The sequence below is a fragment of the Uranotaenia lowii genome, chromosome 3 (assembly GCF_029784155.1).
Source record: "Uranotaenia lowii strain MFRU-FL chromosome 3, ASM2978415v1, whole genome shotgun sequence".
Taxonomy (NCBI): Eukaryota; Metazoa; Arthropoda; class Insecta; order Diptera; family Culicidae; genus Uranotaenia; species Uranotaenia lowii.
In genome coordinates this window covers 49,217,536-49,288,173 of record NC_073693.1, presented here as the reverse complement: position 1 = coordinate 49,288,173, position 70,638 = coordinate 49,217,536, and the positions used below count along the sequence as shown (strand labels likewise).

At 35.2% G+C, this 70,638-nt stretch overlaps 7 protein-coding genes across 8 annotated transcripts in view; 3 read left to right on the top strand and 4 right to left on the bottom strand.

The window, feature by feature from the left end:
- Positions 1 to 17,590: 17,590 nt before the first annotated feature.
- Positions 17,591 to 22,539, bottom strand: LOC129755066 (sugar transporter SWEET1-like). Its single transcript, XM_055751394.1, has 3 exons — positions 21,770 to 22,539; positions 21,563 to 21,682; positions 17,591 to 18,089 (listed from the first exon to the last, which is right to left on the bottom strand). The coding sequence occupies exons 1-3, from the start codon at positions 22,226 to 22,228 to the stop codon at positions 17,979 to 17,981; spliced, it is 690 nt and encodes a 229-aa protein (XP_055607369.1). The 5' UTR covers positions 22,229 to 22,539; the 3' UTR covers positions 17,591 to 17,978.
- A 7,262-nt stretch (positions 22,540 to 29,801) lies between these two features.
- Positions 29,802 to 30,230, bottom strand: LOC129757644 (eclosion hormone-like). Its single transcript, XM_055754918.1, has 2 exons — positions 30,073 to 30,230; positions 29,802 to 30,007 (listed from the first exon to the last, which is right to left on the bottom strand). Exons 1-2 carry the CDS (start codon positions 30,161 to 30,163, stop codon positions 29,808 to 29,810), a joined length of 291 nt encoding a protein of 96 aa, XP_055610893.1. The 5' UTR covers positions 30,164 to 30,230; the 3' UTR covers positions 29,802 to 29,807.
- Positions 30,231 to 32,132: 1,902 nt separating this feature from the next.
- LOC129754326 (MIP18 family protein galla-2) lies at positions 32,133 to 33,223 on the top strand. Its single transcript, XM_055750308.1, has 2 exons — positions 32,133 to 32,559; positions 32,748 to 33,223. The coding sequence occupies exons 1-2, from the start codon at positions 32,442 to 32,444 to the stop codon at positions 33,098 to 33,100; spliced, it is 471 nt and encodes a 156-aa protein (XP_055606283.1). The 5' UTR covers positions 32,133 to 32,441; the 3' UTR covers positions 33,101 to 33,223.
- LOC129754325 (mitochondrial inner membrane protein OXA1L) lies at positions 33,138 to 35,089 on the bottom strand. Its single transcript, XM_055750307.1, has 3 exons — positions 34,910 to 35,089; positions 33,793 to 34,840; positions 33,138 to 33,397 (listed from the first exon to the last, which is right to left on the bottom strand). Exons 1-3 carry the CDS (start codon positions 34,973 to 34,975, stop codon positions 33,225 to 33,227), a joined length of 1,287 nt encoding a protein of 428 aa, XP_055606282.1. The 5' UTR covers positions 34,976 to 35,089; the 3' UTR covers positions 33,138 to 33,224.
- A 7,921-nt stretch (positions 35,090 to 43,010) lies between these two features.
- LOC129756542 (UPF0605 protein CG18335-like) lies at positions 43,011 to 67,132 on the top strand. Of its 2 annotated transcripts, none has more exons than XM_055753451.1 (6): positions 43,011 to 43,409; positions 53,740 to 53,878; positions 53,982 to 54,275; positions 65,697 to 65,868; positions 66,470 to 66,710; positions 66,974 to 67,132. In XM_055753451.1, the coding sequence occupies exons 1-6, from the start codon at positions 43,348 to 43,350 to the stop codon at positions 67,041 to 67,043; spliced, it is 978 nt and encodes a 325-aa protein (XP_055609426.1). In that variant the 5' UTR covers positions 43,011 to 43,347; the 3' UTR covers positions 67,044 to 67,132. The 2 variants fall into 2 exon arrangements, with proteins under 2 accessions (XP_055609426.1, XP_055609427.1); XM_055753452.1 differs by lacking the exon at positions 43,011 to 43,409 and adding an exon at positions 53,193 to 53,608.
- On the bottom strand, positions 66,980 to 70,289 carry LOC129756541 (NADPH:adrenodoxin oxidoreductase, mitochondrial). Its single transcript, XM_055753450.1, has 6 exons — positions 69,954 to 70,289; positions 69,691 to 69,847; positions 68,450 to 68,665; positions 68,206 to 68,377; positions 67,681 to 68,019; positions 66,980 to 67,618 (listed from the first exon to the last, which is right to left on the bottom strand). Exons 1-6 carry the CDS (start codon positions 70,172 to 70,174, stop codon positions 67,260 to 67,262), a joined length of 1,464 nt encoding a protein of 487 aa, XP_055609425.1. The 5' UTR covers positions 70,175 to 70,289; the 3' UTR covers positions 66,980 to 67,259.
- A 168-nt stretch (positions 70,290 to 70,457) lies between these two features.
- Positions 70,458 to 70,638, top strand: part of LOC129758601 (uncharacterized) — a 573-nt gene continuing 392 nt past the window's right edge. The window contains exon 1 of the mRNA XM_055756146.1: positions 70,458 to 70,603. Coding sequence (XP_055612121.1) covers positions 70,594 to 70,603 — 10 coding nt within the window. The 5' untranslated portion in view covers positions 70,458 to 70,593. The remainder of the gene's footprint in view (positions 70,604 to 70,638) is intronic.

Genomic DNA, 70,638 nt, shown 5'->3' with positions numbered 1-70,638 from the left:
ACTGCTAAGGACGAGCAGCAGTTCAAGGCAAACTGGCTTTCTGCGGCGAAGAAGGTGGACAAGGTGGCTGTACAAAATCTGATGGCAGGGGTTAAGCGTAAGGCCCAACAATTCGGATTTGGAAAAGCGGAAGCCTAACTGAATATTTTTCCTGAATTTTATACTAATTAAACTTGAAAAAGAAATTTAATTTGAATTTTTAAATAAACGATTTCACCGATTTATACGCGTTTTCCCTTGACCGAATTTTGACCATATCACCCTTTAGATTTTTCACAATTGCGCTCAAAATATTAGTCGATGCTTTTTGTGTCGTTTTTTGATTACCATTCTATCGAAAAGCAAACATATTTCCAGCCAGCCAGCTAGCCGAACGAGGAAGTTACCGAGGAAGCTATAATTACAGACTAAGCATGCATGCTATATCATGTCTTCGCACATGCTCAAAGAGTCCCGCGAGAATCTCGTAGTTTTGAAACGCTAAACGAACGTACTGAAGTCACTCAACGTGATCAACAGATATAACTGCCTGTAGTTTTCAGCTTAAGTCATAAGTCAGTTGATATCATAACCCATCATCGGTGTAAAGTGATCATTTAAGTCGAAGAAAGTTGTCTGATTTGCATGACAATCTACATGACACATACTCAGAAGGCACTTCTAGAACACACACACTGCATATTGCTAAAGGTGTTATCCAATGGAGTGATTTTTCTCTAATTGGAAGACAACATTTATTCACACAGTCGGTAGCGTCGTCGTAAACCCTTTGGAAATAATTAAGCACATGGGATAATTACAATGCTAGCTACTGTTATGCTATGCAGGGTAAGATATAAGTATATCTAATTGTATGTTTAGGGTAATTTCTCTAGGGAAAAAGTTGTCGCAAAACGATATAGAGAGGATGTTAGAGTTTTAGTTATGCGAAGTTAAAATTTAGACTTTTTTACCGTTTGCAAATTCTTGCCATATAAAACCTTTTCACTTATGACAAAAATGACTAAATTAACAAAAATGACAAAATGTCTGAAATGATAAGAATGACAAAAATGTCAAAAATTAATAAAACGAAAAAAATCATAAAAATAAATCAAATGACAAAAAATGTTAAAACTGACAAAAATAGCGAAAATTAAAAAAAATAATAATTGAAAAAAGTAGATAATAAACATATTATTTGTTTGTCATTTCTGTTAAAAAAATTCTTCAAGTCTTAACTATTTTTGTGAGTTTTTCAATATTTTCTTTTTTACAATTTCAGCTTAGCTTAGCTTAGCTTGTTTGACTACTCATATCCACCTTAAATCATTAAGCCCGAATTTTCTTTTTTACAATTTCAGTCATTTAAAGTTAAACCCCTGTGTCACATGACATTTAGAAAAAGTTCCAGTTTATCATACGTTCGATGAAATCGAAACCCCAAAATCAAGTCCGATTGAGCTAAAATTTGGCACAGGTTAGGTTTTCAACCTTGCTTGCATGCAAAATAGGTTATCTGATCCTTGTGGAAGACTGACTAATCACTCATCGATCGGGGTAAACGAATTAAGTGGAAACATAAAGTTGCCACACTACCTTTTTTTTTTGTTTCACTGATTTTGGCACATCAAGATAAGCTTTATTCGCTAAACCGTCTAGCAGTCCGAATTAAAATAAAAAAAATACTCCTAGGTCAGTTAAACAAAACCTGTTTAAATCAGTCAAATGCCAAGTCAAGTTAGAGCTAGATTCCAAAAAACCAATCCCGAGAATATGGGCTATTGAAAGTGACGATCGACGGTTTAGTAGACGTAAGTTTAAAAATTGAGCATTGTAAAAAGAATCTCCAGTATAACCATCGACCTGTGACATACACTTTCGGATGAAAACCTTCAACTACACACTACCAAAAAAATCTGTAGAATTACATCACATATGATGTAAATAAAAAGAAGCATCATATATGACGGAATATTCAGTGCTAGTTGGAAATTACACGCCAGTAAAATTTTGTAACGTGTCAAATAAAAAATGATGTAGAATTTAGCAACGTGTAAAATAAAAATGATGTAAATTTTAAAATCACTGAATGTTGGAAGAAAAACTTTCCAATTGGAATTTGTTTTGTTTTATTTATTGTTAATATGATTCAATACTGGAATTTTCACGTCTCTTAATAAAAATAAAACTCATCTATAATTAATATGATTCATTTTATTAAGCGGCAAAATTTTTTTTAACACACATTTTATTTCTTTTATTTTTTCCTCGAAGTAACGGATCCAAAGTTGAATAGGTACCGTGGATCCGCTTCCAAAACCGCATCCCTGCTTCTCGGATATCTCCGGGAACCATCAACACCGATTAACTAACTCGCGCGCGGGAAAAATACTTTGGCGCACGACTTAACTAAACAGTTATTGTCACGTTTGTCTGGTCCTGTTCTTCACAGTTTAAACTTTTACATGACATTATCCCGTTCAGTGTATTGTAATATTTCATGTCGTGTAATTTTGAGAAATTTCCAATTCAGTGTTGTTGAGAATTTCGTGTGGCCCGGAAAAAATGGTAAAATTACATCACATATGATGTAACGAAAAAGAAGCATCACATATGATGGAATTTTCAGTGCGAGTTGAATATTACACGTCTGTAATCTTCAACAGACGTGTAAAATTTGAAAGACATGTAAAATATTAAGACGTGTAATATTGAATTCGCACTGAAAATTCCGTCGTATGTGATGCTTCTTTTTATTTACATCATATGTGATGTAAATTTACATCAAATAATCGCGTTCCGTGTCAAGTAATATTTGTGTCATACGAATTCAGTGCTGTTAAGGATTTAACTTTTTTTAATTTGTAAATTTACATCAATAAATCGCGTTCCACGTCATGTAATGATACAGGTTTTCAATTTCAGTGTTGTTAAGGATTCAGATTTTTTTTCTGTGTACCGGATACATTGTTAACATTTATTTATAACATTTTTACTCTTTTTCTTCAAATAAAACACGAAGCTCAACTTTACTTTGCAATGAGTATTGACTTTTTATGAATGCTTTAGGCGCGCGCGGAAGGTGATGATCTGTTCACATGATATGGAATTAAGCAACTTTGCACCTAATTAATTGACTTAAGCAGCTAGAGGCGACTTCCTTCCATTGTAAAATAAAAGCAGAGTTAAACAATTGTAGCCGCACAGAGCCACCATTCTCCGGGTTTCCAAACAATTACATGTATCATCATTGTGTGTTGCTGCCAGTTCAGTTGGATCCCATAACTGTCATCCGGTGCTGGAGGTCCGCTCTCGAGTGAATCGCTTTACGACTCTCGTCAAACATTTCGCACAGGACGCCACCGACGGCAGCGAATGCACCGAGCAGAAACTTGAGAACGCGCCTCAACGCACTCATCTCGAAAGAAACAGACTCCTTTCCGGAAAACAAAGATCGCTTCAATAATCCGGACGAGAGAATGCTGATTAGCAGTCTCTAGAAGCAATTTAGTGACTTGATCTTGAACTTGAAACTGGTATCTGGCTTGACTCGACTCCGTTGTAAAGTTCTAATCGATCGAGTTCTAATGGCAGAAAAGTTGTTCTACGCGTACGCGCGCAGTACACACACGCCACTTGTTTTGTCTCGCGTGTGATTCCGGAAGCAAGAGCACCACCTTCTGAACCGAACTGAACGATCGACCGGTTGGCGCCAAAGCTTAAACTGAACTGATTGAGCTACACGATGTGACTGGATATCACTCCCAAGTCACAAAACATGTGCGTCACTTTGTTGTGGGCTTGAAGGGGTGTTTCGCGACTCAGCTCTATACGATAAAATTATGCGAGTCCCGCAAGTGGCCTCGGGAAGGTTCGCAAGGAAGTTGCCTCTGTTATTTTGATAAATTTCTGAATTTCGCTAAATTTGAATTTTCGATTTACATACCAACTATGGAGCGTATAGGCTCACTATGGCAAGTTGTGGATAAAGCTTAGTTCTTTTAGAAATGGGACACTTTCATTTGCTAATAGCTCGTTAACTAGTTATCGGAGGTCCAAATTTTTGACAACATTTTGTTGCTTGTAAAAAGTACTATTCGACCTATTTTTTTCAAATTTTAAAATTTACGCGTTTTTGAGATATGTACGATGCAAGAGAAAAAGAAAAAAATAATTTTGCACAGTTTCCTTGAAAATGCGTCAATATCAAATTGATAGCTGACATAACCGTTGATTATTCAAAGAATTACTGAGTTTTTGTGGTGGATAAGTATGCAAACACTGTCAATAATGTCCACAAAGTTCAAATCAAGCATTGGAGAGAAGCACATGATCGGCAACAACGGTTAAGGATCATCAAGGAAGTCAAGTCTTATAGCAGCTTTTTTAATTTTCAATAAACGAAAAACTAAGGGTAGATCGCTGAAATGTCCAAAACAATTTTCTCCGATAAGCTGAAAGTGTTGCCTAGTGATGACTAATTGAAATCCAACCTCAAACAACCATTTTTTGATAGTTCCAAAGCTCTTAAGCTATGAAACCGGTACCGAAAAAAAAACGTTCAAAAATGTGGTCAAAAATAATCAAATTTGTTCATTTCGAAACAACTGTATCCACTAAAATGCTTCCAATTTCCAGTTTCAAGAGAAGTGTTGGACCAGAAAGTATCACAAATTGAAGAAGGAGGGTGAAGCCACCTAAAATATAGATTTTACGAAGTATAAGTTGGAGAAACTGATCAATACCATGACTGAAAAAAGTGTGCGCCGGCCAATGGGTGATACCAAGAATTAAGTAGAAATTTCTTTAACAAAAAACGGTAAATATTTTTTTTCAAATTTTTTCATGAAAGATCATAACATTACCTTCTTTTTCTTCATAGAAAGTATTTCGTTCAAACAAATAGTTTTTTAGATACAGGCATTCGTAACTGTCCCATTTCTAAAAGAACTAAGCTTTATTCAACAAATGTTGCTAGCGGATGAATGACATTTCGATAAGGGTCCCTCATTCATAGCAATAGCGATGAATCAAGTATTAAGAATACATGAGAATCGGAGGCTCCAACGGAAATTCAGTGGGCCCCCGTTAAAAATGTTGAAGCATTTCAGTCGGTTAACGCGGAACTTCTGAAAAACATCTCGAAAGATTTTCAAAATCCACATACAGACCATGCGTTGCCAAAATCAAAATTTTTTTCCTAATCTTTTTTTTTCTCTCATTTCTACAAAAACAACTATTATTATTATCATTAGCATATTTTATATACCATATACCATATACAGACCATGCGTTGCCAAAATCGAAAATTTTTTTTCTTAAATTTTTTTTCTCTTATTTCTACAAAATCAACTATTATTATTATCATTAGCATATTTTTTAGTCAATTTTTGACCATTTTCAGTCATTTATTTATTTTTTCTTATCATTTTTTATACATTTCACACTTTTATTGTTTCGTTTATAATGTTTATTTTTTTGCCTAATTTGCTATTTTTGTCAATCTCGATTATTTTTCAGTTATTTTTTTTATAATTTTTAGGCTTTTGTATGTATTTGTTTTCAATTTTATGAAGTTTTCATCATTTTGGCTTTTTCGACTATTATATATTTTTTGAATTTTGTTTTTGTTGTTGTATTTTATCAACATTTAAGAACGTATAAACTTATTTATGTTGATTGTCCTCATAATATTGGTCCTCTTAATGCAAAAAATATAAGGTAATGTTCTTCCAAAAAACCGTTGCCAAAATCGAATGCTACTTCAAACAAACGGGATCTGTAGATATCTTAATCTGTACCAATCTAAATTCTGTCGATTGGCACAAAATACTAACCTGTGTTAAATTTGAGCTCAATTGAACTCAATGTAAGGGTGTCTTAAAGTGCTCAGTTTCGATTTTATTCGTTGAAAAACAAAGGCTGAAAATAATGCTTTGATTAAGAAAATCGTAATATTTACAAGATTAGCTTGAAAAACGTTTAATTTTTTTTCTAAGAATATTAAACCAAAACAGAAACAAAGTTGGAAGTTCTGAGTTGAGGCACTAAAAATCAGAAGGTATGTTTGCAAAATCTTATATTATAAGCTTATCACGTTGAAAATTTTTCAATTTGGATCTTCAACCAGCGCAAAACACAGATATTTAAATAATAAAGTTTATTCTTTAATTTATATATTCATTCGATAAATGGTTTGAAAAACTATTCAAAATTCTCAAAAAAAAACGCTTGGAAGTTGATAAAATGGTGATTTTTTGTAATTTGCATACCAGGAATTAAAAAAAAGAATAAAAAGCTCATTAAGGAATCTCTCATTTTAACTGTCATTTTCTAAAGAAGAAAAAATACACTTTTTTAATAAAAAATTTTTTAAGAAACTTTTCAATTATCTTTTTTTCTGAGCTCCTTCGTATAAGTGTAAGGAAATCTCAAAGAAATGTTAATGATTCTTTTGTTGAAACTATACGTTCGAAAAACACATACTTGAGCTAATTTTTTGATTATATAATTGCTATGAACTTAAAACTGTTTTTAAAACTATGATGATATAATATATTATTTGTCTTGATATATTTTACAGAATAGTGATTCGAAAATATCGTGTTTTTATCAATTTTGAAATTCATTTCTCATTGTTAATTGTGGTCTTTAAATTTTGTTTCTAAGTCTATCGGTGAGAAAGCTTTCCAGTATTTCTAACAGCTTACCTCTGATCGCAATGCACCGAATGCAAGTTTTTCTATCAACATTTCGTGATCGATGGTATCAAAAGCTTTCTTAAGGTCGAGAAATAGAAGTCCTGCGAGGTTTTTTTGGTCTGAGGATTTATAGACATCTAAAAAAAGCTCACAAGTGGCTGTTGTCGTACTAGAACCTTTTCGAAATCCATACTGACAGTCGTATAGAACGCTTTGGGTAGAGAAGAATTTTGTTATACTAGTAACCAGTAACTGTGCGAGAATTTTGCTCAAAACAGGTGGTTAGCTCAGTCAGCTAGCTGGTCAGATTTTCAATCAGACGATGAGAGGTTCAATTGGTTTTATAAGGCGTTTTACTTATAAAGAATTCATAAGCCGTGAGTATTTTTCCTAACTTTGGGTCAGTAAGAGGGGGGTAGATGTTATAATAAAATATTATATTTCAGCAGAAAAAGCTATCAGCACAACACTAGTCAAAAGTGTTTCCTAATCATTTCCCTTCCCATACATTCCCAACTAAAATTTTTTGCAAGGATGCAGAGATGACCTCGGTCCTTAGGCATAAATTTGTTCTTTCATCCCTTTCTCATTTTTCCTAATCTCTCTATTGACTACTAGAACGTGGCCGGCGCCGTTATTGATGTTTAAAGAGAGAGCATCAGTTTTGTGCATTGTGAATATGTAGCCAATCCCAGGTTCCGTTCATTTGACCTCTGAACAAAATTGATGGCCTCGGTCAATCAGGGAGTAGCAACCATTGGCGATGTGGAACTTGTTCTACTTAGCCACGCCTGCGATCTTGGAATCCGAAATGCATTTAATTGTATTTAAACCAAATTTAAAAATCAATCACAGATTATACTAGAATACTTCCAAGTTCTTCATCCAGACATCTTGAGTAGCATTTCGGGTTCAATGATTCAAGGCTGATGTGAGTAGTCAATCAAGCTAAGCTAAGCTAAGCTAAATACATCCTAAAATCTTTCAAATGACAATTAGGATTTGTATAAAGAATCCTTTAGCACCAAAATAAGAAACTTACTTTCATCGATGGTTGAGTTTGCATCAAAATCTAGTGAACTTAACTTGAGATTGCTAGAAGTTCTGCCACACGTATCCGGGCAGGGCAAATCCGGGCTATTTTATTTAAAACCTGGGAAAATTCGGACAATCAATTTTCAAAATTTAAAACCTTTATTCGGTCAATATTCGGGATAACTGTACAAAAATCCAAGAACTATTCAACAAAAATCAAGGAAAAAAAAAGGATAATTTTTTTTCGCAGAAAAACACAACCGGATTTTGAATCGTTTTTCAGTCTCTCGAAAAATCGTTTATGTTTATTTTAATAAATCTAGCTTGTAAAATTGACAAAATTGAAAGTTATAATGATGCTATTTATTTTTTTTTATTTCGCGATCAAATGTGAATAAATCCGGAGAAAAGTTGTTTTTTTAACAAAATTTGGGTGGCTGAACCTTTTCCTATTTTTATTTTAATAAAATATCCGGACAAGTCCGGGTAAAACCGGGAAATCTGGCCAGCTTAACTTTTCTTATGTGATTTGAACTTTCAGTTATTTTTTTTTAAGAAAGCCTTCAATTTCGAATGAAAACTCTAAAATAAATCCAATTATCAGAGATAAAAGTAAAAGACTAAAAGTTTGAAATACAAATCGGATTTATGCAAACTCGATTTTAGTTAAATATTTTAGTTCGAAATTTGGTTCTTGAAAATACTGTTATATTAACAATATATTTATATATATACAGACCCCGTTTGTTTTTGGCAACATTCGATTTTGGCAACATCCGATTTGGCACATGTGCCAAAATCGAACGGTTTTTAGAAATAACATTACCTTTTAGTTTTCGTTATAACAGGACCAATACATTTTAGACAATCATCATAAATACATTGTGTTCTGAAATAGTGATAAAATGCAACAATAAATCCAAAACTGTTTTAAAAATTTTAAAAAGTACTCAAAAGTGACAAAAACATGAAAAATTTAAAAAGTTAAAAAACAAATTCAAACAGAAGACTGAAAATGACAAAAACCAACTAAAAATGATGAAGAATGACAAAAACAGCGAATACATATGTAATACAAACAAACATTATAAACAAAACAAGAAAATACAAAATGCATCAAAAACGTGATGGAAAAAAATAAAAAATAGAAAAATTGATTAAAAATAACGTTTTTGATAGTAATTATAGTTATTTTGTAAAAATAACTGAAAAAAAATGTTGAGAAAAAAAACCGTTCGATTTTGGCAACATTCGATTTTGGCAACACAAAATGTACGGGCGTGTTGCCAAAATCGAACGGAGTCTGTATTAGATATTTTGGGTTTCAAAGATTATTCTTTATTTCAAAAATGTATTCCTTAATCGACTTGCAAATCTAAATAAATAAATATATCGCTATTTTGAAGCTTTGTTATGTTTGAATTTATGCATAATAATAAAGTTTATGTTCATGTTTGGAAAAATATTTACCAAATGTAAAAAATGCGTATGCGTTTCGAAAATCATGAATCCAATTTTGTAGGATATTTTAAACCAAATTCAAACAACGATTTACAACACAGCTTTTTATTTCTATTTTTTATGATGATTCGATTGGAAAACAAGAATCCTAAACTGGATACTTAATCCAGATATACTTGAACCAAGGCTGCAAATCTTGATTTGAATCCTTGTGATCATTTTCTTGCACTCGCTCACAGGTATTCAAAATCATAGTAGCAAGGAAATCAAATCCCTCCAAAAGAAATAGAAGCGAGCACCAAAATCGATCAAAGCAAGTTTGCTCATGCTCACACATCATCACAACTGGTCGTGATGGTCAGTGAGCAGAATTTTTTCGAGCTTGATTTGGATTCAAAAAAAAATCCTGGTGAGCGTGATTGAAAAAAAAATCAAATCAGCTGGATTTTTGATCAACAATTTCAAATGGGCTTCCGTCGCATGCCTTGATTTTTTCTTTAGAAGAAATAATAAAAGAAGCATCATATGGTTCATACATGTTTGAATGTCAGTTCATTTTATATAGTTTTGATGCTGATGCTTATGCCATTAGGGCGATATTAAGTCCAGAACAGGTTACGTATTGATTGCAAAGAGTTATCGTCGGCATTTGTAGTTACCACATATGTTGTCAATATAGATGGGCGAATATAAACTCCTCTCGTATACAAGTGGTTAATGAGTTCCTGCTAAGCTTCAACAAATACTTTTGAATGTTGTGTCGGATTTAGTTTTTAGGAGCCTAACGTTAATTTTCAATCTTTGTAAATTTAAAAAAGTTTTTTAACTGTTTCTGATTTCAATATCTAAAGGAGCTAAAAATCTTTCAAATAGCATTAAATTTAAAAGAATTTCTGCTAAATCACGCTGAGTCTAAATAGTCTATAATAAGAAGAAGAGCGTGGGTAATCATGGGACAATTTTTTTTTCTTTGCTCCATATCTTCTTCATTATAAAGGATAAAATGGAAAAGATAAATGGTATGTTTTTTTTTCATTTCTAACGTATCACTAAGCAATGTTTTTCAAACTTTTAAGTAAATTATTTCCCTGATATCAGACTGGTTTAAAGAAAGGTTTAGGGGATCATAAGCCACCATTTTTCAAAGCTCTTCATTCGGCATAGGAAATGTTTACAGATAGGATACATATATTTTAAGCAGGGTTGCTAGCGAACCGGGAAAACCGGGAAAACCGGGAAAAACTTTGGAATTTCATCACGTCACCGGGAAACCGGGAAAAAACCGGGAATTTCGGCATCTCACCGGGAAAATTGACATTTTTTAATTTATTTCACGAAGTTTCAAAAATATTTTTAGAATTATTTCAAAATTTAAGATTTTTTTTGAGTGTCTCGATATAGATTTATCTAGTGAACCTTCATATAAGAGAAGCGACATCTGATCCCTCTTAAAATAAAATATGTGGCAACATCGCCGAAATCTTGGACAAAAAAATCCCCAGCACTGTTTTCTGGCTCAATGTTCAAGCTCTAAAGTGAACGCTCCTTCAATCCAACAAAACAACATTGAACTCGATGCCCGAAGGATCGCGATAAACGGTATGCATGACTTGAATTTCGTTAATAATCAGTTAGTTTTCAAACTAGAAACACGATTCACCAAAGCATTGACAAAAATTGCACCTAATCATAAATTCATATGATCAGCTAAAAATTATCTGTTTGAACTATAACAACAATCACAATACCTTCCTTGGTTGAGTTTTCAATAAGAAAGGTAAAAGCTCTGCGAAAAAGTGCTCGGATCGATTGGAATCCATTTTGACAGTTCTTTTGCTCGATTGGAATTTTGTGTTTCAGATGTCACTTCTCTTATATACAGGTTCACTAGATTTATCTCATAATCGCTTATTTTCGTTCATTAGTAAAATAAGCGTTAATGTTATCATTTTTTTTAACTAATTGCGGAGAAATACGAGTTATCTCATTTTTTCGCTCTCCGCAAGTGTGCTACACTTACAAGCATAACTCAAATGATATTGATTTAATAATGAAACTATTAAAGACAAAACTAAACACAAAACTGAACTTTTTTCCTTTTTTAAAGAGGGTTCCAACTTAACCAGGTTCTCTTTTATAGAGGGTTAGCAACATACAAATGATTAAAAGTGATCTAGAAATTCAACTGTATTTGATAAAAATCCGCCTGACACCAGTTGATGCATCAGTTCGAAGTTTTCTGAGTAAGTTTCAATATGGTACAAAAGTGTTATTTTCTCTAACTTCATTGGTCTAGTCAGGAAAACGACTCTTATGGAGGACGAGCTTATGGAGGTATTACACTCTCACTTGAAGAGGTTTTGTGTTTTGCAAATCTTGAGACTTGTTGTTTTCTCTCACTATAGAGGTTTCTCGCACATCCAGGTTAGGCTGTACCAGTTTCAGTTTCGACGTAAAATTAATTTTAAGCAGAGTTACACCTCTTTTTTTATCAGAAATTCGTCGGAAATTTCAATGTTGTTGTTGTGGAAGGAAACATTACATCGCAAGTGTTAAGTTTTTAATTCATTCTGTTGCTTATAGTTTCCGAAATCTAAGGTCTTAACCCTGATAAAAAATAATATCTTAAACTCAAACAATTAAACCTCAGCCCTGTTTTATACACGGTTTCTATATTTTCACGAATCTTTAGTTCAAATAACTGTTACTATAGTTATTCATTGTTTTGTTTAAAAAAAAACATTTTTTTTCAAAAGCATTTCTTTGGATTTGTACAAAAAAATATAACTGGATTTAGAAAATAACTAAATATTTTCCGGCAAAATGATGATTTTAAGTTTTGTAATCCCCATTCAAGTTGATTTTATAGTATGTTTCGATGTATTGTTAACATATTTCTATATAAATTATACTTTTTTTTTCTAAAACTCTATAGAAATTCTAGAAAATTTATATTGGCTGAAAAGTACTACATCATAGTTTCAAGGTCAATTTAACCGGCCTTTTTTTGCAAAATTGTTGAAATTGTGGAGCAAACCAACGAATAGATGCCCAGTTCGTTAGATTTGTTTTAAAAAAATCATGAAAACCTGTAAATTTGAAACGAAAAGACTACGTGTTACAAGACGCCGAAGTGTTTGCCATGATTTCTAATCGGTTAACAAGTTTTGGGATACAATTATTAGAAATTTGAAGCCTTTTATATTGATTTTTTTAATTCGCCATGATTTTAAATCAAAAACGAGTATAAAAAATATCGGGAAAATCATCATTTATAACCGGGAAAAAACCTGGGATAAACCGGGAAAAACTTTGGAATTTCAAAACGAAAAATCGCTAGCAACCCTGTTTAAGTGATTGATGTGATTGTATCGCATTTACCCGAAAACTTTTGCCCAGAATGACAAATACCCGAAATCAAACCCCTGAATGAACAATTTTCCAGAAGAAAAAAGATTTCTAGAATGCACCGTTTACTAGAATTTTTTTTTCTCGGAATGAAACATTTCCCAGAATTTTTTTCTCCAGAATTGAACATTTCCCAGAATGGCACAAATCCCAGATTTTTTCCTCTTGTATTTATTTTTTTTTCTTTTGTTAAATCTAATGAACTCTTCCGAATTTCATGTTATCCGAATTTAATTTTTCAAAATGATTATTCAATTTCAAAGTTTGTCCTTATTTATTGCGCATTTTTAGTATTGTTATTTTTCCAAGCTCAATTTTAATTAAGAAGATCTAACTTCTCCCTCCCCCTTTCCCCGCTCCCTTGAACGAGTCCTTCGCATGGGCCTATGATGAATTAAATACTCTTTTAATAAACAAAATAAAAAATAATGGTTTTTGGCATTAATTTGAATTTTTTTCTCATGTTTTTTATTTTTGAAATCAACAGTAAATTCTCAGTTATTTCTCAGCCTTGATCGAGAACGGTTGATTTTTTTGGACCTCTCGAGACAAAAGGCTTGTGATATTTTTGCAATGAAAAGCAATGGAAACGAATAGTGATCCGAGTTAAAATTTAAAAAAAAACCCATCTTCAACTATGCGAGCCAGTGCAACTCAGCCACTGTCTCGCATAACAAGAAGCTCAAAAACAAATCCAAACCTTTCCACTTCTTTAATCCTAAAAAATACAACCTTAAGTTTAAAAAATAGAATAGAAATTCTGCTGACCATCGGCCCAAAATTCTTTGTTTAAAGTGATGAGCCTAATAAATTTATTTTTAAACTAAAAAAACAGTTGATTTTCTTAAATTTTTATTGAATCTCAGTTGAAATCAGCGAAAAAAAAACACTTACAAATAAATCGAATTGATTGATACTTGCATTAAAAAGAAAAAAACATTGCCTAAGAAGGATTTGTTCGACGCAAAACTATCAAGACAATGTTCGATACGAGTTTCCTCATGCTGCATCTTCATCATGCTACCTCAGAAACCACGGGGATTTCAAATACACGATTTAAGATCCATGATTGAAAATCAAGCAGCCGATGACCGTTTTGAAATTCTGATCACGGTTTGGTCATGATTTTTTTTCAAAATAAAATCAAGCTCACTAGGATTCAAATCAGCTCACCAATCACAGGGAAAAAAATCCGCTCACCAGTCAATCAGGTGATCTGTTTTGTTTTGATTTTTATTTTTTCTGTGAGCGAGTTGCTAGATGGTAAGCATGATGAAGTTTTTGAAGTGATCAAAATGTGTTGATTGAATCCGACCGGGCTACTACACATGATTCAAATTTGAGCGATTTTTTCTTAAATGATTGGATTTTTTGCAGCCTTGCTTGAACCGATATACACCACTTAACGAGAAAACGGGAGACACGAATAGCGCTATCTGGCGACAGAAATGGCAGTATTACACTGTGATTTTTTTCGGAGCTTTGATCATTTTCAATTGACAATCGCAAAAAGTGTGGCGTAGCATATCGAAAAGGCGAAAGTAAAATGAGTACTTTTTGAATATATAAATTATTAACAGCGCAAATTCTTACAATTCTTAAAACGTTATTTAAACCCTTAAACATGTGATTGTAATGTTACTATCGATTTTGTGCAAAGTTTTGAAAAAAGAAAGGATGAAAAGGGAATGTTATTAGACTCAAAAACGTTAAGGAAAAGCATTTGTAATAAATGACTAACTTATTAGGACTTCATAAATAACAAAAAATACATTGAATTACGATATTCACGATAAAATCTGCTAGCACAGATTTTAAACTTTTGCATTGAGAATTTTCCCCATCACTTAACGAGTAAACAAACAAACTACATATTCTTAATCAAACATTTGCGCCTTTTAGTTCCTCTAAATCGAATTTCATAAAATTTATTTTATCTCCGTCTTCAGTTCGAGTTTTAAACAACGATCCGTTACCTACAATATGTCACACAAAATGGCAAATCAAAATTAACGGAAGCTTAATCAAAATTTTAAAAAAATTATCTAAGAGACGAAAATAAAATATAGATAAAGTAATACAAAATAGAAATTCAAAAATGATTAGTTATTATGTAATTATTCCTAGTTATACAGTACCGTTCATAATTGTATAGAAATTGGAAGCAGGCGCACTGTCACTTCGACATTGAACTTCCATAACTTTTACTCTGATAATATTTTTGATCAAATTTTATGCGGATAATAGATCAACCATCCCACTATTATATCACAAAATTTGAGTTTTCTAAAGTTTGGATAGCCTGAGATACAGTAATTCTACGAAAATCCAACGTAATGTATGTAAAATGTTTTTTTGTGTTTTGGATTATCATTTGTTTTGTTATGATAGAATCATAAAAATAACACACATGCCATTCAGAACCTGAGATGAATTTTTATTTAAATTCGTTACATTCCATGGCGGGTACATAATTTTTCCTTCTAGCTAATAACAAATTACATGATGCTCAATTTTCGTGTTAACTTAAGGTAAATGTGCTGAAATTTTGAATTCTCCTTGATCTGGGGGAGGAAGACTGAAATTTGCTGTATCGTTTTCTGTATCGTTTTTTTACTGTTCGACAAAAAGCCAGCAATTGTTGAAAAGATTTGTAATCGTTCAAATTTTAACTTAAGTTGATCAGTTTCGTGTAGCGTTCCATGTAACTCAGTTGTTTAGGTGCTAAATTTAGATTTAGCTATATTTTTAGCACAACCATTAATCAAACCATTTTTATTTATCAGCTTCAAAACTTTCACGAAATTTGAGCGACTCAATACGCCTGATAATGCAAGAATTTGTCAGAACAAAACCAATTCAAATCATTGTTTTATGCAAAACAAGTGCTTCTCAGCATCAAACAAGTTTTATTAAAAATCACTAAATAAGAAAGTAAAATTTTGAACCTTCGCACTGGTCGGTAGATTGATGAGAGAAATTTGACGTTTTAAAGATTTTTTTCTTTTTTATTCAGTCTTCCTCCCCCAGTCCTTGATAATCTTTTCTGTGAAACTTTTTCAGCTTTGATTTTTCATTGGTTTAAATTTTTGATTGAAGTTCACGTGCACAAATAAATGATGGAAAAACCATAAGAAATCTATCGCAATTCTGTTGCACACATTTGACTCTATTAATAATAAAAAATCTATTTGTGCCCTTTTAAAATGTTAATCTGGAGCTGTCAAAATGCTGATTAGGGATGCCGTCCGAGCATATTTTCATCACTTCTTTGTTTAGTTTACGTACACTTGAAAAAATTAAATTTCGCTCATTTGAGAAATACGTAGGGATGAATCATCCCACAGGATGAAAATCCCGTACAAAAAAGAAAACATCATTTGAGTAATGAATTCAAAATTCTCACCACTAGCCTACACTTCTTTCATGTTTTTCGGAAACTTAAAGATATGTTACAAGTCTCTTAGGCATAAATCCAAGTCCATTATCAGAGTAGATGGATTTAATTGTTAATCTTTTGTTTTTTTTGGAGCACTGATATTTCGGAAATGATTTGTTAGTAATCAATTCATTAATTATAAACATTTGAAAAGAGATATTTGTCATGTCTTTGACTGTTGATCTGGATTTAATAAATGATCTAACAAACTTCATAATTTGATAATGATAATACCAATTTGTTTGAAAATTTTCAAAAACTTATGAGAAACATCTAGCATGAAATAATAATAATACCATCTTTTAATACGAATCGTCGAATTAAAACTCCATTTTTGCCAAATTGAAAAGCGAAACCCGTCATCTAGTATACAAAAATAACGATATTTCTACGTAAATATTTTGTTTCCTTATCTTTTAGTTAGCAAAAATTTTATAAACAAGTAAACAGTTTTTTTCTATTCTGACCGATTGAATTTAAAATCTTTTTCTTAAAAAACACTTTATGCCGATCCAAATCTATCTTTTGAAATAATCAAATAAGGAAGGTTATTGAAAGTAATAACTCCGCTCCAGATTTTGTTCAGAAATATTTACAAGTATGGAATGGAGATATTTTCTTAAACCCCTTTTTGTGTGTTTGTTGATTCACAAAAATTTTTGTGGTGCAAGTAGAATTTTATGGTGTAAAGTAGAATACCTCGCAAGCTTTTGATAGACCCTAATGGGGGGGGGGGCTAAGGGGGTGGGGTTAGAGAAACAAGAGAGATCAATAGCGGGAAAGATCACATGCGGGATATACATGGTGTTTCGATAGAAGGTCCAGCAGTTGATCGGCAGAGCTCGATTGCTCGTGTTCGCCGGTTTCATCACGTTCACCGTGGTGAAATTGGATAACGCGCCGTTGTACTGAAGTGGAGATTGCAGGTTCAAGTCCTGCCGGTGAGCCGTTGTATCTTTTTCGAAAAATTCATGATATTTACGGCTTATGTTCTTTCGTTCTTTGATAGCTTATGTTTCTTTAATTCTTTCCATCACCTACGAAAATGTGATTATTTTCAGGTAGAAAGATGTACCAAAGCGATTTCATAACATCAGTATGGATTTCACTTCTGTAACTTTTTTTTAAAGGTCAAAATTATTTGCAGATATCAAGAAAGTTAATCATTGCTCCTAACCCTTCAATTTAGTTATCTTACTTTTGCCACATACAATTTTTAAATGTATTTCTAGCAGTAACTTTCTATTTGTGTTAAAATTCAATCTCAAAAACTTAAGCTGATGGAAAAACTTGAACAGAATAACAGATAGTGGAATTAGCATCCTCGAATCGACCAAAACCAGCTGTTGAATTTGTGGAACCTTAGAATGAGGTGAATTTTTTTTATACCTATGTAGATAAAAAATCACATCATTTGTAGTATATTGTCATAAGGCAAAAATAAAATTAGGCGGAAAAAGTTGATAAGTAGAAACCATGGATGTCATCACTCATAACAGAAGCACATTTTTAAAGATAATGTCAAGAACAGATCTATTTCGACTTTATACTTAATCGTACACTGACAGGATCAGACTTTATTTCCCCAACTGTTAGAATTCCCCCAATTTACCTGCATATTTATTTCATAGTTATTATCAATAGGTATGTTCAACAAGTTATTGTCATTTGGCAGCTGAACTGCTTTATTGCACTATCGGAAAGTTTGCCAATGTAAATAGCTTAAAACTACATTTAAAATGTAACAACTCTCCGAACAAACTGCGGATGTTTTTTTAAAGATAAAACTTTCTATGCCAAAATTTATAGTTTAACTTTTTCTTATTTAACGCTAGAGAGTTAGTTAAATATTACTGGATGAAGAAGTTAGTACTTTTTTTTAGTAAATTTTATTGTCAATTGTTGGCGAATCCAAGCTGCGCTTATCTGTTGCCTTATAATTATTCGAAGCTTTAGTTAGTTTTCTTGGTTGGCTTGGTGCTTCGCTTGGGCGGCTGACTCGGGTAAATGGCAAACAGTGAAAGCTGGACCAAACAAATGGCGAGTGCCAAGGATTGTTGCATCTGCAGGGAAGAAAATGGTTAGGTACCATTGGAAATTGGATATGAATGATAAGCTACTCTTTGGAGCCACTTTTGACCTTCTGTAATCCTACAACTTTTTTCGTAGGAAAATAATTACGCAGAACAAAAAAACTTCTATAAAAATATTGAACGGTAATAAAATGAAAAAATGTTTGTGATTATCAGGGATCAGAAAAGGGAAATTCAAAATTTTAAATTCTGAATTCTAAATTCTAAAATCAATATTCTTAAATCTGAATTCTAATTTCTTTAATCTTAATTCTAAATTTGAATTTTCATAATGCTATGCTATTGAAAATTAGAAATTCAAATTTTAAAAATTGAAATGTAATTCTTTCTCACTTTCAATCAATTATAAAATTGAAACATAGAATATTGGACGATTTTTAATTGTGAAATCATAAGCATTAGACTACTGAAGTTGCTGTTAAGTTAAACTTTAACTTTCATAATCTGCAATTCCTAATTTTAATATTTGTATTTGAAATAACAAAGAATTCAAAGATAAATTGTGAAAAGCTAGTTTTTATTTTAAATTTTGGAAACAGTTTAGGTTTTGAATTTATAAAATTCAATTTTAGAAATTTTGAATTTTTCGTAATAAAATTTAATGAAAATTGAACTTTGTTCCAATTCATTACAAAGGATGAAAATGTCGTACAAAGAAAAACAAATTCTTCCAACTTCTACATTTTAACCCTTTAAGTCTAATGCATAGAATTGTTTAAAAAAAACTTTATGAATCGAAATATCTGAGAAACAAACCCGAACAGACTTTGATGCATAAATCGATAGCAACTTGTAATCAAAATCAGCTATCGATGCCAAAATGATAGCATTATTAGGCGTTATATTTTATGGCGATTGCAAATTTAGGTTTCATTTAAGTAGTAAAATGCTGAAATACGATGGCAAACCAACACCAAAATAAAATGTTGATAGTAAAACGGTAGCACTCTTAGGCGTTGAGTTTTCTATGACAGCTAAATAAGGCATCATTAACGTTTCATTTGTTTTTTCAGAGCAGAAAAGTGAGATCAAAATGATAGCATGAATTGATATCAAATCAGTTTTCAAGGTGGTAAAATTTGAACTGAACTGGAAACAAATAACGAATTGAGTCGGTATCAGTGCGCGGATTACTCAGTAATATCAAAAATAGGCTTCGTTAAGGTATCATTATTTTAATTTCTATTGCCGAATCCAAATTGACAACTAAAATCATGTTGTGTATTATAATAAACAAAAGCTTTTATAAAATTCCATTGATGGAATTTTTTTTAAAGAAAAATTATTGAAATCTATCGGTTTTAGGATCAGTCTTTGAATTGAATTGAATTGAATTTGAATCGCCTAGAATACTGAACCATAACCTTTATTTTTTCACGAATACCATAAAATTTTAATTATTCAAAAAAGTTGTACAGGAGTTGGAAGAAAAAGTTTGAAGTAAATATTATTTTGACTTATAATTCATACGTATTTTTTTTTTAGAAAATATGCAAATAAACTTCGACAAGATTTTTTTTATGAAAAAACGTTCTTCGGAAACTGCGTTTTTTTTTGAAAGATTTGAATTCAATTAATCACAAACATCATCTTGCACTCAATGAAAAATGTTTGGTAGAAATTGGCAAAATTGTTTTGAAATAAACTAAAATTTTTTTTTATAATTTTGATGAGTGATAACTTTTAGCAGCTTTGTAATTAGAATCAAAATAAGATAATTTGGCTGCATCAACAATTGCTATACCCGTTTTTAAAATCCTGCTTTAAGTCTAAAGGGTTAGAAAGAATTTCTTTTTTCCGATAGCCGTTTTCAAATTTGAATTTTATTAGTTATTAGCTGACTCGATGTGCTTTGCTAATCTTCCATAGAAAAATAAAAATGTTGGTAATAACATCGAAATAAGCATCCTTTTAAATTAAATTTCAACATTATTCAAAAGCGAACTATTTTTCATAGCATCTAAGCTTCTAGATTATCTTGAGTCCCGACGTAATTTGAAGGTTTGTAGGTTGAAGGAGCTGCCCTTGAGAAAAAAAAGAGGAGGGATCTTCAGTTCAATAAAGAAACCCTTTAAATAACAAAAAATCGCCCTTTTGATCCGGGAGGAGTATTTAAATACAGGCAAATTTGTAAAAAATCAAAAACTGTGCCAAATTAAATGACAATACTAAGACATTGGTTTTGATAATGATATGTATGTTACAATTATTGAATATGAGAGTCTTAATTTGTGAAAATGGGAAGCGTCTACCAATACAATATATCATAAAATTCTGTTAAAACTTATTTGTCGATTGAATAAATCATCTCATTATGTCAAAACGCTTACGTTTGTTAATTTTTAACAAAAATGCTTCGAGGATAGTTCAAATTTTGTCAGTATTGGTTAATTTTGTATGGGAGCCTTCCTTTTCTGGATTTGGAAGCGTTTGAAAGTATTATAGAAACCATTTCTGGTCTTGAAAACTGCTACACAAAAATTTCACGTGGATCGGTTCAGTAGTTTCCGAAAATTGTTCGGATTGTGGATATTTTTATGAGTTTTGTATGAAAACCACCCCTCCCCCTCCCTTAATTTTGAGTGGTTTTAAAGTATAATAGAAACTATTCCCGGCCTTCGAAACGGTTACACGCTAAATTTCACTTTGGTCGGTTTAGTAGTTTCCGAAAATTGTTCGAATTGTGTAAAATTTTTGGTAATTTTGTATGGGAGCCCTTTTTGGGATTCTGAGAGGTTGTAAAGTGTTATAAAATCCATTCTCGGTCTTAAAAACGGCTACACACAAACTTTGACGTCAATCGGTTGAGTACTATTGAAAAATTTTCAAATTGTGTTAAATTTTAGATAATTTTGTATGGGAGCCCCCTCTTTTTAGATTTAGAGAGGTTTGAAAGTATTATAAAAACCGTTCCCGGTCTTGAAAACAACTACACAAGAAATTTCATGTGTATCGATTCAGTAGTTTCCGAAAATTGTTCGAATTGCGACATATTTTTATAAATTTTGTATGGGAGCCCCCCTTCTTTAAGTCGGAGCGATTTGAAAGTGTTTTAGAAACCATCCCCGACCTAAAAACTCTTACATACGAAATTTCACATTGATCGGTTCAGTAGTTTTTGAGTCTATAGGGAACAGACAGACAGACGAACAACATTTGAGTTTTGAACTGTAAACTGTTATTTAGTTATTGTGTAACGATCTTCATTTCTTCAAATATTTGGTCCAATATTGAGATTTCCAATATTGTCGAAATTTAATTACTTTAGAATTTCTAACAATAATAAAAATTGAATGATTTGTTCTGATTTTTTTAACTCCAGAAACTACATATTTTCTGTCCGTTTTAAAATCATGAGAATTCAAATTACCATACAATTTGTTTTACCAATAAACAATTTTTTAAACACGCTTTGATATTATTAAAAAAAACATGATACTTACCACCAAAAAATCGCTTCGCAAAATAACGCCATACAACAGCCACGACAGAGAGACAATCGCACCAGACACGATTATTGGAAACGGCAGTCCTGCCGTACATTGAGTAGTAATAACTTGTCCCTGAAACGAAAACAAATAATCAGTTTATTTCCAACTTCCGGTCCGGGCCTCGAACGTGTGATTTTATTTTATAGATGGACAACTTACCAACCCCAACAGCGGCATTCCAACCAGTAGCAGCAGGATGACCGTCAAAATGATGCCAAACCGGAACTCGACCAGTTTGGGGTCCTCGTACTGGACGTAGGACAAAATTCCGACCGTCACCGCCCCCGCCAAACCCGTCTGGGCCCACACTTTCCCCTTGGCCGAGCCCCCAACCGTATACAGATAGAAAGCACACACATAGATCACATTCAGCGCCAGTCCGATGAAGTTGACCTTAATCATGGCATCGTCTCGGAGCATTTGACCGAACTGAATGTTGAGGATGGAAAAAACGGCACCCCCCAGGAATGGGCCCACCGGAAAGCCCTCGGTGGTGCCCTTCTTCCGGATGTCATTGATCACCAGGAATCCGCTGAAGAACTGAAGCACCGTAATTGAGGCCGCCGTCAGTCCGACGGTGTCCTTGTACGGTTCGAGGGCCACGGCCAAGGTTTCCATTGTTGTTATTTCGAGTGTGGACAAATGCCGCTGCTGGGAACGGGTTATATAATTAACTGCTTATCAAATTACACAAATTTGATTCCCCGAATCGAAACGACGACGACTAAGACGACCAAACACATCGAATTCTGGTGTTGTTTTGATAAGCCTCTCGCCCGATGATTGGTGACGAGGCAAACTCAATGCGTATAAAATGCTTGTGCGCCTCGCTCGATGCAGCTCCATGGGAAGAGAAATAGGTAAATAGGTATGTAAATGAATTTGGAACCCAACCAAAGCTTCAAGAAAACAAGTTGGTAAACAAGTTTCGTTTGTAGTTGTTCAGACATTCAGGCGATGATAAGGTGGGTTGTTTTAGATGTTTCTCCCATTCCATGGTTTTCCTGCTTTGGAGACAGTCACGTGTCTGAATCACGCTTCAATACACAGCATGCTTTGGGGCCGAACTTTCATGCTCTCGCTGCTTCATGTAACTCTAGGTAACGCATGGGTCGATCCACGGCAACGGAAAAAACATGGCAGTTACAGCATTATTAGCATATTACTTATCAAGTTTTTTTTTACCATCCTACACTGCCGTTCCAAGCGAAATTATCCCATGTGAAGAATCGTCCAAACGAGAAAAACGCGATTAAAATTTCAGCTATATCTCCAATTTTTCTCTCAAACTAAAATTTCACCGACAGTTTTTTCATAGTGAACAGTTCAATTTAATCATTTTACAAAGTTTTCTGCAAAAAAATACATTTCCTACAAAAAAACATCAAATTAGAGCCAAAAACGCTCCGTGTGACACTTATGCGCAGAATCAGAACGCATACCGATGCTACTTCTACGAAAAACTGTCACACGGCTACAATTTTTCTATCATTTTAAAAGCTCGCATAGTTTATTTTTTCACAAAAACTCATGTTAAACCGTAATTTGAGAAATACGTTCCTCTTTGTTTATAAAAATGTATAAAGGGTGATACGGTCAAAATTTGGTCAAGGGAAAACGCGTGTAAATCGGTGAAATCGTTTATTTCAAAAATCAAATTGAATTTATTTTTCAAGTTTAATTAGTATAAAATTCAGGAAAAATATTCAGTTAGGCTTCCGCTTTTCTAAATCCGAATTGCCGGGCCTTACGCTTAACCCCTGCCATCAGATTTTGTACAGCCACCTTGTCCAGCTTCTTCGCCGCAGAAAGCCAGTTTGCCTTGAACTGCTTCTCGTCCTTAGCAGTTTTTTTCAGTTTAGGTTCCGCTTGACAATAGCCCAGTATTTCTCAATTGGGCGGAGCTCTGGCGTGTTGGGAGGGTTCTTGTCCTTGGAAACCACCTGCACGTTGTTGGCGGCGTACCACTCCATGGCCTTTTCACCGTAATGGCAAGATGCCAAATCCGGCCAAAACAGTACGGAACAACCGTGTTTCTTCAGGAAAGGCAGCAGACGTTTATTCAAACACTCTTTCACGTAAATTTCTTGGTTGACAGTCCCGGATGCTATGAAAATGTTGCTTTTCAAGCCACAGGTACAGATGGCTTGCCAAACCAGATATTTCTTTGCGAACTTTGACAGTTTCATGGGCTTGAAAATATCTGCTACCTTACCCATTCCTTTTGCCGTATAAAACTCCTGTCCCGGAAGCTCCTTGTAGTCGGCTTTGACGTAGGTTTCGTCGTCCATTACCAAGCAGTCAAACTTCGTCAGCATCGTCGTGTACAGCCTCCGGGATCGCGCTTTGGCCGTCGTATTTTGTTTATCGCAATTTGGAGTCACTACCTTCTTTAAAGTCGATAGTCCGGCTCGTTTTTTGGCTCGATGCACGGTTGTAGACGATACACCCAGCTTATTTGCGGTAATCGGAGAGAGAGCTTAGGGTTTCGCTTGAAACTATCGGCAACTCTCTTTGTCGTCTCAGCGGCTTCCGGTTTTCGATTTCCCCCCGATCCAGACTTCCTGGCTGTCGACAAACGTTCCCCAAACACTTTAATTACATTTGTAACGGTTGATTTGGCAACTTTTAGCGATTTTGCCAGCTTTGCGTGCGAGTAACAAAATTTTGATACGTTGCTCTTCTTCCTTGGCCGTCATTTTGACAACTGAAGAGTGAATTCAAAATCAAAATAGAAGCAACATTTTACACACTCACACCTTCACAATGAAGGGTGTTCAGGTTTTTGCCTTTCTTTCAGAAAGGTATAGTTATCGGTCGATTTGGGAGATCATTAATTATGGGTCTTAGATATACCTTTATAGGTACCTATCGAATCAGCTCGACGAGTTCAGACGATGTCAGTGTATTTGTATGTATTGGTGTGAATTTTTGTAAACTTTGTCACTACGTTTTTGCGAAACTGGGCAGTACAATAAAAATGATTTTTGTCTTAAAAAATTTGATTTTTTTCCCTCTTCAATGTATAAAAGAAAGAAAAAAAAACAAAATAGTTTGAAAAATAAATTTTCATAGTAATTATCATCAAATCTTCACTCCAAAAAACGTGTCAATTGGCCTTGCTAGCCACAACCAGCAATCACTAAAATCAAGATTATCGTATATATGACGTCAAATTATACGTGACGTCATAGATACGCGCTTGCTATCTAAAAGTATGGACCTGTCGATGTGTGGAAGGGAGAACAGACAGGCTTCACTCCCACTCAGGTTTGATGTCATCGTGACAGAAACCGTGTAGGAGGAAGACGACAGTTCTAATTTTCCCAGCTAATGATTGTCTTTTTTCATTTTAATGGTTCAGTTTGAAACCGAATCATTTCAAAAATTTCGGAACCGAAGCTCCGAATTATAGAACATAAAAATGGTTTTCATCAAGGGGTACGACCCCGAAATTTGTGAGGTCGTTGGTGAGTACGTCATGCCCACACTGCATGGTACGAAAGCGATAGTAACTTCGCCCAACATTATATTCAGGAACAGATTGCTCTGAGAAGGGGAAAACAACACGGGTACGCGGACGATGTATGCACATCCTCTCATCTTCTCACGTGCCGTTCGTGCTTACGAAGCTTTTTCTTAAGCAGCAACGACAGGAGAGTATTTCGCCCGTGAAAGCAAATTAAATCTAATAAGACAAATGCTACTGAATCCTCTCGAGCTTTAAGCTCTCGAGCTTGTTTTTTTGTTCCCTTTTCTCTTCCTCTCTTCAGATCTAACGTTGCGTTGTTGTTGTTGGGGTTGGTGTCTAGAGAAAAACGATGACGGCTTGGAGGTCAATCTGAACTTTCACTTGCTGAAGCCAATGGAAGATGACAACCAAACAGTAGCGCCACCAAACCCTCCATAGTAGAGTTTAAAGCATTTGGGATTTTTTTTGGAACATGCATATAAAGCTAAAAAGCTAATAATCATTATTGACAAAGTTGAAGAAACAGAAAAAAAAATTGACTAAATAGACCAATTTGACGAAATTGACAAATTTGACATAATTCATTGATTTGACAAAATTCACTTGATTGAATAAATCATAAAATTGACAAAATTTATAAAATTGACAAAATCGAGAAAATTGGCAGAATTGACCAAATTGACGATGAAAAACTGGATTAAAATTCACTGAATTGACAATATTGATAAAACTGATAAAATTAACAAACTTGAAAAAATTGACAAAATTGACAAAATCGACAAAATTGACAAAATTGACAAAATTGACAAAATTAACAAAATTGACAAAAGAGATGACAAAATTCACTAAATTGACAAAATTGACAAGATTGATAAAACTGACAAAATTGAGAAAATTGATAAAAATGATTAAATTTACGATGACAAAATCGAAAAAATTCACTAAATTGACAAAATTGACAAGATTGATAAAACTGACAAAAATCGACAAAATTGATTAAATTGACCAAATTGACCAAATTGACGAAATTGACAAACTTGGCTTTAGCATTATTTGACAAAATTAACTTAGCTGAAAAAATCATAAAAATTGATAATATTTATAAATTTGACAAAATCGAGAAAAATGGCAGAATTGACAAAATTGACGATGACAAAATCGACAAAATTCACTGAATTGACAAAATTGACAAGATTGATAAAACTGACAAAATTGAAAAAAAAATTACCAAATTAACGATGACAAAATCAACAAAATTCACTCAATTGACAAAATTGACAAGATTGATAAAACTGACAAAAATCGACAAAATTGACAAAATTGACCAAATTGACCAAATTGTCAAAATTCACAAAATTGACAAAGACAAAATTGACAAAATTCACTATATTTACAAAATTGACAAAATTGAAAAGATTGACAAAATTGACTGGCGAAATTTACAAAATTGACCCAATTGACCAAATTGACAAAATTGACAAGATTGACAAATTGACAAAATTTACAAAATCGAAGAAAATTGACAAAATTGAGAAAATTGGCCAAATTGACAATGACAAAATCGACAAAATACACTTAATTGACAAAGCTGACAAAATTGACCAAATTGACAAAATTGACAAAATTGACAAAATTGACAAGATTGACAAAATTGACTAATTTGATAAAACTGGCAAAATTGACAAAATTGACAAAATTAACAAAACTGACCAAATTGACAAAATTTTCAAATTTGAAAAAGTGACAAAATTGAAAAAATGACCAAATTAACAAAATTAACAAAATAGACAAAATCAACAAAACAGGATAAAAATCTCAAAATAACAAAATTAAAAATACTACGCTCTCAAAATTTTCAATACTTTTAATTTTCAAAATTTATTCTACCGATTTTCTGCATTTTGGTATCGTATTTTACTCTAGCAATTGAAATTTTGTTCCAATGATTTTATCTATGTATTTGATTCCTCTACTTGAGAGGTTGAATTATTTGAAATACATGGTCAGGCATCTTTTTTCAAATTGTATTCTTAATTTTTATACCCCTTCCATTTTGAAAATATCATATGCTGTAACTCCAAAAGGAGTAAATTGAGTTAGATTATAATGTCATAGAAACGGAATCATACATGATATTCCAGAATCTAGTCATTCAAAAATCTCCAACTAGTTGCAAATAAGGTTATTTATATGAAAATTATGATTATATAAAAATACTTTTATCCTAATAAAAACTTTGAATCTTTAATTCTAAATTCATTTTGGATTTATTGCGTATGAAATTCATTTATCATAATTCATAATTCATTTTGTTTTATATGTACCCAAATATAATTTACAGGCTGAAAGAAAGGCTACAATCCACTGTCAAGTGTATTAAATCGGGTTTTAAATGCAAAATTGAAAGAAATACGTCAAGTTGATATTGACCAAATTTTGACAGTATCAAAAAGTTTCATTATGTATATACAAACGGCAAAGTTATGATCAGGCATTTCAAACTGGGGGTTTGCGGGCCGCATGCGGCTCGCGGCCTTAGTTAATGCGGCCCGTCTTAAATTGTCACAAATAAACACCACTGATTTTTATGTAAAATATTATTGCAAAAAACTAAAGTTAGATGTAACGTTTTTAACTTAATGCAATTAAAGTTCCAACATGTGCTAAAACCAATTTCAGATACTATAAATTTTATCCGTTCCCGTGGCTTGAAGCATCGCCAATTTTCGACATTTTTGGAAGACATAAATACGCTGGCTTTCCTGCTACGAGAGGAAATAATATTATTTTTGGAATTGAAAAGTGAACCTGTTTAACATTTTCAAGCAGACGACTGGGTTCAGGATTTGGCATTTGCCGTTGATCTCACTGTCCACCTACAAGATTTGAACTTAAAACTTCAAGGATATGAAAAAAATATCATAGCTGCTTGTGATGATGTAAAACACTTTCAAGCGAAGTAACGGTTATGGATCAACCAAATTTTCAAAGAAAACCTCGTGCACTTCTCTAAGTGTCAAGAAATGAAAAGATCAAACGAGGCTGCATCATTTGGTAAATACGTACTTCTCCTAGAATCGTTACTAGATGCATTCAAAAGCCGTTTTCGTGACTTTAATTCATACGAGCAAGAATTTTCGTTGTTGGTATCTCCATTTTCGTTTGCTCCTGAAAATGCTGCTGATAATTTGCAACTAGATTTGATAGAGCTGCAGGGCAATTCATTATTAAAAGCGAAATACATTGAAGTGGCTGTACCAAAATTGTACTGCTATTTGCCCGAACGCTACGTTGAGCTACGGAAATTTGTTGCCAGAATTCTTGCTATGTTTGCAAGTACCTAACTATGTGAGCAGTTTTTTTTTTTCATAATGAAAGCTACAAAAACTCCTCATCGTTCGAGATTATCTGATAAGAATTTATCTCCAATGTCAGTTACAAAGAAACTTCAACTTCAACCTGATATTAATAAACTAGTAACTCAGAAAAGATGTCAAGCATCAGGACAATAGATATAATGCATTATAATAAAAGAATGTGAAACATTAAAAGCTTTAATAAATATTTAACGAAAAATGAAAGTTGAACTTTTAAAGCAAAATCTATCACCCATGTTCCATTTAACCAGTTGGGTTATTCTATAGCTGATCTATCGACCCTGTCGAAAGCTTCCGACAGGTCGAGCGAGAGCCATTCGACGTGTTGGTGTTGCTTTAAGTTGGTTGACAGGATAGATTCTAGTTGTTCAAAGTAGTCGTCAATAGACCTCTCGGTCCGAAAAGCAAACTGTCTGGAGTCTAGAAGTTTTCGTTTTTCCAGGATGGCTTGCAGACGTCGGTTTACCATCCTTTCCAGGATTTTCCTGGAGCAATCAAGAAGGTTGATTGGACGATCAGGTGTAGATTTAGGGCCCTATTACATAAGACGAGTCGAGTTACTCGACTCGACTCCACTCACTGTCGAGTCGAGCGAAATGTCGTAGTGTCGAGTGAAACAGCTGAGTCACGAACCTTCAAGCAGTCGACTAAGTCGAGCTACTCGACTGAAATTCGACTCGACTCGACTACTGTGATACCATAATGGCTTACTCGAGTAAAATGACTCGTGACTCGTAGGGCCCTTAGCTTCGGTTTAGGTATAGGTTTTACTAATTCAGTCTTCCAGCTGGCGGGGAGTTTACCTTCCGACCAAATCTGATTAAGGATGTTGAGGAAACATTTTTTACCAAGAAGAGATAGGTTTTTTTTTTAATTAAGAGTATCCTATTTCCTCTGGGCCAGCGAATAGGCCCTTCACTTTTCTAAGATATGACTCCAGTTCGTCGAGGGTAAAAGGGATATTGTAGTAGGAGTTATATGATTGGGCAAAGGTACAAAAAAAGATTGGGTGTGTAGGGGAAGTCGGGTAAGAGGGTGTTGGATGAGGCTGAGCCATTTTTTTTAAATTTTATTTCGATGTAGCATTTAGTTAGTTAGGAGATAAAAATGGAGACCACATACCTATTTCAATATTCTGGAACGAAGTAGGTATGGATATAGTCATTGTACTGACGATTGACGATTTCTTCGTTCAGGCCTGTCTCGTTCACTAATAAATTTTATCCAGATGCATATCTTTTGTAGATTATTTATTTCTAGTAAACATATTTCTTTTTTTTTAACCAGATTAATTTGAAATTTATAACCTAAGTATATTTTGATAATTCTAGAGTTAAGCCCTCATACTTCAAGCATACTTTTTCATCTCCGCGTGGTTCAGGAAGGCAGCAATCGAGCCGAGGTCCTCACAGTCCGGTATGATTTTACCCTTGAATTCGAGACACGATTCGGCACACACCTGCCCATCGAAGAAGGTCCCATACATCCGCTTGCACTGGGCACAGTTGGTCATACAGATCGACGCCATCTCGTAGCCACCGAAGATATCTAAGATTAAAAAAACTCAATTTAAATTTTTTTTTGTATTTGGGATACACTATTCCTAAACCTACCCATGGCTGGGCCACAATTCACGTCACCAATCGAAACTATAATGCAGAAAACAGCTGCAACTACCAGAGCGTTTATCTTGGAAGGATGCATCGTGGGGAAACAAATGTAACTCACTACTGTTAGCTTGGCGGTAATCACAAAACTGGATGATAGTGAAATCAGGATAGGAGCTTTCCTTTTTATAGTATCCTGTTTTTCTTTATTTCTCGCAATTTCTTTTCTCGTTGATAGTTTATCCATTTCCGGTTGCCGTTATGCCTGATTAACTCTCAACATGATTGGTGCTCGAATGTCTGTATCTTTCCTTGGTGAGCAGAAGAATCAACAAAGTTTTCTTGATTAACTATCTGTAGTCTGTCAAGTACGGCCATCGAACTTACCAGCTTTCTATTTTAACCTTCCACACTGGTTGCCTGAACTGATTTTAACAGCTCCTAGTCCAAAGCCAAATATTAAACGGTTAAAACTTTCCCATTCTAAATAAAATGTCTGAGCATTATTAACAGTCTCAATCAACTGGACGCCTTAAAGTAGGTAGTATAATTTAATTTTTTTGCCAGGAATTTATTAAATAGATCATCTCCGTTGATTAATGAAATTTTCTCTTAACACACTCTAGGCTCATCGTTATCATCTTTTACGCATCCGGTTCTAATCTATCCGTTTATAATTTCATTACTTTCATTGACATTCTTCCTATAAGAATTTAATTCTTCACCGAAATGCCACCAATAATTAAATTAAAATTTTACCCTTTTACGAAAGATTTCAACACTGTTTCTCTTGTCCTAGATTGATGCGATGATTCGTCTTACAACAAGGAACAGTTAATTTGTTTTTAAATAGGTAGGTAGGAATATGTTTTCGATTTTTAACCCGTTTTCCAATGTTAATTTTTATTTATAACACAAGTTGCTCAAGGTTTTAAAAACATAATTTTGAGAAAATAATAGTGTACAATAATGATGTATGTAGTTAAAGAGGAAGAGTGACCAAGCTGGTTAAAATCCTCTATAAATAAATAGAATAAAATAGAATAGGTGTATGTAGTTTACATTTATTTCTTAACAATCTTTCAAGCGAACATTTGAACTGGTAAATGAAGCAAAAAACTGTAGTTTTCGACCAAATAGCTATTCGACCTCTAGATACAAATTCATTCGGAAAAGTTGCTTAAAAACTTGTGAGTTTGATTTTTTTTATTCCATTTTATAATAATAAATTATGCAGTTGACAAATTATTTAATCGAAGGGAGGTTTAAAATGCAGACTTTAACAACTTCTTCTACGCTCACCTGTTGATTATTGAAAATAAACGTTTGGATTGATATTTTTTTATTTTAAAAGGTGATTGATCGAATAGCTTCGTCATCATGAGGCTTTCGGTTTGAGTTTTGATTTCTTACTTTGTGTTGCATATCTGCAGGCGCAACGAGCCTTTTACCACATGGGCTTTTTTCGGGAACTACCTACTAATACCACGGAGTCATTTGTGTGTGACTCAAAATCGGATTTGCAATTTGCGAAATCTATTCCTGTTGTAATGTCAAATATTTTTTTAATATAAATAACTCCTACTGAAAAAATAGTCTGTACTCTAAACCATTTTCAATAATCAAAAAATTGTAGACGTAAGCTAGCAATGATACTCTCGAGTAAATTTTAATCTTTATTACCTATAGGTATAATATTTGTGGTCAAACAGAAGTTCAAAGAACCGTTCTCTATTTAATATCAAATTCAGTGACAGTTTTTTTTTTCGAAAAACTTGGTTGCGACAAAATCTGTATTTAAATGTTGTAGGTATCCATAACGCCTGATTTTATGCAACTTTTTCGAGCAGATTGATTGTTTGATTAGAGAGACTTTAATCTAAAAAGTTCATATCGAGCAGAGGAAACTCGCAACAAAATTGGATAATCGCAAAATTCGAGCTTCACGATTGTGAGTTAACGAGAGCAGAAAATCTTGGTTTATTTTTTTAAAGTGTACGCCAGCAATCGGTACCACTGCAACTAAATCAAAATTACTCTGCGCTTGTTGTTGTTGCAAGCATGCTGACAAAAAGCAATGATAAGAGAGAAAAAAACATACAAAGTGGAGGTTGAAGTTGATTTTATAAAATTTCTCTAATTCACCGATCATTCGTAAGTGTTTTGAGGAAATATAGCACCACACAAATAAAGATATTCGGTGCGATTACTTGTAAAACGAAGTAAGACACAGCTTCAAAAGCAAATCTCACAGATTTGAAAATTAATTTAAACCGCGCAATAAGCAAGAATATAAAATAACAATAAAAACATATATTTGAACCGCACTTACCATAAATTATATAAATATCGGTTTTCGTTAAAATTACTTTGAAATGAGTGAGCTGGAAAACATAAATCCCAATGTATACAAAAAGTGCGAAGATCGCAAGGTTAGCCAAGATGACGAAAATGATGATGTTCCGGATCTCTTCGATGAGCGGGAAATTTTCGGTAAGCACAACGCAATATCTGAACTAGACACTAGTCGCTTCGTGAGAGTGTATGTTCTAAATTTTGAGAAAGGAACTTTTCTTCTAGTGGGTAAAATGACTCACTAAAGACTTAACTCTTAAAAACATCATTACAAGATCAAATTAAAAGAAATCAATATAAGTATTTAATTTAAAAATCTCTTACAGACATCATCCGCAACATAAACGACCCGGAACATCCTCTGACCCTTGAGGAGCTGCACGTTCTTGAACAGAGCCTCATAACGGTAGACAACGAAAAGAATGACATCAAGGTGCTCTTCACCCCTACGATCCCCCACTGCAGCATGGCCACGCTGATTGGACTCTCGATAAGGGTGAAGCTGCTACGTGCCCTCCCACCTCGCTTCAAGGTTTCGGTGGAAATTAACCCGGGTACACACGCATCGGAACATGCAGTCAACAAGCAGCTCGCGGATAAGGAAAGGGTAGCAGCAGCCCTCGAGAACACCCACCTTATAGAAGTCATTAACCAGTGCATTGCAGTACCAATGAAATAACTGAAAACGTTGAAAACCTATCAAATCACCGGTGGTGTCGATTTAAAAAAATAAACTAATAGATTTATTTTCAAGGTAATAAATGTTGGTTGTTTAGAACAGCTTTTATTTGGAACAAAGAAATCTATCGCTTTTTGGCGTTGATAGTACTACCGGGAGCGGCCGGCGTTGGTCGCTGAGCCGTTGGGTCGAATTTGTAGGTCTTGACCATCGGGCCTCGTCCAGCTTTTTGGAAGTTGATTTCGTCGATTCGGGCCCGCTCTTCCAACTCACGGCTGATCTTCATATTCGTCCAAGCTGAAGGGAGTAAGTTTTGTTAGAATGATTTGGAAGAGTGGATAAATAAATCAAACTAAAAATGATGTAAAATGTCAGTTTAAAGTAGCAAAACATGTTGGGTTTATTCCTCTTCGCGTGACATGAGAATCTTTGATTGACTAGTTTCGTTTAGCTCTAGTAGTTGTTAAGGGGAGGAAAGTCACTTCGAATGAACCTTTAGGGGTTTTAAGTCCACCTGATGGATTTTTTTTTGCCTAAAACGCAAGACAGTTTTCATCGGACGCGACTCAATAGACCCTACTCAAGTCAAGTCGAGCGAAGTAAGAAATTAAAAGCTCTCATGAAGATGAGAAAATCATCAAACTTATACTAGATGAAACATGTTGCCCTTGTTTAGAGGGTCGAATACTTACAATCCTTGATTCCTTCGGTGAACTTCTTTTTCTTGATGGGTAGCGTTTCCGGTTTATGTACAACCAGTTTGTCGATTTTAAAGTAATCTCGTACGGCGGGAATCCGCAGGAAACCAACCTGCATCAGCGAGAAGAAGTTGCTGCACACCCAGTAGCACAGAATGGCACCCGGGAAGCTTAAGGTGAACGGGAAAATGAACAGAGGCATTGCCCGCAGTACGTACTTAACGGTTTGCATGTTTTGGGCAGACATTCGGGCCGAATCAGTTCCCAGTTCAATGGTAAGGAACATAGTTATACTGGTGATGATAGGTAGGGCATAAAATTGGTCGCACAACGTTAGATCGGTGAACCAAAACAAACCTCCAGTGTGTAGCGATTCCACCGGTGTATTTGCCATTTGTCGAAGACCGATGAAAAACGAAATAAAGATGGGGGCTTGAGCCAGAGGTACAAACATACTCTTCAGTGGGTTAAGGTCTTTCTCCTTCATGAAGGCCACCATTTCCTGGGCATAACGAGCCGAATCAATTGCATTCCCGGCCTGCCGGGCTTCAGTCATTTTCATCTGTAGATGTTGCATCTGAGGCATATTGTTGTTCATTTTTGCGGCATTTCGCTGTGCTGCTATCACCAACGGGAACAAAATCATCCGCACGCAAACCGTTCCAATAGCAATACAGCCCCACCAGGGCAAATCCAATCCGATGTGTAGGTATTCCATACAGTTTTGCACAATTCCGACAGGGCTCCATCCTCCAAGACCCAAAGATGCAAAGGTCGGCTCAGCACTAGCCACTAGATCTGCCACTTCAGGTGCTGCTGGAATAGGTGGCGGCTCAGGAATCGTTTCCAGCAAGCTGGTCTCTGGTTCATTGGTACTGATGTTACGCACCAGAACAGAGGCCGCAAGAGGATTGATGAACTTATTCTGAATTCGTCCAACGGGGACATGGTTCGAAATCTGTCTTCCCAATTGCGGCCGGTTAACGCACGAGGCGATGTGATAATTCCTGTTTGCGGTAACAGCTAAAGACACCGCGAACTCCTGAAAAATGTAAACAATTGTGGTTATGAAACAGAATTCTGCGGCTAGAGAAAATTGGTTCAAACAAACCGGTTTTACGCTTAAATTCCTGCCTATAGCGTTCCTGGCCGCCAAGTGACACGCTCGGGAGAGCATTTTTATTTATCTTCGATTAGGGTCCGACTTTTTAACTACAGAAAATTGAATTAAAATTCGGAAATAACTTCTGTTAGCTCTTCCGAGATCACGCAACAAAAACAGATGATGGAAAAACACAGAACAACTGTCAAAAAAGAGGGGAAATCTCACACTGGAATAAAACAAAGGGTTTTATTACAGTGTAAAATTACATAATTTTTCAATAAATTTATTGGCAGCGGCACACGTCTCAGGCTAACGGAACGTAACTCAAACTAACGGTATTAAAGGAACACGTGTGTGTATACCGAAATTTGAAATTGAGAATCACGATTTCTGGATTATACCAGAGGACTTAACTGGAAAATTGGTATAGGCAAAAATAGGTCTTATTGAAGTTCAAAATAATTTTTTTTCAGAATTTTTGTTAATTTGATTTTGATAAAACAAAACAAATGTCTCTCGTAGTTCAAACTTCCAACTTTTTTTTTTTTTTTTTTTTTTTTTTCCTTAACTATTTATTGGCTTTACCTCTAATTACATAACCGGCCAAGTGTTGTTAAAACAAAAAAAAAAATTAAACATCTATGTTACATGTTACAATAAAATCGGCTATCACTTTATATAAACCAAAGTCTTTGTGTTTCAGAATAATTTCTAAATCCGGAACCATACGTTTGTCAATTAAGCTTCTCCAAAGTGGTCTACGATGTGTTTCATACAGGCTGCATAGGAAAATAATGTGGTTTGGATCTGCTAAACCTTCACCACACGTACAGGTTGCATTTGTGATGATGTTATTCCGAGCAAGATGAGCGGGAATCCTGGAATGGTTCGTGATCAGTTTGGACAGGATAACAATCTGCCTTCTATTCATATCCGACGAGAAGAACCATGGTTGTAAAGTAACTCGTGAACAAATTGTAAAGCAAAAGCGCCCTTTGTTTCCAGTATTCCAAGCATATTGCCAGGATTGCAACACCATTTGTCGTGCAGGATACACAATATCGAAGGTTGTGAATTGATAGTCTCCTGGAGATCCATCGATGCAAGCCAATTTTGCCTCCTGATCAGCTGATTCATTGATGGATATACCTCGATGAGATGGTACCCATAGAAAGTGAACCTGAGAACCCAACAGTTCTATTTGCTGGATGGCCTCTTTAATTTCGTACCACGCTACAGGATTTGGAAGTTTAATGTTTTTTCTTTGAAGACTTGAAAGACAACTTAGACTGTCTGACACAACTACATATTCACCGGTAGGCGAATGAAGAATGTTTTTCACAGCTTCTCTGATAGCAAGAAGCTCAGCCATGTAAATCGACGATTGTGCTGGAATTTTGATTCTGGCAATTCGATCACCAAAATGATTCACCACTGCAAAACCAGTTGCCGTAATATCCTTTGAACCATCAGTTGCAAGATAGTTTGCGTTGCTGTACTTTTCTCCCAAGTATCTGGATACTATCTCCGAGGTGGATTCTTCATGCGGTTCTGCTAGCAATCTTCGAACTGTTGTATCAACCGAAATATCAATTTTCCGCACATTTGAGTCAAACAAAAAGCACGGGAGATTTCGTAGAGTTATGATTGGAAAGAAACTGTTATGCTTTATGATTGCTCTATGGAGACCATTGATTACATTTCCAGAGCTTAGAACGGGAACCACGTATTGTTGGTTCCAGCTTGCTAAGGAAGCTCTTTTATTTACAAACCTCATAATCATCATCTCTCTTCTATTTCTAAGAGGCATCAAACCAGCAACAACTTCAAGTGAGCCCGTGTGTGTTGTTTTTGTGGATCCCAAGCATGTACGAATAGCAGCCCACTGGATTCTGTCCAAAATTAATGCATCTTTTTGTGTGATGTCATTCATGAAAATACAGCCGTAATCTACTATCGATCGGATACAGGTTTTAAAGATGGTTATCATGGATGAAGGATGTGCTCCCCAATATTGCCCAGAAATGCTTCGTAAAAAGTTCAAATATGGGGTAACTCGTTTCTTGATTTCTTGAATGTGGCAGGACCATGACATGTTTCTTGTGAAATGCATGCCGAGAAGTTTCAAGGATCTGACGTATTGCACTGTGCTTCCTTCAATACGAATTTCAGGTGGCAGCTCATTCTGATTTCTCGAAATAAGTAAGCATTTACACTTTGCAGGAGATAACTCCAAACCCAAAGCTTCAATTTGGACAGCAAAAGAATCAACAGCTGTTTGCAGTCTTCCACAGCTTTGATTGAGTGATGATCCTCGGACAGCGAGGGTTGTATCATCAGCGTAATTAATTTTGATTACTCCAGCAGGAACAGATCGTATTGCGCGGCTAATCACAACGTTAAAACATATTGGGCTGAGTGGGGAGCCTTGAGGCAAACCTTTCCATGTTGTTCGAGAGATGGTTTGAGAATCAGCACAAGCATGAAGAATTCTTTCCTCAAACAGAAAGAAAATGCTACTCACAATGCATTCTGGCACAGTCATGGCTCTGAGTTCACTTATAAGAATGTCGATTTCCACATTGTCATAGGCACTTTTTATGTCTAAGCTGCATAGCACAATATGTTCCATTTTCGTCAAAGCATCGGAAGCACTGTTGACCAATGGTAGAAGGGCATCCATCGTTCCACGACCCTTTCTAAAACCATTGATTTGGTCTGGAAATAACAATTTGCTTTCTATATAATGCTCCAGTCTATCTTTGACAATCAATTCGTAGATTTTGCGAAAACAAGACGCTAGTGCAATCGGACGAATGTTATTAACCGAATTTGGTTGTTGTCCAGACTTGGGAATAGCTACTATTTTGAAGGTTTTCCAAATAGTAGGAATGCAACCAGTGTTGAAAATATGATTGTATATTAAAAGAAGTTGACGCTGAGCTATTACAGGTAAATTCGCAATTACGGAATATGGAATACCATCTACGCCAGGACTAGAATCCTTCCCAGTCTTCAAAACTGCTTTCATGTCATTCAACGAGATACGAGTTGTTGATGGATCGCAACATACACAGCTTTGAAATACCGGGGTCGGTTTCCTAGCTGTTGCAGGCGCTAATTTTTCCATTAGTTGATTAATGACATTTTCGGGTATGCACTGATTACTATTCGGACTACTGCGACCAGTCAATCTCCTGGCCATTCTCCAAAGCGTGGTTAAAGTAGTGGCGCTGTCACAGGAATCACAAAACGTTCTCCAACTTTTAGACTTTTTTTCCTTTACCATAGTTCTAAAATCACGTTCAGCTTTTGCATATGTTTCATACGCCTCAGCTGAAAGCACACGTTTCCATATACGAAAGGCATTTCTCGTCACACGTTTTGCCTCTGACAGCTCATCGTCCCAGTAAGGCTGTGGGATTCTGTTCTCCAGCAGAGGTCTCCTTTCAGGTGTGGATTGAAGAAGAGCTCGCCAGATTTTGTCGAAAAAGATGTCAAACGATGGTGGTGTTGGCATATCGATAATTGCGGATTCAACAAGTTCGGCAAAATTCTCCCAGTTTGTTTTTCGTATGTCGATTCCCGTATGCGATTCTGATGATCCTGTTGCGTTCCATTGGACTACTATTGGGAAGTGATCGCTTCCGTTTGGATCGTCTAAAACTTGCCAGTCAAAGCACAAACTAAGATCTGATGAAACAAGCGTGATATCGATAGCGCCCCACGACCTGTTAACATCATACCTAGTTGGCTGACCGTTGTTTAGAACCACTAGATTTGCTGCTTCAATTGCCTGGTACAACCGATGACCACGTGTATTCTCGCTTTCACCTCCCCAGAGGTGATGCTTGGCGTTGAAATCTCCTCCGATGATACAGGGTTTTGGGACCGATAGCAAAAACTGTTCCAGATGCTCCGCCGAAACATCAGATTGAGGGTGAATGTAAATGGATACAACAGTTATAATTCCTATGCTACTCCGAAGCTGGCATGCAACGTGTTGCAATGTTCTACGTGGTGAGAGTTCATAGGCGATTGGTCGGAAATCAGATCGAACTGCAAGTGCAACGCCCATAGCATTTCGTCTGTAATCTTTGCGGAAAATGGAATAGTGTGGAAGATTGAAGTGTAAGGAGCGATCGAGGTGTGTTTCGCTGAGTAATATGATGTTACTCTCGAGGGTGTTAATCAAATTTACTAACGTTGATCGTTTACTAATCAAACCTCTGCAGTTCCATTGTAAACATCGAAGCTGTGTGGTGTTTTGTGCATTGCTCTATGTGAGAGTTATCATAAACGCAATTCACCCAAGTAGTTGCGTATTTTTCCGTTTAAAATAGCCCCAATTTGTGGAAGAACCTTATCCTGAATTTTTGCGATTTGTTCCAAATCTGCTTCGTCAATTTCCATAGCCTTCAAAACGATCTCGATGACCTCTTCAGATTCGATGTTTGATTGGATCGATTCGCAAACCCCTTCCGAAATATTTACCTCGAGTTGGGGAAGCTCCTCGTCCGAATCAATTCCCAAGCGACGTTTACTCGGCGGTCCATTGACATGTTGAGTGGTTTGGCAGGAAATATCAGTCGTTGATTTAGGTTGTGATGTGAGGGGTGTAGGTGAGTTGGAAGATTCAACATTTTGAATGTTATTTATTGTTGTTGTAGTAGTTGTTGTTGTTGCACAAAACCAATCAATTCTACCTTGGGAAAAGGTGTTTTGGCGTTCCTTTTCATTTTTTCTTTTTTGAAGAATTTTTGGACATGATTTAAAATCATTTGCTCGGTGCGGACCAAGGCAGTTAACACACCGTGGTGCAGCTGCAGAGCAATCGTGTGTGTTTTCTCCTACTTCTTCGTCTTCCAAATTGCTCAAGCAATTGTTGCATCGGCGAGCACTTTTGCAGGTTTTCTTATCGTGCCCTAAACGCCAACATTTGCCACATTGGCGTACTGGGTAAACATATTGTTTCACCGGGTAGAGCACACGATTCACTTCGACGTATTGTGGGAGAATTTTTCCCGCAAATGTAAAAATCACCGTACCCAGAACATTATCCGTACCATCATCCATTTTTTTCACAATACGACGAAATTGCACTATTTCTGGATTGCCAGATTGAAACAACTTGCATTTGTCGTATACTACCGCAGTCTTCAATTCCTCGTCAGACACCTCAGGCTCAATGTAGGCTACCCCGAGGCATTCTACCAGACGCTGAGGTATGAAAAATCTTATTTCTTTCCCCTTCGCTTCAGCCATTCTGTTGGCAACATCTTTCGTTCGCACCAAAATTTTCATCCGGGTTTTTGAGACCGGCATTGCCCTGATGAAATCGGTCCCAAACTTCCTGATCATACCTTTAGCGATTTTCGATGCAATAATATTGCCATTCAATGCTTCAGCCATTATCAGGTACGAATTTGCATTATCATCATGATACTTGCGAATTCGATCATTCGTCGCCGTCGACCTTGAGTTATTTTCCTCGGTCATTGCACGTCTCAACAATAGCGATATAAGGTGGAGAAGAGAAAATCAAAAATTAGCATCAACTTCTGCACAGTCTAACACAATGATGTGATACGTACCGCAGCACAAGAGAGACTGCTTCCAACTTTTTTTTAAAAAAAAATCGATATTTGATTTAACAGTGGCTCCAGAGAGTAGTTTCAATCAGCGCGGTAGAATAGCCAATTTTTTTTAAATATTCGTAATTGCAAATAACCCTTTTCCAAACTTCATAATATCAGGGCAAGAAAATTTTGGTGACGGAAATAATACACTTGTCGAAAATTAACACTTTTTTTTAACTAAGACAAAAAATATTCGATTGAATAAAAAAAATCGTAAGACAAAGAAACAGAATTTTTAAGTGCGAATAAAATAAAGATGTGTACTAGTTACACAACTTAAAAAAAAAAACAACTAAATCTTGAGAACAGTTTGGTTTTTAAAAATGCAAGATTTTAACTTTAAAATTTTATTTAATTTAATTTGTCGGTTTTATCTTAGAAAATTTTAGAGTTTTCAAAATCATAGAAGTTGTTTTGAGGATTATTTTCGGCTTTTGTGCTCACTGAATGCTTTTTTAAGAATATTAAAAGAGAATTCTGCATTTTTTTGTGAAATTTTATTATGAAGATTTAGCGATTTTTGTAAGAGTGTTTTAAAACATTTAGGGGTTATGAAAAAGCAACCCTTTCAAAGATATTAAAAATAAATGAAAAAAAAAATGATTAAAGAATCTCCAGTTTACGTTAGTTATAATCTTTCGCATTTTTGTCTATTTTCTAATTGAATTGTTATTGTTTTTGTTATTCATTTCACAATTTTCTTTTTTTTTGTTTTTTTTCTGTAATTTACTGTAATTTTTGCACAGATAAATTTTTGTAATTTTTGCCACTCCTGTCATTTTTGCCATTTCTGCCATTCTGTTGGATGCAACAATTGTGTACCACAGCACAGCCCTTATTCAATTTTTATTTTATTCAAGAAAATGTAATCGATTTATCATTCAATGATCACAAAACGATGATGAAATAGATTTTCATATCTTAAGCTAGGTTATGAAAGTTTTGGATTCTCATAGAAAATAAAAGAAAAACCGAGCAAAAAAGATACAAACTTCAACATTTTGCCGTAAAAAACTTTACCCAGTATGACTGATTGGCTCAATGATATGACCCACAAATTTTAGATTAGTTTTTCTATCCTATATCAACACTGTTGGCGTAACAATATTCTCCGAACAATCACAAAAATTTTAAATAAATATTTTTAGAATTCAGTTACCAGCCTGAGGAAAGATGCAACAAAATGCAAATCAATTTGACACCTTGTAAATCTCGTTTCCACGTGCTGGAATATGAATGTTTTGCATCACGAGTTTCTTTAACATCCAAATTTCATCCATCCAAATTTATTCTTGTAATATCAGCTAGTAAAACGTTTTTGTTGTATTTTTTTACCCCTAAATGTATGCAGCATCTTTATGCTTTTTCTTATAAAAACATTTTTGACAGAAATTATGTAAAATTGCTGCAATTGGTGTTTTATGCGTTACGGCATCACAAATTTATCAAAAACTATAAATTTGCAAAAGTTTTACTAAAAATCGAGATATCTCGTGTTTGTTCCGCAATGTGTTTACTGACATGTGGTGTGCATTGATCTTTGGAGATTTCTGTTAGGAATATTCTCCTGAATAAGAGCCGGCTTTCTATTTATAGCCAAGGAGTACTGAGAATTACCTACAAAATTTACTGCATTCTATGAACACAAAACACGGCGTAAGGTACCGAAATTGATTGCATTTATTGCTCCAATAAGATACCCATTTATCTCTCTGTACCGTTGCCAGCCGATCTGTCTGAAGCATGAACACTAAAATCGGTCGATACATCCGACCGACTCAACGGGGAACAGTATACACCAAAAGTTCACTTTTTGGTTTGGTTTTTAGCTAAGCTAAAATAAAAATCAAAGCGTTTTGAGATTTAAATCTTTTTGTTTTACCTATTTAGGCGTCTTAATTGAAGTACTATGTAACGAAAATGTCCCATTAAGCGAAAGGACACTTACAGGAATCTGCCCTACGAAATTTGCGTGTAACAAGCCGGTACTTATTTAAATATCTGTCTGGCATGAGCTATATAAGATGGTGATAAAAAAGTTACATGCTGGAGTCGAAAACCGCATAACATTGCCATCATCAACTGTTCTGTATAGTTTTCCAACCGTCAGCTGGCCAGCTATGCAGGATGCCAACACAGTCTAGTGGAGGACTACCCCACAAGGACGTCGTCGTCGTTCTTTGAGGTTTTCGAGCTTCCGACACAGGAAATTGCAAGCGATGTCACTATCCGGACTCAGCCAGCACCTTCCGCAAGCATCAGCCAGCCGGAAGGTATGCAGCATAAAAATAGGAACCGCCCCATGTTTACACCCACACCGTGAATCACTTGTTTTTGCACACGGATAGTGGGTACCTCAACGATATCAGCTAGCCCGTGAACTTCCCGTGAGACACAGAGTGATTGTTGGTGAATCTCGGGCCTAGGCCGGACTGACTGCCAGCCAAAGCTTGATTCGGTTGTTGTTTCAAGGAGCGCATAAAGCAATTGTTTAACGATGCCGTTTGATTGTAGGCCCCAGAAAACGTGTTGAATCGGTGCTGCTTGTTGTTGTTCGACAAATTGTTCCAAGCCAAGGCGAAGGTGCTCTCGCAATAAAGAACCAAGCCCCGATCATCGTAGTTGGCTATTCGTTTGGCAGCGGCGCTGACGTGTCGGAAACCTTTCGCTTCTACACTCTCTGGAGCCCAAAATTTTGCATTCCAAATCAGAAAATTTCCGTATCAAAATTCAGTTTTAAACTTAATTCGTTATTCCATTAAGTGATATAAGTGTGACCGTACTGCATCGTTTTAAGATTCGAAAATGGCATTGCCCGCGCTTAACGTGGGGCACGTTATGACCCCTCAGCCACATTACATCCCCGGGTAAGTAGAATATGCATTTTTGTTTCAAAACAAAAATTGCTTTGCGGGACTGCGAGTTGTATAGATTTTTAATTGAACTTCATTAAGTTTGTGTGATATAAACGGATCAACTACCTTTCTGTGAACTGAAATCAAATATCAAGATGATTTTTTTTTCTATTATTGTAGATTTTGTAAAAAATATAGTTCCGAACAAATCAATTCATAATAATCAATTAAAAATGAAGATATGATACAAATGCTATACTTTTCTTCTATACAAAGCGAAAATGAAAAAAAAGGAAAAAATAACAAATGGTTCGATGAACACATGTAACTTTCACAGGGCTACAGGATTAGGTTCAACTGGTTTGACACTTGGAATTGAAATCTTATGTTAATTATGTTTGATATCAAGTTTTCGAGATAAAGTACGCCGGGTGTATATATCTTAAAAATCAGAGAACCCAATCACCTTTTTAAGGAGTGTGTTTAAAAAAAAAATGCAACACATTGTTTTGTGAATAACTTTTGAATTCATGGATGAAAATTGATGAAATTTTCAGCGAAGGGACCTGTTAATGTAATGTTTACTTGTGCAAAATTTTGTGATGTTTTGTCATGTGGTTTTTGAGTTCGCGTTCAATGAAGAAATTTTTCGTCTTTAATTTTTGAGCAACACGTGCGCCATCTATAATGCATACTTTGAAGCACCTTTTTTTATTCAAGGCTATTTTTGATTACGTTTTGTGTTCTCTGAAGCTTGACCTTCAAAATAACTCAAAATTTTGAATTTGGTCGAAGTTATAACAAATTTAGCCGATTTTCCTCCTCCAGCACAAAAACAACATATTTGACTTTTTCCACTTAACCACCGTTTTTGCATATTTTATTTTTATTTACATAGTATTCCGTCTCATGACATAACTTGACGAACATAATTCCTAAAATTCACTCGGTCCATGGCAACCGTTCTCCAATTTCTCGGGCACCCCACGTTTTTGCATAATGGTACGATTCCAGATCCAACTTTAACAGATTATAAACTTTGTGGGACCTATTAAAGTGCTTTTCAGAGAAAACGGGCGCATTTGGAAGCAGGGTTATTTGCATTTCTAGCCCTTCATCGTGTCAATCTTTATTTATGAAAGACTGAGTAATTTGCAGTTTCCACAGACCGTTGGCCTCCTTAGCTACTAGACATTAAATTTTTCAATTTTTTCTCCTTGTTTATCTCTAAGAAATACAGGCGAGACTTGTCGAAGAAAACTTTATGGTATAAGACTTGCCAGGTGACCGCTAGAAAGTTCGTTTTGCGGTCCATTATAAATTTTTTTTTTTCAAAATATCTCCCTACAAGCAGTCCAAATATTTTGCGGCCGATTTGACCACCCTTTTTTTGTTTATTTTATCGGTGAGCAGCTTTTATTCCGTGTAGAAATAAAGTCAGGTTTATTTATAAGTCAGCTAGACGAACCAGTCTGAAAAATTTGACTTTTTTATCACTACTTCTATTCATATCTTCAGATTGAGCTTGAAAAAACCTCTCACATTCTCAATATTGGATCCTCTAGGACTTTTTAAACAATTTACCATGTGAACTCGAGTCAAGTAGCTGATTTCCAGCTGTTTTTGGGTCCAAAACTGGGACTTTCATGGATTTATCTTGATCCCGCCTAAAAAAAAAATTTCGATGATGAATTTCTCAAAAATTACTAGACAAATTATCACCAAATTTTGTACACGTACACATTACATTACTAGGCAGCTTCACTGAAAATTTCATCAATTTTATCCATGCATTCAAAAATTATTCAAAAAACGAAGTGTTGCATTTTTTTCGAATATACTCCTTAGAAACAGTCAGTTCATCATATTAATCTCAGTTCTCAAAGGAACTTCTTGTTACCAGCGCAAATCAATTTTCGACAAATAAATTCATATTTTTTAATTTTATAGCAGACGAACTGAATTATCAGTAATGATAGAAATTATTAAAATAAGCAATATATAGTATGAGCAGGGTTCAACAAAACGCACTCTTTTAGACGCGCGTGGCACACGCAAACCATTCCTCTCGAGCGAAACACTTCTTCGTTTGCGGTCTGGCCGTTGACGCGCTCTCGCTCGAAACAAAAACACGCGCGCTCAATCTTTTCCCCTCGTTCTCGTCGACGAGATGCACTATCCGAAATCCGCGCGAGCGGCCAAGTCAAACAGGCACGGCTAGCTCTCGCGCGTCCTAATCGAGCGGCGGGTGAGGCCTCTCTTTTGGCTCAAAGAACAGCACGCAGCGGCTCACAATGCAGCGCGCGGCGGCTCTTCGAATGGTCCGAGGCGGCCCTCTTTTCGTCACCGGGCGGCGCGCACGGGCTCGAGTGAGGGCCTTGTGTTTCGTTCGTGTTTCTGTTTGCAGTGCCGATTGAGAAATCTGTGTGTATGATTTTATCAACAGGATAGTTAAAATATATGTAAGCGCGCAATGGGATTTGGCGGAGGGTTATAAGAATTAATGTAGCATGTTAAAAATGTTCTAGCCACTAGTAATAGTTACCAGCACTAGTAACTATGAAAAATTTACCATGAAATAGTAAAATTTCGCGAAAAACGCCAAATCAAAGAACTTTACACAAGGATTGATGAAATGAATGTTAAAAATGTTCTAGCCACTAGTAATAGTTACCAGCACTAGTAACTATGAAAAATTTACCATGCAATAGTGAAATTTCGCAAAAATCGCCAAATCAAAGAGCTTAACATAAGGATTGTTAAAATGCATGTTAAAATATTCTAGCCACAAGAAATAGTTACCAGCACTAGTAACTATGTAAATTTACCATGAAATAGTAAAATTTCGCGAAAAACGCCAAATCAAAGAGCTTTACGCAAGGATTGTTAAAGTGAATGTTAAAAATATTCTAGCCACAAGAAATAGTTACCAGCACTAGTAACTATGAAAAATTTACCATGCAATAGTGAAATTTCGCAAAAATCGCCAAATCAAAGAGCTTAACATAAGGATTGTTAAAATGCATGTTAAAATATTCTAGCCACAAGAAATAGTTACCAGCACTAGTAACTATGACAAATTTACCATGAAATAGTAAAATTTTGCGAAAAACGCCAAATAAGAGAGCTTTGCACAAGGATTGTTAAAATGAATGTTAAAAATATTCTAGCCACTAGTAATAGTTACCAGCACTAGTAATAATGAAAAATTGTCCATGAACGAGTAAAATTTCGCGAAAAATGCCAAATCAAAGAGCATTACGCGTAGAATGTCGAAATGAATGTTGGAATATCCGAGCAACTAGTTATAGTTATCAGCAGTAGTATCTATGAAAAATAACAAAAGTAAAATTTTGCAAAAAACGCGAAATTTTACAATTGCATGGTGAATTTTTCATAGTTACTAGTGCTGGTAACTATTTCTTGTGGCTAGAATATTTTCAACATTCATTTTAACAATCCTTGTGTAAGGTTCTTTGATTTGGCGTTTTTCGCGAAATTTCACTATTTCATGGTAAATTTTTCATAGTTACTAGTGCTGGTAACTATTACTAGTGGCTAGAATATTTTCAACATTCATTTTAACAATCCTTGTGCAAAGCTCTCTGATTAGGCGTTTTTCGCGAAATTTTACTATTTCATGGTAAATTTTTCATAGTAACTAGTGCTGGTAACTATTACTAGTGGCTAGAATATTTTCAACATTCATTTTAACAATCCTTGTGTAAGGTTCTTTGATTTGGCGTTTTTCGCGAAATTTTACCATTTCATGGTAAATTTTTCATAGTTACTAGTGCTGGTAACTATTTCTTGTAGCTAGAATATTTTTAACATTCATTTTAACAATCCTTGTGTAAAAGCTCTTTCATTTGGCGTTTTTCGCAAAATTTTACTATTTCATGGTAAATTTTTCATAGTTACTAGTGCTGGTAACTATTACTAGTGGCTAGAATATTTTTAACATGCATTTTAACAATCCTTATGTTAGGCTGTTTAATTTGGCGAATTTTGCGAAATTTTACTATTGCATGGTAAATTTTTCATAGTTACTAGTGCTAGTTACTATTACTAGTATGTATTTTAAAACTTCTAACATGGATTGTTATAACCCTCCTCCCAAGGCTATTGCTTGCTTCTATCTATTTTACCATATCTATTGATTTAATTATTCGCACAGATTATTCCGTCGGCTCTTAATAACGAAAACACGGCGAACACTCCGTGTGCTAAAGAGAGCCGCGCGCGCCGTCCGGTGAGCCGCCTCTTGGTAGATGCTCGGTGTTCCTACACGCACGCGGCAGAAAAACGCAAACGCAGTTTCCGAACCGCTCGCGCTCTCGAATAGGCGCGCGCGAATTTGCTCTGCTCAAAAATTTTCAATCTGCGTTTTGGTCGCAAATTTCTCGAGAGAATTTCGAGCAATCAAATGTGCCCGTGAGCCGTGAACCGAGAACGAAAGAGCTGCGTTTTATTTGCTCTTTCTCATTCGACGCACTCCTGCGTGTTGAACCCTGAGTATGAGTAACTGGGCATCTACGAGTGCGCTAATTTTTCATACCAAACTGGCGTGGCTCCAGAGATTTTACTATGGTAAGTTTATAAGTGAAAGTAATTGGTTAGATGCATTTTTTTGTGTTCACAATTACAGTCAAGATTCCAGATTCAAGTTTTTTTTTGCAAGAAATTACAATATGTACAGTAGTTTTTCGATTTTATCGCGGTCAAAAAAAATTTCACCGTGAATATGGCGAAACCGTGAATTTGACGAAACTAAAAATTAAAGTTGAAAACTTTATTTTTATTGTGTTTAATCAATAATTTAAAAATGTTTTCAGTAGTGGAAACGTTTTGTATCAATAAATTTTGATCATAAAATGTTATTATCAAAGATTACTAAACACAAAGGATCTATTTCAGTTCAATTAATTCTTCTCTAAAGCAATTAAAAGATTTTTTTCTTGAAATAAAACCATGTAGAATATCCATTTGATATTCTACATCCAAATCAAGTAATTTATTTAGTTTTTTATGGAAATTTAACAGTCGTTATCTCTTATTTCGATTTTGAAAAAGAGTTCAAAGAAAAGTGCATCAAAAAGTTTTCTTCTGCTAATTTCAATATTTTAATCTTCACACTTTTGATTAACTGAAAAGTTTACCATTTCGATTTTTTTTTTTAAATTTGCTCAACTGTGACTTTTAAAGTGTGTTTCTCAAAGTTTGCTTTATGGGCAGATAATCTTTTGTTTTTCATATGTATAAAAACAGAAATTTTAGTCCTTTTTACATCTTCTAAAGCAAAGCTAGCAGAGTTTCATTTTGATCTTTCAAATTTATCTATTCAGACAATACTAAAGGCTGTCCAATCAGTATTGCGCACGCCACCCTTTCAAATAAACAAATTCAACAAAGAAATCAGAGGTACTTATCTATTTTCAAAAACGCTTACATTCACTCACATCTTTATACAATTCGCATAACCAAAAAAGTTTACTTTTTTAGAGCGGCTAACCAAGCACAAATAACAACACCTGCATTAGCGTGACGTAAAAATACTTATGTTGATTATTACAAGTATTTTTCGAATCCAAATGACGATTTTGAACACTATACAGATAAAATAAGCAGTTCAATGGCATTTTCATATTATTGAATACCTATATATCATAACGTAAACCATAAAAAATATCATGAACAAAGACGCTCTACGCTTTTGAACGAGAATTAATGTCTTGGAAATGGTTTCTGGATGATTTCTTCAAAAGCGTGATGAAATCGAAACAATAACCGTGATAAAGGGTGATACGGTCAAAATTTGGTAAATATCAACTTGACGTATTTCTTTCAATTTTGCATTTAAAAAACCTGAACACCCCTCATTTTGAAGGTGTGTGTGCAGAATACTTCTCCTATTTTGATTTTGGAATTGACTTTTCAGTTGTCAAAATGCCGTCCAAGGAAGAAGAGCAGCGTATCAAAATTTTGCTCGCGCATCGCAAAAATCTGAGCTACTCGCACGCAAAGCTGGCAAAACCGCTTAAAGTTGCCAAATCAACCGTTACAAATGTAATTAAAGTGTTTGGGGATCGTTTGTTGACAGCCAGGAAGTCTGGGTCGGGGGGAAATCGAAAACCGGAAGCCGCTGAGACGACAAAGAGAGTTGCCGGTAGTTTCAAGCGAAAACCTAACCTCTCTCTCCGAGATGCCGCAAATAAGCTGGGTGTATCATCTACAACCGTGCATCGAGCCAAAAAACGATCCGGACTATCGACTTATAAGAAGGTAGTGACTCCAAATCGCGATGATAAACAAAATACGACGGCCAAAGCGCGATCCCGGAGGCTGTACACGACGATGATGACGAAGTTTGACTACGTGGTAATGGACGACGAAACCTACGTCAAAACCGACTACAAGCAGTTTCCGGGACAGGGGTTTTATACGGCAAAAGGAAGAGGAAAGGTAACAGATATTTTCAAGCACATGAAACTGTCAAAGTTCGCGAAGAAATATCTGGTTTGGCAAGCCATCTGTACCTGTGGCTTGAAAAAGTAGCATTTTCATAGCATGGTGGCTGTACAAAATCTGATGGCAGGGGTTAAGCGTAAGGCCCGGCAATTCGGATTTGGAAAAGCGGAAGCCTAACCGAATATTTTTCCTGAATTTAATACTAATTAAACTTGAAAAAGAAATTTAATTTGATTTTTTAAATAAACGATTTCATGGATTTACACGCGTTTTCTTTTGACCACATTTTGACCGTATCACCCTTTAAAATTGAGCGTGAATTTGGCGAGTATTGATAAAATCGAAAAACTACTGTATTTGACTGCCTATTTTTTTAAATGAATGAAACTTTCTTTAGTTAACTACACTCTCTGGAGCCAATGTTCAATTCAATTTTAACTCTTCCACGCACAGCTGCAAAAATTATAACGCTTGAGTTTTCTACATCAAATGGAAAAAAAGAAAAACAATTTCACAAATTACTTTTTGGTAAAAGAAATTTCATTGTTGCAACTTCCAAATGTTGTCAAATGTCAGTGCATAAAATGGGCTTTTTCCGGGAATTAAACGTAAACGTAAAATGGTCGGCAAATGTATTCGTTTTAAACTATATCGTCAAATAACAAGATAAACCTCAAGCGGCACCAGACAGTTTAACAATGTTTTGTTTGCACGGAATAACAGCCTGAATCACGAAATTTCTTTATACCTGCGAATAAATAATTCACCCTTTTGCCGTATGTACTATGAACTTTTGTAATACAAAAATCTCTCAGGAGCCAGATGTGAATTTTCATTTGAATATTCGAATATTTTTGAGCTTTATTACTTGAAGTTGAACTTCGAAGTCAACGCATTTATCGGGCGTGTTTGGTTGTTTCTTTTTGCTCATCAATCATCAGTAAACCAGTATAACATTTCATTAAAAAAAAACCTTTTCCGAGCAGACTCTGATGGAACTTTTTGGAAAAATTCGGCATATAACATCGATAGCTAAACTAGAGGGCGAAAACGAATTTATTGTGACACATTCAACAGGGCATAACTTTTTTACCATTGGGTAAAAATCAACCAAATTTTGCAACTTTCTCATTGATGTGTATTGTTTACATGCTGTCAAACTCGAAGTCGTGTTTTTCGATTCAACGAAAATTGAGGTGAACCAACGCGAGTCGAGACTCGAGATAACAAATTCATCCCAAACACCTGGAATTTCATGACCTGTCGCACCGGCACTCGGTAGTTGTTAAAAATATTGAACATTCGCCATTCAACCGTCTGAAGCGGTTCCAGGACCAGTTGACGTTGAACCACGGCAAAGGAGCTGGAAGAAAACCGGGACCGGTGAACAAAAAGACGGAGGGAAAGGTGAAGCGGATGATTAAAGCGAATCCCAACGTCTCAAACCGTGATTTGGCTAAAAAGGCATGTCGCAGAGCTACGTCCAGAATGCAAGAAGAGAGCTGGACTACAGACATACAAGGTACAGAACTTCCCAAACCGCGATGAGCGGCAACAATCGACGGCTAAAATTCGGGCATGGAAGCTCTTCGAGAAGATGCTGACAAAATATGGATGCTGTGTGATGGACGACGAAACGTAGGTATATAAAAGCCGATTTTAAGCATATTTCGGAGTTAGAATTTTTCACCGGCAAGAGCAAATTTGATGTGGATGACAAATTTAAGAAGAAGAAAATGTCAAATATCTCGTTTGGCAGACCATCTGCTCTTGCGGACTGAGGAGTGAGCCTTTTGTGACTAAGGGCACAGTATATGGTGAGATTCACAAATCTAAGTGCCTCGACGACGCTCCGCTATTTTGGGATTTGACATCATGCCACTATTCTAAAAGTGTCCTGGAGTGATATGAGGCAAATTCTGTCCATTTTGTTCCAAAGAACATGAACCCGCCAAACTCTCCGAAGCAGCACCCGGTGGAGCAGTACTGGGCAATAATGAAGCGGGAACTTTGGAAGACCAAGAAGACAGTCAAAGACGAGAAGGATGTGTTTAAAATTGGGAAAAAACTGAGAAACTGGTACCAGATGACACTGTAAAGACTTTGATGGAGGGCATCAAGCAAAAATGCGTTCAATTTTCACTCAAGGCACCATCGATTAACTTTTCTTTTGATTTTTGAAGTAAATATATGTATAAAACTACCCTAAAACTTTGGTTTGATTCTAAACTTTATAAGAAAATTGGCATAACATTTTCGGTGTCGCAATAATTTCACCTTTTAGGCACCATAAATCCATTTTAAATTTTCATAGATAAGGAATTAATGATATTTTCACTACGGAGATAAGGAATTGCATATTAAATTATTTTGGTTTCACTGATAGTATTTGAATTTTGAGAGCACAACGAATCCTAATTTTGATCTCATTCGACACCAAAAAAATGGCATTGCTGTGTTCTCAATATTCATTTAAAAATGGTGGGAAAATGTGAAATCTACACTTGATAAGATTATGGTATCCATATATCAAAATTGAGACTCAAGAGGCGAATGAATTATAAATTTAAAGTCTCTTTAGAAATAAATAAAACAAACGAACAAACAAAATTGAGACTCAAAATTAGGCATTGTATCACCTTTATTCGGGCAGAATAATACAATTTTTTTCTTTCAATGTATGCTAGCAAGATTAGTTTATTTTTGTCAAAAAAGTTTGCTCGGGTTACCTATTTTTTCTTTTCTTGAAATGAATTAAAGAATATGTTTGCAGATTCCAAATGTTGTCTTTACATTTGCGTTATTGACAAACTTTCTTTAATGGTCAACACACACTCTCAGGAGCCCCAATGTAACCCCCCTAAAGGCGGCGTTGGGCAATAGAGGGTTAAGATTAAACTTTAGATAGCTGTTAACCTATGAATAATCTGTAGAGGATATAACCTCACTAAGCCTAAATCTAATATCAACATACTCTCTGGAGCCATTTTCAAAATTTCTTTTTATCGTAAGAAAATCGGTAAAATTTAGCATTCATTCTTTATAGAACATTTTTGAGTCACATTAAAGGCCTTTTTCAACCCTTAAGAGGTTCACGATGATCGGTTAAATCCCATTTAGTTGAATGTCGAATTACCCTCTAGAGCCACTACAGTTAGAATTTCTTTTCAACATTAGAAATTACATATCCTATCAATCAAAAGTAAACCCGTTTCGAAATAGCGTGAAACAACATCACTCTTTTGTTTGAAGTCCTGACGCAAGGTCACGTTTGTAGTACTTCGCCCGAATCGACAGAAAATCGAACAGCATTGAGTGGTTGTCGATTTGCGCTTGAAAAGCCGCGACCGTGAAATGTGCCGAGTGAAAGATTCGCCACGACGCCCGGTGTTTTCTAAAACAATGGGCGGCGTTCCCTGATTTATTCATGTTTTGCCGGTTGATAGCCCCGACTTCGGTTTCACATGACTTTGTTCGGCTGGCGTACATGAAGATATGTATGTCTATATGCAGCAAATGTTCCAACAACATTGGAGCGCAAGTATGGCACTTGTGTCTCGTTCCTCGAAGAGCTGCAAGGACGATGATATGCCGCCAAATAACCGTCACGCTATTTGTACAAAACTTTCTTCACCCCTTGGAATCGAACGAGCAATGACATGCAGTCATGTTCGTGGGAAAAAAGTTGTTCTGCATGGATGTGTTCTAATGCAATAAAAGTTCACATGTGAACGCCCGCAAAGGTAATTTGTGGTTTACCGAAATGCCTTGTAATTTGCGTGGCAAGAATATCTACGGTGTTGTTTCAATCAAAACACGAAATTGCTCTACAGTTTGCCTCCTGAACTAAATATAACCATGCTTTCTATTTCAGATATACCGGTTACTGCCCGCAGCTGATGTACCGCATTGGAAACACCTATTCTAACCTATCGCACAAGCTTCTAATTGACCCCACGATAGCTCACTCGGAAAACCTGATTCTCTCGAATCGATCCAACGATGAATATCAGGTACGTATGCTCAGCAACATTTGGAAACATCATCATTTCGAAATGGAGTAAACCCCCAAACCCCTTTCTCACCGTTGTACACTCTTTCCATTTATTTCTCCAGGTAACACGCCCCACCATGAAAGAAATTGATGCCACCGGAACCATCGTGCCCCGGCCGGAAGGCGAGGACGCGCGAGATACCATCTACCAAAAGCCACTGATGCCGGGTTACGAGGGATTCATACCCCGGGTGCAGGGTAAATTCGGGCGCCGTTATGCCGTGACCACCAGCGAGGGCTTGAGCGAATTTGAACGGGAATGTCAGCGTGCGAGGGCCCAAACCAAGAGGCTCCGGCATCGGACGGCCCAGCCGGTGTCCACAATTTCAGAGTACAGCTTGGGGGAACGGATGAAGGTAATTTTGGAACAGCGTTCTCTAGAACCTTTTTTTGAACTTTTCTAGATTTATTTAGCTAAACAGTTATCGCAAGTTACTCAGATCGAAGATCTGAGATCTTCATATTTTTCTATCTTTCTGATACGGGGATTTTTTTTTATTATCTGACGGGTTTGCGCCGAGGGTCTTTTGATTTTTCCCCCAAAATTTAAAATTTGGGTCATTTTTACGACTTAAAAACACTTTTCAGATTTCTAACATTTTTATTTTTCGAGTAATCCATGGTTTGTTTTTTTTTTGTAAATAAAAAAAACCATATTTCAAAGCTACATAACTCTGTTATTTTTCAAAGAAATTATCAAATCAAAATGTATTGAAATTTTATCAGCTTTCCAAATAAAATACTTAAAAAAATTAATAACCTTCAACATGAAACATTGTAAATAAGTTTTAAATAGTGTCTAAAAGTACCGTCTGCATCACCGAATATTTGGCATAAAATACCATTGTATGACTCAATTTATGATGACACCAAAGTGGGCCAACACTTCCTTGAAGAGTTATGGTTGTTACAAGATTACGCTTGAACTTAAAAGTCCAAATTGTCACCGATTCAATTAGTGAAGGATTTTAATACCCTATCGTATTGTTTGCAGATAGTTTGATCATTTTTAAGTTTGAAGTATACATATTGGCTCTTATTCTGAGCCGCGCGTAATGTGACGATAGCCGAGTCACTCGGAGTCGGAGTCGCTTTAGGTGAGCAACGTCACTTCGGATCACTGACTGTCGCAATAAGGTTACTGGAGTCCCGCGACGGTAAGGTGACTCGACTATCGTCATCACATGAGCGGCACAGAATAGGGGCCATTGACTCTCTGGAGCCACGGTCGTATTTGCATTCTAGCAATTGAGTATCAATGCAAAACTTGAGACACATATGTTTTAACACGTTTGTCGCCACGTCACCCATATTCGGCAGACGGGTGTATTTCCTGGGGGGCCCCGTCACATCAAAAAGCAGGTGACGCTCTCTTACTTGAGTTTACCGCTCAGCTTCGCCACACGTTTCAAACATGGGAGTTCTCCCTCTTTGCTTTCTCTCTCTGAAAATTTCTTTGGGCCCGGCTAGCAAAACTACCAAAATGAGCGTGGCGACGAACGTGTTAAAGGGTGATACGGTCAAAATTTGGTCAATATCAACTTGACGTATTTCTTTCAATTTTGCATTTAAAAAACCTGAACATCCCTCATTTTGAAGGTGTGTGTGTGTGTGTGTGTGTGTAGAATGTTGCTCCTATTTTGATTTTGGAATTCACTCTTCAGTTGTCAAAATGCCGTCCAAGGCAAGGCTACTAGATCACAAGGTTCTCTGAATTGGTCAGTAACGGCGTGTTCGTAAATTGATTTTTTCTATCGAAGTGATTTTTTTATCGATGCTGGCGTTCGTAAATTACAAACAAACATATGCAAAAGCATTTGGAAAGTGATTTGACATCTACCAAACAAATCGATCGACTAATACATCACCTAAAGAAATCAATTTACGAACGCGCCGTAAGTAGGCGAGGAGAGCGCGGTGAGGTTCAGTGAGCTTGTTTGTAAACATCGGAAAATTTGTTCGTGCTGAGGGCTTTGTTAGTAAACAAACTCCACGAACTCCATAGTAGCCAAATCAAAATGGCTGAATCGGGAGTTTCTCATATCGTTACACCTCCTATATATACCAACCTTGTGTAGAGAATATTGTATATAGATAGCTAAATATTAGTTTAATTGAAATCAGATCATTTAGATTATTAAGTTAGCAATATTCAAATTCGTATGAACGACCCTGTACGGTTGGTTTGATCGATTTCGAGAACATCGATACGATTGTGAAGAAGAGAGGCTAGAAGAGAGGATTAAAAATACTCAGGGTATAACACTTGTAGGAGAGAGTGAGAAAACAGCGTGAAATTCGAACAGCAAAGGTCCATGTATGAGGAGAGAGGTTTCAGTTAATAAAGCGAGCTTAGAAAGAACGGATAGTTAAAGTGTTTGAGTTAAAGAAACGCGGCCTTCAGTTAGTGAAGTTTACAGAAAAGGAGTGAAAATCGGAGTGGAAGTAAACGTGTCCGAAAAAGGCATCGATCAGTCACGACAATGGCGTGGTTGGTAGACGAGCGAGAGCCCAAAAAGGTAGGTTTCATTTGAAAGGAAACTTGGTTTACTTGGCGTCGATAATTTATCTTCAAAATGGCGGCCACAGGAAAATAAATTATAATGATTTCCATTGAATATGACGTCGAATGAGAATCATTTGGAGCAACTTTCTTTTTACTGAGTACAAAATTATGGTTGAATATTAATGAACGAGATAAATAAATATATTATGAATGGTTTGTGTTGTTTCGTTGTGAATGTCGGAATTTTTTCATACTTGGGTATGAAAAATAATAACAAAGAGCGTTAATATTCTTTGTTTTCTGATAATTGAGTTTTTAAACGAAATTTTGAGAGTGAGTAATAAAGTGTAAAAAAAAATGAAAATGTGGATTGTTTAAAAAAAAACAAAAGACAATTTTAATTTACAGGAGAACTAACTAAGAAGGAATATCTTAAACTAAATTTTCGCACAAAAAAAAAAAGCTACTTAGTAAGCTAAAGCTAATAGTAAGTCAAAGTTGCTTTATAAAAAGAAGCACCGCTCATGATTTACAGTTCATAATCATGAACCATTGAAAATTAAAACAATCGTTGTGATGGAAAAGTCCTCAAGGACTTTGGAATTTTGATTTGGGAAATCAACTGTTGCATTGGTTCCTTAAGAGTTGATAAAAGTCCCTAATAGGTACAACTAAAGCTTAGTTCTTTTAGAAATGGGACACTTTCTCTTGCTTATAGCTCGTTTACTACTAATCGGACATTCAAAATTTTGACAGCATTTTGTTGCCTGTAAAAAGTACTACCCGACCTATTTTTTTCAAATTTAAAAATTCACGCGTTTTGGAGATGCTTACGACGCAAGAGAAAATGGAAAAAATAATTTTGCACAATTTCATTCAAAATCCATCATTATCATATTGATAGCTGACAAAACCGTTGAATATTCGAAAAGTTACTGTGTGTGAGTGGTGGAAAAGTATGCAAATACTGTCAAAAATGTCCACAAAGTTCAAATCAAGCATTGAAGTGAAGCATATGATCGGCAACTTCGGCTAAGGGTCATCAGGGTAGTCAAGTCTCATGCCAGCATTTTTAATTTTCAATAAGCGAAAAACTAAGGGTAGACCGCTGAAATTTGAATTTTTTTTGTCTCCGATAAGCTGAAAGTGTTGCCTGGTAATGAGTCATTCAAACCTAACCTCAAACAACTTTTTTTTTGCTAATTCCACAGCTCGTAAGCTGTATAGCCGATTCCAAGGCTATGGGACAGATGATTTCTGATGAACGAAAAATCTTATGAAATACCCTATGTTAAACAAATTCCAGCGTTTGAATCCTATACCATGTCTGCTCATGGCAAGGTCCCGATTATATTAAATTATGTTTTTGCTGGTTATTTTGTATAAAATATAATGATTTGACAAGATTCTGCTTTAGTGGGAAAAAATCAACAATTTTCAAAACGATAACTATGGTTTTTACTGTTTTTAAACGCCTAAAAAGAGTAATCTTTTATAAACCCTTCGCAACCTACTAGCTATACTAACCGATAATACTTTAAGTTCAATCTTATGATGCTTTTACTTCGTTATTGCAAGTTTTTGCCAGCAAAAATTCCATTTAAAACGCTCAAAGATTGGCTCAAAAATAATCAAATTTGTTAATGTCGAAACAGCTGTTTCCACTAAATTGCCCACAGTTTCTTTTAAAAGAGAAGTATTGGTCCGAAAAGTAGCAGAAATTGAAGGAGGAGGATGTTGCCACCTAAAATACAGATTAGACGAAGTATGAGTTTGAAAAACTGATCAATATCATGACTGAAAAAAGTGTGCGCTAGCCGATGGGAGGTACCATGAATAAAGTAGAATTTATTTTTAAGAAAAAACAATAAATATTTTTTTCAAATTTTTTCATGAATTATCATAAGATTACCTTCATTTCCTTCATAGGAAGTGTTTAGATCAAACGGAAGGTTTTTGAGATACACGCATTCGTAACTGTCCCATTTCTAAAAGAACTAAGCTTTAATGATTGCTAAAATATGTTAATAAAAAGAAACATAAATAAAAGTCACTTTGGTGTGAGGAAGATATCAAATCTAGTCTTTATTAGGCAATTTTGAATTGAGTGTAAAAAGAATACAATGTTGGCGTGTGGAAAAATTAGGGTTAATGGCAGTCCCTAATAGGTAACACTAATTGAGTATGAATATTATGAAGTCGATAGTAAACAATCAAGAATAAAGTGTTTTGGTTAGGATCTGAAATAAAGAGTAAATTGTTTGAATGGCAAGAATCAAGAGTTAAGAGTCAAAAGTGAATAAGCTACAGTGAAGAATTATGAATCAAATGGCTAAAATAGTGAGGATTAAAGAGTATGAGTAAAGAATAACAAGTAAAAAATGAAGAGTGAGGAGTAAAAAGTAAAGGGTGAAGAATCAACATTAAATAGTGCAAAGTAAACAATAATTAACAAAGAGTAGAAGGGTGAAGAGAAGATACTAAAGAGTTGAAATAAGAAAGTAATGAATAAATGATAATATGAAGCGTAAAAAGTGAAGAAGCAATAATAGATGTAATAAAAAAAAAAAGAAAAGTAAAGAGTGAAAGGTGAAGAATAAAAAGCAGAGAGCAAAAAGTAAAAAGAGAAGAGTAAAGGATATAGAACAGAAAGTTAAAAGTAAAGAATGAAGAATACAGAGTATAAAAAAGTAAATTTTTAGAAGTAAAGAGGGAAGAGAAAAAGATTAATAGTAAGAAGAGAATAGCAAAGCGTTATAAGTCAAAAGTTAGTAGGCTACAGAGAAGATTTATGAATCAAAAAGCTATAATTGTTAGTCAACGGTGAGGATTGAAGCGTAGAGACCAACAGTGTTTCAAAAACCCAGAAGAACCAAAAAGACGATGAAGAAAAGTCCTGTTTTTGGGTTAATAACAGTCCCAACAGGTTGAGTTAAAAAAATGAAGTCTTGTTGGGTGAATAACAGTCCCAGGAAGGTTAAGTTAAAAAAAATAAAGTTCTGTTTTTGGGTGAATAACAGTCCCAACAGATTAAGTTCGAAAAGGAATAAACTTCTGCTTTGGGTGAATTACAGTCCCAACAGGTTGAGTTTAAAAAAAAATTAAGTTATGCTTTGGGTGAATAACAGTCCCAGACAGGTTAAGTTGAAATCAAAAAATGAAGTCTTGTTTTTGGGGGAATAACAGTCCCAACAAGTTAAGTTTGAAAAAAAATGAAGTCCTGCTTTGGGTGAATAACAGTCCCAACAGGTTGAGTTAAAAAAAATGAAGTTCTGTTTTTGGGTGAATAACAGTCCCAACAGGTAAAATTTTAAAAAACGAAGTCCTGCTTTGGGTGAATAACAGTCCCAACAGGTTAAGTTTGAAAAGAAATGAAGTTCTGCTTTGGGTGAATAACAGTCCCAATAGGTTGAGTTTAAAACAAATTAAGTAATGCTTTGGGTGAATAACAGTCCCTGCAGGTTAAGTTAAAAAAATGAAGTTATGCTTGGGTTAATAACGGTCCCAACAGGTTGAGTTCAAAAAAACAAATGAAGTCCTGTTTTTGGGTGAACAACAGTCCCAACAGGTTAAGTTCAAAAAGGAAGTAATCCTAATTCTGAGTAACAGACCCAAACTGGTAAAGTTAAAGAAAAATGAGATAATGAGTTTTCAGATCCAAAATTTAGTAATTCGGAACCATGCACGGAGGCCAACAAAAGAAACGAAAAGCCAATAATCAAAAATAAACACTCAAGAGTTTATAATCAAATGTCGAAAATCAAAAACCAAGAGTCCAAAAACAAAATTAAAAGGACAGAGTCAAAAAAAAAATCCTGGTTCAAGAGTCAAATTTTAAGTATCATTGAGTAGAAGGGTAGAATTAAACATCGAATTCGAGGCGGAGATTGAAAAAAAAGCTAAGCAACAATTCAAGAGAAATAAGTAGAGAGTACAGATGAAGACTGAAGAGTGAAGGGGGAAGATAAAGACTAACGAACAAGAGTGAAAAATAGAAGAATAAAGTGTAAATAGTAAAAAGTAAAATAAGAAGAGTAAAGAATAAAGAGTGGAGAATAAAAAAATATGAACTGGAGTAGAGAGAGAATGAAGAGAAAAGGGTGAAAAGTGAAAAGTACAGATTAAATTGTAGAATGTAAAGAGTAAAACGTAAATATCAAATTAAAAAAACTAAATGATATAAGTAAAGAATAAAGGGGAAAGAATAAGGGGGTAGAAAAAAAGTGAATGCTACGGTTATGCAAAACAATGAGATAAATAATGAAAAGTTAAGAATACTTAGTATAACGTAAAGAATGAATAATAGGTAAAGAGCAGAAATTAAGTCAAAAGTGAAGATTCAAAAGGATTGAAACAGAATTCAAGAATAAAAAATCCTGGAATCTTAATATACTTAATACTGAATGATTAAGAATCATAAGTTTAAAATCAAAATAGAGCGGAAAACCTTGGGTATGACAAAAAAAAGTCAAGATTCAAAATTTTACAATCAATTGTTAGACAAAAGTTAAGGCTTAGAGGCAAAAAAAAATGAGAAAAACAATTCATTTTAATTTAAGAGTTTAAGACTTAACAATTTATGTTCATAAGTTGAAATCACGTTCAAACTCAAGTGCCAAAAGTTTCATGACGTGGAAGTAATTAAACATTCAACAAATCTGAATCGAAAGTTGAGAATTAAGAGCCAAAGATCAATTCAAGAGAAATAAGCAGAGAGTATAGAGTGAAAAATGAAGATTCAAGAGTGAAGGGGGAAAATAAAGGCTTACGAACGAAGAGTAACATACATAAAACACAAACATAAACATAACATAAAAAAAACAAAGAATAAACAGTAAAGAGAAAAATTAAAGAGTATATAGTAAAAAGTTGAGGGTGATGAGTAAAGAGTAAATAATGAAAAGTATAGCATATAGTGAAGGGTAAAGAATGGAGGATAGTAAATAAAGTTAGAGAAAAGTGTTAAGAAAAAAAAAGGTAAATGATAGAGAGTCTTTGTAGGCAAACAAGTTAAAAAAATGTGTTAAGTATATGTGTAAAAAAAAAACTAAGGATTATCTAGTAAAACAAAAAAAAAGCAACGTTAAATAATAAAAGGTAATAAAAACACAGAATGAAGAGCGAAGAAAACCGAGGAAGGTATGAACAATAAATGGTAAAATTGTAGGGAGTGAAGTGTTAAATTAAAAATTAAAGAGCATTAAGTGAAGATTGAAGAGTGCTGTTAAGTATTCAAATGTTTGTGAAGAATAAGTAATTTAGAAAGTTTAGGCGGAGCAATCCTATTATTAAAAAAAAGGTAATGGATAGATCCTTTCAGTTCATCCAAGATGATATATTACATAAGACGTATATGTAACAACGAAAATAAAATAAGGAGGGTATAGAAAAAAAACTTTTCAAGAGTAAGAGTGAACAAAAAAAAAACAATGTAATTAAAAACGTGAAGATCAAAAAGCGAAGTGGGGAGAGTAGATACTGAAGTGTGAAGAATAAAAAAAACAAGAAAAGAATTGGGAGTAAAGAAAAGTGCGTGAAGAATAACAAGTAAAGAGTTAAGGATGAAGAGTAAAAAAAAAGCAACAAATAAAGAGTGAGAAATAGAGAGTAAAGGGCGAAGAATCAACACTAAATAATGCAACGTAAAAAGAGATTAACAAAAGTAATTACTTAATAGTTGAAAGTATAAAGAAATGATTAAAATTAAAGAATGAATTTAAGCGCTGAAAGTTAAAAAAAAAAAAGAAAAATAATAATAAATGTAATAAAAAAGAAAAGTAAGACTTAAAAGTAAAGAGAATAAAATAGCAGAAATTAAAAATTCAAAGTGGAAGAGTAAAGAATATAGAACAAATGTTAAATTGTAAATAATACAGTACAGAGTGAAAAAGTAAATAGTTAAGATAAAAAGTTAAGAAATAGTGATAATTGAACACCAAAAAGATAAGAGTAGAGAGGGAAAAGGGAATGATTAAGAGTTGAGAATGAATAGTAAAGAGTAAACAGTGGAGAGTACAGAGTCAATTGTAAAGAGCAAAGAATATACAAAGGTAAAAAGTCAGAAGATAAGATTGAAAAGTAAAGAGCATAAATCCAATAGTAGAACGTAAAGTGTTAAAAGTAATGATTGAAGAGTAAACAGTAAAGTGTGAGAAGTAGATGAGTTAATATCAAAATGTGAGGAGTGAAAGTATTAAAATGTTAACAGCATGACTAAAGAGTAATGCAAGAAAAATATAAATACGAAATGGAGATTAAAAAGTAGAAAGTTATTAATAAGAATTGGAGAGCAAAAAGTATAGAGTAAAAAAAATTGAACGCAAGAAGTAAAAAAAAATAAAAAACTAGAGTAAAGAGTAAAGCATAGAGCAAAAAAAAGCAAAGAGTCAAAAGTAGAAAATAAATTATAAATAGAGAAGAGAAAAGAATATACAAAGGTAAAAAGTCAGGAGATAAGAGTGAAAAGTAAAGAGCATAAATTCAATGGTAGAACGTAAAGTGTTAAAAGTAATGATTAAAGAGTAAACAGTTAAGTGTGAGAAGTAGATGAGTAATATCAAAATGTGAAGAGTGAAAGTATAAAATATAATGAGTTATGAATAAAGAGTAAAGCATGAGGAGCGAAGAGTTAGTATAAAGAATTTTGAATTAAATGAACAAGAGTTTAGAACAAAAAGTAACCATTAAAGGATAAAGAATGATGATTAAAATGTTAACAGCATGACTAAAGAGTAATGCAAGAAAAAATATAAATACGAAATGGAGATTAAAAGTAGAAAGTTATTAATAAGCATTGGAGAGCAAAAAAATGTAGAGTAAAAAAATAATGGACGGTAAGATGTAAAGAATAGAAAACTCAGAATCAAGAGTAAAGCATAGAGAGAAAAAAAAAGCAAAGAGTCAAAAGTAGAAAATAAATTGTAAATGGAGAAGAGAAAAGAGTAGAAAAAACAAGTGGAAAATTAAAAAGGAAAAGTTAAAAAAACAAAGAGTAAAGAGTAATGAATTAGAAGTAAAGAGTAGAATGCCAAAAAAAACGATGAAATAAGTGAAAATTTAAAAAAAGAAATGAAAAATAATAGATAAGATACAAGAGATAAATCGCTTATACACTTTTAAAAATAGTGAACAGTGGAGAAAAGAATAAAAATCGGTGAAAATGCTTTTTCATGCACAGATGATGAGGTATTTTCACAAAATGATAGTAGAAAATAAGAGGATTCCGAATGATTATAAGTTTGAATATATTTTCATTCGCAACACTGCGATCCCTTCAAAGATTTTAGGTTGAAAAAAGTTCTAAAATTATAGGAGGTAATAGGTTGTGAAAAAAAAACTTGTTTGAATTTTGGAAGATGAAGTAAACAAATTTAAAAACTATGTTTTGCTCTTTTAATATTTAAACGTCAGCGTATAGTATAACTCGCCATAAAATTATTCAAGTTGACAAGTAAGAGTACAGGTGAAGGCGAATGTAGAGAATATTGTATATAGATAGCTAAATATTAGTTTAATTGAAATCAGATCATTTAGATTATTAAGTTAGCAATATTCAAATTCGTATGAACGACCCTGTACGGTTGGTTTGATCGATTTCGAGAACATCGATACGATTGTGAAGAAGAGAGGCTAGAAGAGAGGATTAAAAATACTCAGGGTATAACACTTGTAGGAGAGAGTGAGAAAACAGCGTGAAATTCGAACAGCAAAGGTCCATGTATGAGGAGAGAGGTTTCAGTTAATAAAGCGAGCTTAGAAAGAACGGATAGTTAAAGTGTTTGAGTTAAAGAAACGCGGCCTTCAGTTAGTGAAGTTTACAGAAAAGGAGTGAAAATCGGAGTGGAAGTAAACGTGTCCGAAAAAGGCATCGATCAGTCACGACACCTTGGTCGAAGAAAGAAGAGCAGCGTATCAAAATTTTGCTCGCGCATCGCGAAAATCCGAGCTACTCGCACGCAAAGCTGGCAAAATCGCTAAAAGTTGCCAAATCAACCGTTTCAAATGTAACTAAAGTGTTTGCGGAACGTTTGTCGACAGCCAGGAAGTCTGGATCGGGGGGAAATCGAAAACCGGAAGCCGCTGAGACGACAAAGAGAGTTGCCGAAAGTTTCAAGCGAAACCTTAACCTCTCTCTCCGAGATGCCGCAAATAAGCTGGGTGTATCGTCTACAACCGTGCATCGAGCCAAAAAACGAGCCGGACTATCGACTTACAAGAAGGTAGTGACTCCAAATCGCGATGATAAACAAAATACGACGGCCAATGCGCGATCCCGGAGGATGAACACGACGATGCTGACGAAGTTTGACTGCGTGGTAATGGACGACGAAACCTACGTCAAAGCCGACTACAAGCAGCTTCCGAGACAGGAGTTTTATACGGCAAAAGGAAGGGGAAAGGTAGCAGATATTTTCAAGCATATGAAACTGTCAAAGTTCGCGAAGAAATATCTGGTTTGGCAAGCCATCTGTACCTGTGGCTTGAAAAGCAGCATTTTCATAGCTTCCGGGACTGTCAACCAAAAAATTTACGTGATAGAGTGTTTGAATAAACGTCTGCTGCCTTTCCTGAAGAAACACGGTTGTTCCGTACTGTTTTGGCCGGATTTGGCATCTTGCCGTTACGGTAAAAAGGCCATGAAGTGGTTCGTCGCCAACAACATGCAGGTGGTTCCCAAGGACAAGAACCCTCCCAATACGCCAGAGCTCCGCCCAATTGAGAAATACTGGGCTATTGTCAAGCGGAACCTAAAGAAGACCAAAAAAAACTGCTAAAGACGAGCAGCAGTTCAAGGCAAACTGGCTTTCTGCGGCGAAGAAGGTGGACAAGGTGGCTGTACAAAATCTGATGGCAGGGGTTAAGCGTAAGGCCCGGCAATTCGGATTTGGAAAAGCGGAAGCCCAACTGTATATTTCTCCTGAATTTTATACTAATTAAACTTGAAAAAGAAATTTAATTTGATTTTTAAAATAAACGATTTCACCGATTTACACGCGTTTTCTCTTGACCAAATTTTGACAGTATCACCCTTTATATACAGAAATCATTTATTCACTCTCTGGAGCCACTGTCCAATTTTTTATGGAATGCAAAATTTCTTCATTCCTTAAGGAAACTGAAAAATCTAAATTTCGTTTTTTTTCTGAAGCAGTATTTTAGTGTAGTAGGTATTTCTTCTGTATTCTGGAGACTTCAAAAATAATCGAATGTCGTCTATTTTGATGAAAACAATCAAATCACCACTAATTAATTCTCTTCTCCTTGTTTCCAGTTCAACAAAAACGACTACCGCTACCCGTTAGAGGCAACCCGTCCGGATGCGTCCGGTGTGTGCAAAGAAATACCGGTCGAAAACCTCCCACCACTTCCAAACCTCCCGTACTCCCCGCACGATTCGCCCCTGTACATGGACAACGGAAATCCCGAAAAGTACACCAAATTAGGTAAAGGCTGGCACTAACTAATCAACGGTATTTTATCGGGCTGCCCTTCGTACGAATGACCCACATTTTTTTATTTATCGATATTGAGAAAGACAAGGCACTTCACAAGGCGTTCTTGTCAAACAGATCAACCCTTGACAGTTGTTTTGTACTATTTTTTGTTCTATATCAAGGCTAAAATATGCTGAAATATTTACGGTTCCTAAAACTAAAGTTCCTAGTTATGATATAATAAATAACAATAAACAAATCAAAAGTACACCTTTGTTCTGAAGACTCCTCGGTTTTAACAATTCATTATCACTATAATTTCTTTTACCGGCTTTGTCAGAAATTGCTCCACTCCCGGTATAGATTATCAAGGACACTGACACTGAAAGTGCACTTCCTTCGATTTGTTGGATAGTTTTGGTAGTTGTTTGATCGATAGGGAACGAGGTATCTATCGCAATCTTTATCGGATAGTGAGTGCTTTGGAATTTTGCTATCAGCTGTAAAAGAATGTCGTACGGTACCCGTGGGTTGATCAATCTTCCTATATATTTTTTTTGTCAAAAAACTAATGAGAAACCGTTTTTTTCGCTTTTTATTCTACCGATAGGCTACACCGGAAACAAACCATTCCAGTGGCCAAGGTTCGGGGAGCCCAACATGCAGCTGTCGAAGAAATCTCTCTGTGACTTTACCAATAATTATCAGCACCGTCGAGCGACCGAATGGGTTCCGATTGCTCCGGCCGGAGAAGGCCTTTGCCAGCCACCTTCCGCAGCAAACGAGATCTACCTCAAGAACACCGGGCTGGTACCGACCTACGAGGGACACATTCCGGGCGCGATGTTCAGGTAAATTGTTGATACAGGTACCTATTTCTCAATGCATGTATATCTAGGTTACTAGTTCTAAGCCGGGCTTTAATGCGAGCTTGATGAATGTTAGTTTTAAACATGCATTCAGAAATTATTTAATGAATATTTTTGATTATAAGAAGCTTGCGGTGATATTTTAAAATAAATGGATTTTCAATAATTTTGTAGTACTACTACGTATATGTGGAAGACATGTTTAGTAATCAAGACTTTATTCATTCATTTTTATCTATTTATAGATTCGGAAAGACGTTTGGAAATGATAGCCGCGATGCAAAACGATGCCTTATGAAATGCTACAAAGATTGAGTTTGGTAAATTTTTGTTTTAACATTCATATTCAATGTTTTCGATAAGCATTTGAAGTTTCGGAAATAATAAAAATTATTTTAATATCATTACAATTTTAATAAACCCCCGTCCATAAACATAAAAATAATAAATACCTAAGATACGTAATAATAAACTTTTGAAATCTTTAATACAAACCTAGCGCCAGCTAGTACATTTAACAGGTGGAAAATTTTATTTCCCATCAGCGATTTTCAACATCTCTTCTACGTTTATAATTTTCTCTCTAGGTTTGTCTCGCTTCGCTCCCCGGCTACACTCTTCTGCATCTATCGCATTCCATCCGGACCAACTGACCACACGTTTTCCGGTCAAATCCAAGCCCGGTTTTGTTTCCTTGACGCGAATGATGTTATTATGAAAATCCTTGCAGATAAGGTCGGCCACCCCGAACGAGTTACTCATGGTGGTCAGAATGACTCCAGTTGGACCGGTTGCTAACCAACCGGAGGTGTACAACCCTTTTTCGTACTTGTCTTCGATATCGTCAATCGTTTGATCGCTACCTGTGAGCTGCTTTTTCAAAACACGACCTGTGAAATGGATGGAAAAGTCAGTGTAAAAACTAGAAATTTTTAGACTTTCTATAAGGTACCTCCAACATTTGCAATGCATCCTTTGGCTTCATCAAAATTTAGAGTACTGTCCAAACTTGAAGACCGATAACCGATGCTACGGCAAACCAAATCAGTCTCGAGGACCTCTTTCTCACCGGTGGATACGGCACGATTATCAACCAGCTTGTTAATCTCATACTCCACTGCCTGTACGTGCCCGGTGCCCAGAAATTGTACCGGGGAGCGAAAAAAGATGGGACTGAAGATACCATCAGCACGACCCGTACTCTGGGGTTGCTGTTCCGAAAGGCTCTTCAACATCAGTTCGGTGATGCGTTTTCTCGGGCGAGGTAGATCAGACAGTGTTCCATGAACACCTGTGATTAAAAACGGATATTTTAAAACTGCTTTTACTTACTCACACTTTTTTGAAAAATCCTGCGCTTTCTAAATTTAAAATTTTTCAAAGAAGTTTGTTATGAATTTATAACTGCTATATTGTTAAAAATTATGAATGCAGCGTAAAGTAAATTAGATAAGTTAAGCAGTTTTTTAAAACTTACTTTGAAAATCTTCACTGCGCCAGCAAGTTGAACACGTCGTAAGTTTCAACATTTCCCTAAGTTCTTTAATAGTGAAGGCAGCTTGGAGTGGACCTCGTCGTCCCACCAGCAGAACTTTCTTTACATTGCTTCGCGACAATGCTTCTAAAGCGTATTCAGTGATATCAGTTTTCTGGTAAATAAGTTATTGCTCTGTTAATTTTCCTCCTTAACTTATACTTATTTAAGAAAAAGAACAACATACCTTCAGATCATCGACTCCGGCAAGGACAATCCGAGCGATGTCCACGGCAACGTTACCCTGTCCGAGAAGCGTTAGCGTGGTGCCACTCAAGTCTGGATTCAAATTTTCGAACCCGGGCAGCCCATTGTACCAGGCCACAAATTCGCGAGCCGAGAGCACATTCTTAAGCGACTCGTTGGGAATGTCGAAGGTTTTATCCTGATCTGCACCGTAAGTCTAAGTAAAGAAAAATATGCTTAGAATTATATAGGGGGAAGTCGTCTATGGCCGGACATCGCCTATGGCCGGACAACATAGATTTTTCGAGAACACAATATCCTAATAATGTTTTAACACCATGCAAATAAAGTAAATAGTAGCCTGATATGGTGTTAGAAATATGGTAATCCAATCGGAAAAGGTAAACTAATGATAGGCATCTTAAGCTTTTGCCTAGTTGTACGGAGAGGATCGCATAAACTTTGCTTTTGTATTGTGGTCAGTTTTTTCGGCTTGTAAAATTTGAACTGCACAATAACGACATCGTTGATTGGTTATCTTTCGACTACAGTAGATATAAGATAACGAAACGGAAGTTCAAACGAATTATTAGGAAAATTAAAAATAATGCGATTTTTCTATGACCGGACACCAAATTGTTGTCTATGACCGGACAAGAAAATATTCAAAATTATAGATGATTTCAACTCGAAACTTTCATTTTTTCATCTCTTTTGCACCCTTAAATGGTTAGCAGAAGATAAGGATTCAATAACGAAACTATTTTGGTCCTCTGAGAAACTTTAAATTTTGCTGTCCGGTCATAGACAATTTTCTCTAGTTTTTTCGAAACAAATGTTCGATTTTTGGTTAGTCATAAAAACTTTTATGACTAGCTTCATAGAACGTTCAGTACTGGAAAACACATACTCACAAGACCTGTGCAAGTGATTTCAGTCATTTTGCTATGTTTTTGTGCCATTGGTGACAACTTTGGTGAAGTAATTCGTAGTGTCCGGCCATAGACAACACTTTTGGAAATGAGTGAAAACTAACAAGAAATGATTTCTCTTACCACGTGAATATGTTGTAAATTAATTTTTTTCTAATATAGTTAAGTGATCATAATATTGATACTCTTGAAATCAGTAGAGGAACCAATATTAACAAAAATATATTTTTGAAGATATTGCTTAAAAACCTTAAGTGTCCGGTAGTAGACAACTTCCCCCTACATTGATTTAAAAAAAAACTATAATTACCAAAAGAACTGCATGATACCTTTCTCTCAGGTCATTGATAGAGAAATCCTTCCCCAGGCTCAAATTTCCTAGAAATCTAATTCTAGGATTCTCGGCGGTCTTAGTGAACGTATTGATAACATTTTTTACCTCGGGATGATCTGGAGCTACTCCGAATCTAAAAGAAAAAGATTATCATGAATTTCTTCAATTAAACTGATAACAACCAGAGATAACAGAATGAAAAGAAAAAAAAAACTCATTTGTGTCTAAGCCCAACTCACCGAACCAGACCAAACGGAACCGGAAGCTTTTCTACGATGTCAATATGAGAATTTTCTAGATGCTTAAGAATATACTGGGCCGCATAGAAACCAGCTGGTCCAGCTCCGACGATACAGATCCGTTTCTGAATCGTCGAATTCGTCACCGAAGAACTCAAACAACGGCGATGCCATTTCGTCCCGGTTTGAACTGCATTTAGCAACCTCACATTACGTAGCATTTCTGTGACTATTTCGTATTCTTGAAGCTATATCTATGAGGTAGAACTTGATTAAAGATAATTGGAAAGTTTTGAAACTTTCTTTTCGATTTTTGATAACTTCTTATGTTTACGTTTTTTTATTCACTACACGCTCATTTTGTTATAACCATTTATGATTCTTAAATAACCATTTTATGATATTTACTCCAAAACCGTCAATATGGTTATTTTTCAACAATTTTTCTAGAAAGAATTTGAACCATTTTGCTAGTTTTCGAGTATAAACCAGAAAATGGTTGAATAATTTGATATCGCCATTTTGAAAGCGGCAATTACAGCCGGACGCCCATTAAGCAAATTGTTTTCTTCCGCGGAACAGTATCCAGTTTACAGAAAAATCGGTTCTGGAAATCGTGGAAACTTCGGATTTGTAGGAGATGGAGAAAGGTAAGTGATATCTTCCAATTATTTGTCGATCCCAA

Excerpts from the sequence above, each read along its gene's own strand:
- LOC129755066 (XM_055751394.1), bottom strand. The coding sequence starts at position 22,228 with ATGGAAACCTTGGCCGTGGCCCTCGAACCGTACAAGGACACCGTCGGA. Across the intron at positions 21,683-21,769 it reads GAATGCCGCTGTTGGGGTTG|GGACAAGTTATTACTACTCA; the intron begins GTAAGTTGTCCA and ends TTTTCGTTTCAG. Across the intron at positions 18,090-21,562 it reads TGCGAAGCGATTTTTTGGTG|ATGCAACAATCCTTGGCACT; the intron begins GTAAGTATCATG and ends TCTTCCCTGCAG.
- LOC129757644 (XM_055754918.1), bottom strand. The coding sequence starts at position 30,163 with ATGCATCCTTCCAAGATAAACGCTCTGGTAGTTGCAGCTGTTTTCTGC. Across the intron at positions 30,008-30,072 it reads GAATTGTGGCCCAGCCATGG|ATATCTTCGGTGGCTACGAG; the intron begins GTAGGTTTAGGA and ends TTTTAATCTTAG.
- LOC129754326 (XM_055750308.1), top strand. The coding sequence starts at position 32,442 with ATGAGTGAGCTGGAAAACATAAATCCCAATGTATACAAAAAGTGCGAA. Across the intron at positions 32,560-32,747 it reads CGATGAGCGGGAAATTTTCG|ACATCATCCGCAACATAAAC; the intron begins GTAAGCACAACG and ends AATCTCTTACAG.
- LOC129754325 (XM_055750307.1), bottom strand. The coding sequence starts at position 34,975 with ATGCTCTCCCGAGCGTGTCACTTGGCGGCCAGGAACGCTATAGGCAGG. Across the intron at positions 34,841-34,909 it reads GGAATTTAAGCGTAAAACCG|GAGTTCGCGGTGTCTTTAGC; the intron begins GTTTGTTTGAAC and ends TACATTTTTCAG. Across the intron at positions 33,398-33,792 it reads CACCGAAGGAATCAAGGATT|CTTGGACGAATATGAAGATC; the intron begins GTAAGTATTCGA and ends TACTCCCTTCAG.
- LOC129756542 (XM_055753451.1), top strand. The coding sequence starts at position 43,348 with ATGGCATTGCCCGCGCTTAACGTGGGGCACGTTATGACCCCTCAGCCA. Across the intron at positions 65,869-66,469 it reads CGAAAAGTACACCAAATTAG|GCTACACCGGAAACAAACCA; the intron begins GTAAAGGCTGGC and ends TTCTACCGATAG. Across the intron at positions 66,711-66,973 it reads ATTCCGGGCGCGATGTTCAG|ATTCGGAAAGACGTTTGGAA; the intron begins GTAAATTGTTGA and ends ATCTATTTATAG.
- LOC129756541 (XM_055753450.1), bottom strand. The coding sequence starts at position 70,174 with ATGCTACGTAATGTGAGGTTGCTAAATGCAGTTCAAACCGGGACGAAA. Across the intron at positions 69,848-69,953 it reads GTTCCGTTTGGTCTGGTTCG|ATTCGGAGTAGCTCCAGATC; the intron begins GTGAGTTGGGCT and ends TTTTTCTTTTAG. Across the intron at positions 68,666-69,690 it reads GGTATCATGCAGTTCTTTTG|ACTTACGGTGCAGATCAGGA; the intron begins GTAATTATAGTT and ends TTCTTTACTTAG.